Source organism: Gadus morhua, chromosome 19, assembly GCF_902167405.1.
Source record: "Gadus morhua chromosome 19, gadMor3.0, whole genome shotgun sequence".
Classification (NCBI taxonomy): Eukaryota; Metazoa; Chordata; class Actinopteri; order Gadiformes; family Gadidae; genus Gadus; species Gadus morhua.
The window spans coordinates 19,938,905-20,009,390 of NC_044066.1; the positions used below are offsets into that span (position 1 = coordinate 19,938,905).

At 42.7% G+C, this 70,486-nt stretch overlaps 5 protein-coding genes and 1 pseudogene across 10 annotated transcripts; 4 read left to right on the forward strand and 2 right to left on the reverse strand.

Moving 5' to 3' along the window:
• The first annotated feature begins 6,957 nt into the window (after positions 1–6,957).
• On the forward strand, positions 6,958–11,969 carry LOC115531899 (peroxisomal succinyl-coenzyme A thioesterase). 2 transcript variants are annotated; one of them, XM_030341228.1, is made up of 10 exons: positions 6,958–7,424; positions 7,780–7,879; positions 7,996–8,186; positions 8,528–8,688; positions 9,063–9,182; positions 9,284–9,366; positions 9,697–9,790; positions 9,881–9,961; positions 10,987–11,128; positions 11,492–11,969. In XM_030341228.1, the coding sequence occupies exons 1-10, from the start codon at positions 7,235–7,237 to the stop codon at positions 11,620–11,622; spliced, it is 1,293 nt and encodes a 430-aa protein (XP_030197088.1). In that variant the 5' UTR covers positions 6,958–7,234; the 3' UTR covers positions 11,623–11,969. The 2 variants fall into 2 exon arrangements, with proteins under 2 accessions (XP_030197088.1, XP_030197089.1); XM_030341229.1 differs by lacking the exon at positions 6,958–7,424 and adding an exon at positions 7,429–7,569.
• A 563-nt stretch (positions 11,970–12,532) lies between these two features.
• LOC115531902 (dnaJ homolog subfamily B member 9) lies at positions 12,533–15,215 on the forward strand. Its single transcript, XM_030341237.1, has 3 exons — positions 12,533–12,654; positions 13,007–13,249; positions 13,566–15,215. Exons 2-3 carry the CDS (start codon positions 13,033–13,035, stop codon positions 14,126–14,128), a joined length of 780 nt encoding a protein of 259 aa, XP_030197097.1. The 5' UTR covers positions 12,533–12,654; positions 13,007–13,032; the 3' UTR covers positions 14,129–15,215.
• An 841-nt stretch (positions 15,216–16,056) lies between these two features.
• akr1b1.2 (aldo-keto reductase family 1, member B1 (aldose reductase), tandem duplicate 2) lies at positions 16,057–22,401 on the reverse strand. Of its 2 annotated transcripts, XM_030341236.1 has the most exons (11): positions 22,383–22,401; positions 21,974–22,179; positions 21,019–21,186; positions 20,603–20,719; positions 19,645–19,722; positions 19,012–19,134; positions 18,174–18,280; positions 17,675–17,756; positions 16,953–17,036; positions 16,653–16,735; positions 16,057–16,262 (listed from the first exon to the last, which is right to left on the reverse strand). In XM_030341236.1, exons 2-11 carry the CDS (start codon positions 22,037–22,039, stop codon positions 16,220–16,222), a joined length of 951 nt encoding a protein of 316 aa, XP_030197096.1. In that variant the 5' UTR covers positions 22,040–22,179; positions 22,383–22,401; the 3' UTR covers positions 16,057–16,219. The 2 variants fall into 2 exon arrangements, with proteins under 2 accessions (XP_030197096.1, XP_030197095.1); XM_030341235.1 differs by lacking the exon at positions 22,383–22,401 and having other exon boundaries at positions 21,974–22,222.
• A 1,524-nt stretch (positions 22,402–23,925) lies between these two features.
• On the forward strand, positions 23,926–26,882 carry LOC115531898 (protein regulator of cytokinesis 1-like; annotated as a pseudogene).
• A 637-nt stretch (positions 26,883–27,519) lies between these two features.
• LOC115531900 (peroxisomal succinyl-coenzyme A thioesterase) lies at positions 27,520–36,349 on the reverse strand. Of its 4 annotated transcripts, none has more exons than XM_030341232.1 (10): positions 35,177–36,348; positions 34,660–34,759; positions 34,340–34,530; positions 33,929–34,089; positions 33,536–33,655; positions 33,353–33,435; positions 32,916–33,003; positions 32,745–32,825; positions 28,398–28,539; positions 27,520–28,104 (listed from the first exon to the last, which is right to left on the reverse strand). In XM_030341232.1, exons 1-10 carry the CDS (start codon positions 35,361–35,363, stop codon positions 27,974–27,976), a joined length of 1,284 nt encoding a protein of 427 aa, XP_030197092.1. In that variant the 5' UTR covers positions 35,364–36,348; the 3' UTR covers positions 27,520–27,973. The 4 variants fall into 4 exon arrangements, with proteins under 4 accessions (XP_030197092.1, XP_030197090.1, XP_030197094.1 ...); XM_030341230.1 differs by having other exon boundaries at positions 32,916–33,009; positions 35,177–36,347; XM_030341234.1 differs by lacking the exons at positions 27,520–28,104; positions 28,398–28,539 and adding exons at positions 29,281–29,548; positions 29,852–29,860 and having other exon boundaries at positions 32,916–33,009.
• Positions 36,350–36,761: 412 nt separating this feature from the next.
• On the forward strand, positions 36,762–52,249 carry pnpla8 (patatin-like phospholipase domain containing 8). The gene is made up of 10 exons (XM_030341838.1): positions 36,762–36,868; positions 38,007–39,182; positions 40,134–40,283; positions 41,202–41,353; positions 42,291–42,385; positions 42,804–42,975; positions 43,838–43,895; positions 44,157–44,351; positions 48,693–48,888; positions 50,511–52,249. The coding sequence occupies exons 2-10, from the start codon at positions 38,211–38,213 to the stop codon at positions 50,786–50,788; spliced, it is 2,268 nt and encodes a 755-aa protein (XP_030197698.1). The 5' UTR covers positions 36,762–36,868; positions 38,007–38,210; the 3' UTR covers positions 50,789–52,249.
• Positions 52,250–70,486: the final 18,237 nt, after the last annotated feature.

The following is a 70,486-nucleotide window of genomic DNA, read 5'->3' on the forward strand; positions in this document are numbered from 1 at the left end:
GTGTACTACATATATGTTGTAGTGACTAGGCCGTGACTTACATGTGATACCACCATGTCTGAGGGCACCCAGTATGGCTTTTGAGTATTGGAACTGTAGTAGGGGGGAACACCAATGTTGACTGTAGATTGTAAACTGATAACGTTGAAATAAATTAACAACAAATGTGGCCAGACGTCACCCAAGGCCAAAAGAAGGGCCACAAATATTAACACCACAGTTATTTAACTGTAGAGGATAATTAACAAAGAAACTTTGTTACTTTTTATTTAATCTAACCATTATTTTATTTTTAGTATATAATTGTTTCTACTTATATTATTTTGTAATATAGTTAATCAGGAGAGCTTGTAGCCTTTGATTACCTTGGTTCAAAAGAGAAATATTGACATGGATGTTTAAAGATGTAGTTTATATTTAATTTCAAAGAGAATTTTTTTTTATTATTTAGATATTATTTGACTACTGCATCATTCTTGTTTTGAAGGCAGCAGGTATAGGTCATACCATTTGTCTTAGTCTTGATTAATTTTGCACATCTGTGCTGTCATAGTTGACGACATCAAAAAATGTAAAATAGCTACATCTTCATGTCGATATGTTTATTGTTTACTTGGCATTTCTTGCCATTAAATTAAATTATGGGGCTCATTACCCTGTTACCTTGTCACTTCCATTCCATTTTGGTGCTGATAATTTGAAACAGGAATGGTGTTTTACAAAACCTTTCGTGTTCAGTGTTGTGTTGTTCAATTTGGCACTTAATTATCCGGCTACTTACCCTGTAGATGCTCGAGGGTCATGCTGTGTCAACTCAACCCGAGTTTGGCAGCTTTAGATTATAGATTTTGACTTTAGATTTTGATAGTATATCATTTTAAAGAAGTAAAGTCGGTCCCCTGGTGCTGTGCTGTTTGTGGTTATGTGGTTCTTTAGCCACTAAGGAGAGGTGCAACTGAATGTGAGAGGATGATAAATCACAAGATAGACCTCTGAACAATTTGTCCCCCTTCCTTCTGAAATGATGGCTCCGCTCCTGGTTACACTTCTACTTCGACTTTGTACACACACGCCATGATTCAACATTATAACATTAAAGAGGCAAGGAAGTATTTAACAGAACTTAATATTTCTGGTAGGCCTACTATTCCCCCGAAATAATTGTATGCGTTCTGAAAAAATAGCAACTTTAAAGTAATGACTGTCAAACTTTAGAATCAGTGTTGCTAAATCTGAATTGTAATACAATTTCATCCTTTTTAGCATAATTAAGCATGACTATGTTAATATGCCATAGAAAGCATTCATATTATATTCCCACGTTTAAACAGAGCCCAATATATAAAAAAAAAAGAAAGGCACTATCAGAAAGGCTTGAAATTTATTGACGTATTTGAACTCTGAAAGCAGGGACTGTCTGTGATCAAACAAAGGACATTTATTGATCATTGGCCCACAGTCTTACTCGTGGTTACTGCCCTTCTACTTCTAACGTCGGCAGCACTATATATACCATTTTGTAGCCTATCATGTCCTCCTCTATCTCGACTTTCGTAACTTCCCAGTGGACTCGTTATCTCTCGGAAATTATTTATTTATGTTATATGTGAGAAACCCTTTTTTATTTCCATACAGTGGATTATGCACATCTTTCTTTTTGCAAGACTGCAGATGCTAAGCACATTTTAAAAAGCTAACCAAACGTACCTTATGTACATCAAAAGATGTATATATTCGACATGGATTATGCACTCGCCTCTAATTCTCAGCCGTGTTTAAAAGCCAACAAAATCCATGTATTTATCCAAGTATATATATGGATGTATATTTAAGCAATAGATCACGCCAGGCTGTGGTATGTGCTCATTATAACACTGTTAAGGGGCGTTGTCCGGCCCCGACGCGCAGCGGAGGGCCGGCGACCCCCTTCACATAATGAGCACATGCCGGTATAATGAGCACATGCCACTGACTGAAGTGATCTATTGCTTTTATAGACGGTTACTGTTATGGCGAAACGAAAGTCATAGACACACTACATTTAAAAATAAACCAAGAAAGTCAAAGTAGCCGTTTTATTAAAGGTCCCATGACATGCTATTTTATGTATTCTTTAATACAGGTATTAGTGGGCAACTAACACAGTATTCAAAGACGTTCCCGAAATTCAGCCGTGGTGAAGAGTTACAGCCACTCCGAGCCAGTCGCACATTGAGCTTCCCCCAAATGCGCTGTTTTGGTGTCTGTAGCTATAATGCAAATGAGGAGGAGCGAGGCGGGTCAAGGAGGAGGGTGGGGGTGTGGCCCTGAGCAGCTTGCAGCCACGGTACCATGCGCTCTGTTTACAGTGGATGTATCGCAATGGCGAGGCGCACACAGCCTTTAGCCGTGTTCTGTAAATATTCCAGAACACACGGGAGTCCTGGAGCTCTATATCTAAATATTATCATATAGCCTACATTGATATATCATATAATATATATTATCACGGCCAAAAGCTGTGTGAGCCGATATTATGAATCTCAAACGACCTCGTTGGGTTCTCCGACGTTCCTGGTTCTTCAACGTCCTCATCATAGTGAAGTAGACTGAACCACGACAAGGAAGAGAAAGGGATCGTTGCCGGTCTTAGGAACCTCCGCCTCCGGCGGTGGTCCCTCAGTGGGGCTCAAGCGGGAGACATTCGCCGCCAACATTCCCTTTCTCCTCCATGTCGTGGTTCATGTGTTTGAGGGAGTCAAAGCCAAAGTTCCTTCCCCCCAATTCATTCTCAACCTTGGCTGAGATAACCCCCAATACGAGTCTCGTTGTAGAAATACCAGAGACGAGAGTCCGACAAGGAAGTGTACAACACTTGCACTACAGTCCTGGAGCTCTATATCTAAATAAATAATATCATATAATACATAGAAATCTGTATCATTTAATACACATTATCCCGGCCAAAAGCTGTGTGCGCCTCCAGACGATATTATTAATCACAAACGACTTTGTCGGGTTCTGCGACGTCTCTGGTTCTTCCACTTTCACATCAACCTGAAGTCGACTGAACCGCGCGCTGCCTGCTGCCCGCTGCCGGGCGATGGTGCCTCGCGGCAACCGGCGGCAAGTCGCAGTTCATGTACTTCAGCGAGTCAAAGCCAAAGTTCCTTTCCCCAATTCCTTCTCAACCATGGCTGAGATAACCCCCAATACGAGTCTCGTTGTAGAAATACCAGAGACGAGAGTCCGACGTGTTATGCGCCATATAACACCAAAAGCAGAACGGTTATCCAAATAATAAGGAAGTGTACAACACTTGCGTTACAGTCCTGGAGCGCTATATCTAAATAATATCATGTAATACATAGAAATCTATATCATTTAATACATATTATCACGGCCAAAAGCTGTGTGCGCCTCCAGACGATATTATGAATCACAAACGACTTTGTCGGGTTCTGCGACGTCTCTGGTTCTTCCACTTTCACATCAACCTGAAGTCGACTGAACCGCGTGCTGCCTGCTGCCGGCTGCCCGCTGCCGGGCGATGGTGCCTCGCGGCAACCGGCGGCATGTCGCAGTTCATGTACTTCAGCGAGCCAAGCCAAAGTTCCTTTCCCCCAATTCCTTCTCAACCATGGCTCAGATAACCCCCACAACAGTCTCGTTGTGGAAATACAAGACACGTCAAAGAACCGGCAAGAAACACTTGCGTTACAGTGTGTGTATTCACACACACACACACACACACACACACACACACACACACACACACACACACACACACACACACACACACACACACACACACACACACACGTGGCGCTCGCACGGTCGAGTCTCATTGGCGGGCCAACGTCTCTGGGCGGGCCAGGCAGAGTAAGGGGAGGAGCTGAGATTCTTGGTGACGTCATGAATACAGACATTCCAAATCAGCGTGCTTGAGCCTCCGTTTTTTCAAAGGCGAGCAGAACAGCTAGTGCTCGTTTTACACCAAACGCAAGTTTTAGCCACTGGGGGACCATAGGCAGGCTAGGGGAACTCATATTTATGTTAGAAAACCTCATAAAAAAAAGGTCATGGGACCTTTAAAGACTACCAAAAAGTAGTCCCTCCTGGCTGCCTTCAAAATGCACGACGGTCGCTATGCAACACACTTTAGCGTCCCTCCGAGAGAACGGTTGTAACGGTTTCCACTTCAAGGCGCGGAGTGATACTTACACAAAATGATCGGGCGTCATAGCAGTCATGTATACGCTCATTAAACAACAGTTAGGAACCAATCAGATCGCTGGATTTAGGCCCCCCGTATAAATATAGATATACATATTCATGGATAAATAAATGAATTTGGTTGGCTTTTTAATATATATATATATATATATATATATATATATATATATACACACACTGTATTTGCATAAGAATCTGACTAATCTAACTGCGATTAATTGAGAAGCTATTGTTTATGAAGCCATTTCTGTCCTTTCAGATAGCCAACATGATGTCTGTTGCTGGCAACAAACACCTGCTGACCACCCTGACGTACCCCAAAGCGGGTCATCTTATCGAGCCCCCCTTCACCCCACACATCAGGGCCAGCAAATTCATCTTTCTACATAGCAAAGAGAAAGGTGAGCTTGTGCGGACATGGTAAACATAAAATGCCGTGCTCATGCAGTACCTACAATTGTTCATGACTATAGGCCCCTTGTGCTTGATATACAATTCCCAACGTTCTCGCCAGAATTTGCACTAAAATGTTCAAGATGTGTCAGTGATGTGTGGGTCAACAAAAACAATAAGGCGAATTTGGGGTTTTCTAACCCTTTAAAGAAATGCATCTGAATGAAGTGATTCTGGATAAAATAATCTGCTGAATGACTAAGTAGTAAACAGTTGTAATATCTGGAAATACAATATCTTATGTGTTTTTCTTGGTTCTCAGCCTCACTTTGGATTAGAAAAGTGGGGATATGTTCAGAAACCAAAAATACCCAAGTCATTAACGTTGAATCATGTTGAAATGTGTGTGTGTGTGTGTGTGTGTGTGTGTGTGTGTGTGTGTGTGTGTGTGTGTGTGTGTGTGTGTGTGTGTGTGTGTGTGTGTGTGTGTGTGTGTGTATGTGTGTATGTGTGTTATAGCCATGATGCTGTGGGGAGGAGAGCCCAAAGCTCATGCAGTTGCTCAAGAAGATTCTTGGAAGAGGATCTTAAACTTCTTGAAGGAGCATCTGTGCATCGAACCCACCCTGGCTCCTCAGGCCAAACTATGAATGTGTCGAACACACACACATATATATATATATATATATGTTTCAAACACACATATATTTTTTTCAAACACACACATATATATATATATATATATATATATATATATATATATATATATATATATATATATATATATATATATATATATATATAATAATAATACATTTAATTTAGAGGCGCCTTTCAAGACACCCAACAGAGCATATAGTCATCATAAATCGTTAAAAAAAACCAAGAAATTGTGGAAAAATTAAATAAATAAATAAACATAATGTGTGTGTATGATTGAGTTGTCTTGGTATCTGAAAAAGAATGAATTAGAAAAAAGTCAAGAATAGGAAGAAGTGAAACGCTGACGGGACAGACTTGTGTTTGGACATCAAGATAAACTGAAAGTGAAGAGAGGCCCGACAGAGGGCCCTGTCTCCCTGGTTGTCATGGTGACGTTTCAAAACAACACTGAACCAATCAGCATACTGGCCCCATCAAAACAACGCCAACAACAACAACACGATCACATGTTCACGTTAACCTGAACGTGATTTATTGATTAAACGGAGCCAAAGATCGGGTCTTTTGGGTTCGTCAATAAATCAGCTGCAGAATGTAACTAAATAACGATCGGGGAGCAACCGAAGGACACGATGGAGGAGGACAGACCTTCGTACAATGTGAGTCTGAGGGCCGAGGAACTGGAGAAGGTGATGAACGACCTCGACTCCGATGACCAGATCATGAACACCACCCAGAAGGTGGACCACCCGGGTCAGAACATGGACTGGGTGTCTTGTAGGGACTTCAACGTGGAGCTCGGCCGAAAACAGATCATGGAGTACATCAGCACATGGGGGCTGAGTCCCCGCTGGCTCCTCAACCTGGCGTTCCTGGAGACCATCGAGGAGGAGTACCACAGCCTCCACCGCTACAGGGCGCGGTGGAGCATCCCGACCCGCCAGTCGCCCGTCCCTAGAGACACCGCCTCGGTCTGCTTCTCCGTTCGGCTTTCGAGGTTCAGGCCTCAGACTGAACCGGTGGAGGTGTGCTACACCTTAGAGTCCAACCAGCTGGTGCACTTGGCGGGGAAGACTGCGTTCAGGGAGAAGTGGCTGGAGGACTTGGTCCACAGCAAAGCGCTACTAAGACGGGCGGTGGACTTCTAGACCCAATCAATCGATCACCACTTTCACATGTTATGAAGAACGTCTTTGATCGTTATTTAAAATATCGAATAGGATGATTAAAATGATGTAAAATCAACATCTCTCTCTCTCTCTCTCTCATAATGGGCAATTTTCTCATCAATATGTTTGCATCAACATTTTTGACCTCACCTAAAAATACGTAATTTCAATCAATTTTGTACTAAAAGTTAATCCTTTTCAGCAAGGCTTGGTTACACTTTTACTTGGACTTATTAAGCATGACTATTTTAAGATGCAATAGAAAGCATTCATATTATATTCCCAAGTTTAAACAGAGCCATAGCCTATGTATGCATTATTTATTCACTTACGCTAACATGAAAATTAGTCACTTTAACCAAGTTACAAAGGCCCTCTCATTGATTAGTCATCTGAGTTCAAGTTGTCTTGTTATGTTGGGCATTTAACATGTTTGAAACAAATTCAATATCAATTTGTTTACCCAGTGATCTTTAGACCTACATGGGATTGTTACAGCGGCATTGGGCATTGCGCATGCGCGAACTGTATCTACGCTGGAAATCACACCGTGACCTCAGTGGTCAAACGAAAGACACTTATTGATCACTTAGCCACAATCTTACGTGTAGTTGAAGCACTTCTACTTCTAAACATCTTGTCCTCTTTTTTTTTTATCGCAATCGACTGAGCCAATAAATGCCTTAAAACGTTTGTATAGGCGTCAGGAAGTAATCCCCAGCTGCAAGACCTTCGCAACTTCCCAGTGGACTAGTTTTCTCCACTTCCGAAGTTACCTCTTGAGAAATAACTTCATGGCACGAACTATTGCTATGTTGTCTGTTCATCCCTCACGGGGACTCGTGGACGAAAAGTTCCGAGTGGAGGTGGAGAATCTCCCCCCTGCATGCCCAGTGACTCTGCACTGTCTCCACCGCTCCGAGGACCAGGACCACTGGGAAGCCTTCGGGCATTACTGCAGCGACCACAGCGGGACGGTGAAAGGTAGGTTCCACTTTGCTCTACTGCAGCGACCACAGCGGGACGGTGAATGGTATATAGGTTCCACGTTCCTCTACTGCAGCGTCCATAGCGGGACGGTGAACGGTAGTCCCATGGTCTACGAATGCACCGTGACCAGATTAAAGAGGTTATTTTTCTCTTTTTTGCATAAATTGGGAATTAGAAATACTGATTTTGCATTGTGGTTTGTTTTTGATTCGATTATACGGTTATACTTAATGTCCTGTTTTACCAGTGTATTATAAAAACACTTTTTTATCCATGCGATTGTGGCATGTGCTAAATGTTTAACATTGAAGACTGTCATTTGCACAACTGACGTCCACTTTTTGTGAAGTTTCTGAAGATGAAAGTTTCGGGGGAACTTACAGCGGAAGGGAACATATGGGACTGCTGTGGAGTATGCGACCCGTTCCAGGCAGTAGAAGGGGTCTTAGGTAGGCCCACCATCATCAACACATGAATTATGAAGAGATCCTCATATATTGTTATTTATTGTAGTCCTACTGTTAATATTGCCTTCTGTTTTGTCATTTTCACCGCTGTGATTTAGGTTGAGAAAGACGCGAGTTGACTTCCCCATGACGCTGCTCATATCGGTGTACAGAGGTCACCTGACCGCGGGCTTCAGAGAGCTGCCTCCCGTGGCCTCGGTGGTAGCGGAGAGGTGGTACATGGCGCCCGGCGTCAAACGCATCGCAGTCGAGGAGCGAGGGGTCACTGGCACTTTCTTCATTCCTCCGGGTATACTGTGTGTCGGATACTGTGTGTTAGTTAGTTAGTTTTATTTATTTGTCACATACACAATTGTACAGGGCAATGCGTAGTGAAATTATTGTGTACCCTGTATGTGTGGGTGTGTGTGTGTGTGTGTGTGTGTGTCTCTCTCTCTCACTCACTCTCTCTCTCTCTCTCTCTCTCTCTCTCTCTCTCTCTCTTTCTTTCTCTTCTCTTCTCTCTCTCTCTCTCTCTTTCTCTCTCTCTCTCTCTCTCTCTCTCTCTCTCTCTCTCTCTCTCTCTCTCTCTCTCTCTCTCCCTCTCCCTCTCCCTCTCCCTCTCTCTCTCTCTCTCTCCCTCTCTCTCAGGCCCCGGGCCCTTCCCCGGTGTGCTGGACATGTGGGGTGGGGGAGGCGGACTGGTGGAGTACCGTTCAGCCCTGCTCGCGTCCCACGGTTTTGCGTCCATGGCCCTCAAATACATCGACCCTGGGGACACTCCCACGGATATGGCGATGGGCTACTTTGAGGTGCTGCACGTGTCTCTACTTGCTTGGCCAGAATCAAAGGGCAAAAGACCAAGGGATTGAACTGTGAACCTACTTGGACTGGAAGTGTAGCTGGCTGTAATTCTGCCCCAAGGCTCAATTTCTTTAACGTCTTCAAATGTATGTATGTATTAAGGGCCCACCTACACCTATACATAAGCATTCATAAAGTAGCATGCCATGGGATTAATACCTTTTCTCAGAAGTATTCGTGTTACGGTGATTTATTTATGGGGAAGGAGAAAGGATAGTCAATAGGTTTGCGTCCCAGCTGAGAGTGTCTGTTCAATGACTTCATAACCAATTCAGTACAGTGTATTTGTTCCTCATCATGTTTTAAACCATTTTATACTCAGACAGCATTTCAGATCATCCAAGATCACCCGCAGGTTACCAGCGACCGGGTGGGCATTCTTGGCCTTTCCTTTGGCACTTCAGTTGCCCTGACTCTGGCCGCTTACTCCCAGATCAGCAGAGTAAGAATTGAATGAATACATCTCCCGACATTTTCATGATGACACATCCTGCATTTCATTACCAACAGTGACTTCGATTTTACACTTTTCCTTTTCTTTAGCCTCGTTGCTGTGTTGGTATCAGCGGCAGTCACGCCTACCCAATAAACAGACCTGTGGCTGAATTATTCGGGGAGATGGGCATGTAGGTCTCACTAGTAACATTATTACAGGGCCCCTGTTGTACGACAGTCCAACCACTGGTGACATAAGTGGGAGTTTCCACTAAGATGTATGATACATAGATCTGAAACCCCGGTCACGTCCCTGGGGGACTGTACCAATGGGTAGACCGGAGTTGGATCCATACATATTGCATAGTAGTGGACACTCTCACTTTTTATGACAGATTTGACCTCACTTGTTGGAGGCCGGGAAACTAGGGGCCCCTTTAATTCAACGTTGCATGTTCTACGGCTCCAAAGTCAAGTGTGATTGTAATGCTGAGATCACCCACCTTCTCCCCACCCCCAAGGAATGAAAAGAAAATGAAGAGGGATGAGGAAGATAACGTGATAATGCGAAACCTGATTCTACCCATCGCCACCGACCCGGCCAAGAAAGTTGACGTAGGTGCTATAAAACACTGTGTATTTCCAGAAAACACACATAGGGATAAGACATTCATTGTGAGAACTCTGGTGGATTCTCTCTGCCAGGTGGGAAGAATTGAGTGTCCGCTGCTGCTTGTCAACGGAGACGACGATCAGAACTGGGCCACTACAGAGTCTGCAGAAGATGTGAGTACACACACACTCGCCCTCACGCACACGCGCCGACACAGACACACTTATGCGCTTTCTGTAAACTATCAAGTAGCATCATTTGATTATCATTACATTTCTTTGATTGTTTGTAGTATTTTTGTGAAACCCTTTTTATTGACATTCAGTGGATTACGAACATTCTTCTTTTTGCAAGACTGCAGATGCTAAGCACATTTTAAAAAGCTAACCCAAGGTACCTTATGTACATCAAAAGATGTATGTATTCATGACGTGGAATATGCACTCGCCTTACGCTTTTAAGCCATGTTTAAAAGCCATCCAAATGTATTAACAAAGTCTGATTTCGTATATATATATTGTGGCGACCCGGCCCCAGGAATGTTTCTCTCACATAGGAAATACCACACTCCAAGACCCGTTCAAAGCCCGGTGGGGCGTTTATTCATTAATAACGGAAAGTAAACTGCGGGGTCGGTGCCCAGCGCAAGAAAAACAAAAATCATACAAGTGACTCCCGTGAGCCACGCTGGCGTCCAGGGAATTGTCTCTCCGGCCCGGGCCGGTCTCGTCCCTGGCAAGGGAGGTCACTCCCGTCGAGTGACGTCGTCCGGGGGGGGGGGGGGTGCGTGCCGTGACGGCGCACGTCGTCCTGGCGTGCGGGTCCTCTCCTGGCCGCTGGGGGAGTCTGTTATGTCCAGGAGTCTGCCTGGCCGTATAGGGTCCTGGAGTTACTCTCCTCCGCTCGGTCTCCCGGTTCACCTCTCTGGGAAAACAAACGGCCTTCTAAAGGGTACCTGATCTTCCTCACCCTCTGTCGCAGGTGTTCTCCATTTCGCTGATTGGAGATACGCAATGGATGCTCTTTGGCTCCAGCTGGTGGATATCGGCGCTATACGCCCTCCACCACCTCTCCCTCGGGCCGCCTGGCCTGAGGGTTTGGGGCCGGGTTGCCACAATATATATATATAATAATCTGAATAACTGGTTTGCGATTATTTGAGAAGCTATTGCTGATGAAGCCATTTCTGCCGTTTCAGATAGCCAACATGATGTCTGTTGCTGGCAACAAACACCTGCTGACCACCCTGACGTACCCCAAAGCGGGTCATCTTATCGAGCCCCCCTTCACGCCACACATCAGGGCCAGCAACTTCATCGTTCAACATAGCAAAGAGAAAGGTGAGCTTGTGCGGACATGCTAAACATAACCTGCTGTGCTCATGCAGTACCTACAATCTTTCTTTGTATTAGTGATGTGTTGGTGTTGGTCGACCGAAACAACAAGGGGAATTTGAGGTTCTCTTACCCTTTAAAGAAATGTATATGAATGAAGTGGTTCTGGATAAATGCATCTACTGAATGACTAATTAGTAAATAGTTAGTGTTTCTCTTGGTTCTGAGCCTCACTTACAAGACCCCTTCGGAAAAAAAAAGTGGAGATATGTTAAGAAACCAACAATACCTAAGTCAATTAGGATCATGTTGAAATGAGCGGTGGGTTTATTGTGTGTGTGTGTGTGTGTGTGTGTGTGTGTGTTATAGTGATAATGCTGTGGGGAGGAGAGCCCAAAGCTCATGCAGTTGCGCAAGAAGATTCTTGGAAGAGGATCTTAAACTTCTTGAAGGAGCATCTGTGCATCGAACCCACCCTGGCTCCCCAGGCAAAACTATGAATGTGTCACACACACACACACACACACACACACACACACACACACACACACACACACACACACACACACACACACACACACACACACACACACACGTGACCTTTTGTGGCCAACATAGGAAACATTGGCTAACGCACACATGCACACACACGGTAATATAAATCATTCCTAAGGATCAATTGATCGGAATACAAAAGTCAATATATATTTAATATCAAACTTGAGACAACTTTTCAGGCAGTAAACCAATGTTACTCAGCAGTTGCCACAAATCATCAACATCTTGCACCCAAACGAAATCAAACTGGATTTTTATTTTAGATTGTAATAAAAAATATTAAAAACACCTTTTGCAATTACTCATTGCATTTTTTACCCTTTCTTTCGACAGCTTAATCAGAATGTTGGTTTGAAATATTAAGTCAAATAAATAAAACTATGGTAGAAAGCTAAATTTGCAATAAAGATAATGCTTCATGTGACATGTGTCACAAATTTAGCCAATCAAAAAGAGCGACAATAATTAGAAAATGCATTTCGTGCAGAAAATGCGTGAGCGCGGTAGTGCAAAGTGAGGTTGATAATATGTTTTAGTGAAGCCACATAGTTAAATCAAATTAAGGGATTTAAACAGAGTCTAAATGCAGTTAAATATGTAAACATCTGGGTGAAAAAATGGGGAAGGAGTAGAGTCCCAAAATGTGTAGGGAATAATAAAGAGAGTAAAACCTGAGAACAACAGTTTGGAGCGGCATTCAGAACTCAACAAAAATAAAAGAAGACAGGCTTCCGGATTGCATAACGGATATGACGACAGACCACATCCAGCAGCAACGCTGTTCCACGTGCAATTGGTGTCGACCAATAGCAGACGTCGCAGCCCTTGGAGGTAAGGACGCGGACCAATAGGACTGCGAGTCGTGGTGTTGCGGCTCTGGAATGCCGCCCGTCCACTTTCGACCACCTCGCCTCAAACAAACAACAGCAGTCGATGGACGGATCCCGCGGGTAGCTGTCACCGCTCCACTCCAGGTAACCAAACCAGCCCTTATATTCTCCAATATACCTTTTATGTGATGGCCCTGTCTCAGCCACAAAGTCGTTTAATAACCAAGACCAGAGTTACTAGTTATTTGTTTCGCTAAAGGATGTTATTCTTTTCTTCTTTTTCTTATTCTTAGTATGTACGTGTACATCTGTGTGGCTCTGGCAGCGTCACGTGGTCATTGTTTTTCATTTTTTTTAGTTGCCCATCCATGGTTTAGGTCTCCTTTTTCTTTTAAGTCTTCGTGTTCCATGGTCGTTGGCCCATTATGGTCTACATATAGAGAAGGACAGGCCAGTGATGAGCCACCTGTCACCAACCCCTCCTCACCCCACACAGGTCACGAAGCGGGTAAGGGTCCGACCATGGCCACGGCTCACACAGTTCTGCTGCTAGCAGTGTACATCCTCCTCATCACGGAGTTCCTGCTGGCCTCCCAGGACTTCTACCACATCCTTGGGCTGCCCAGGGACGCCTCAGAGCGACAGATCAAGAAGGCCTTTCACAAACTGGCCATGAAGTACCACCCCGATAGAAACAAGAGCCCAGACGCCGAGTCCAAGTTTAGGGACATAGCCGAGGGTGAGTGCTAATGTGTTGCCCCGTTTCCTTATTGCTTACATTTTAGCGGCAATTTATTGCTGTATCGACTGACACTGTGCTGCGCTTACTTACTTCGCATTAACTTGGAAAACTTGGCTTAAAAATGACGATTTACGCATGATTTTAAAACCGCATGAATATTTTATGGATATATTATATTGATGCTTCTAAACCAATGGGAATGGCCAAGCCCTGTTATTCTCGTCTCATGGTCACACCTGGGCAGTTAGTGTGTTTTTAGCGCCGAGGCATCACGGACGTCCAATCATGCGTGTGCCTCCCGTCTCTCCTCCAGCCTACGAGACGTTGTCGGATGATAGGAGACGGCGGGAGTACGACCAGCTGGGGGGTCAAGGCCCCTTCCCCGGGCGGGGCAGCGACCACAGCGGCGGGGCCAGAGCCGGCCACAACGCCAACTTCCACCAGTACTTCCAGTCCTTCAACTTTGACGAACTTTTCAAAGACTTTGACCAGTTCGGACAGCCACACCACAATCACAACCAGCATCACCAGCACCAACACCACCACCACCACCACTCGGACCCCCATTCCCAGGCCTACGCCCATTCCCAAGCCCACCAGAAGAGACACTTTGACGGACACTTCCAGGCCCACCAGGAGGCCGTCAACGCACACAAGAGACAGTTCCAGCAGGGGGGCTTTGGAAGAGCAGGAGCAGCAGCAGGAGCAGGAGGGGGGGGGGTCTTCGACAACATGTTTGAGGACCTGGAGAAGATGTTCTCGTTCAACGCGCACGGGTCCAGCAGGTTCCAGGGGGGGACGGGTAAACAGCACTGCAGGACGGTCACCCAGCGCAGGGGCAACTTGGTGTCCACCTTCACGGACTGCTCCTCCTAGTACCCCCACAACCATAACAACGCTCTTCTCTTACCCCTGGCCACGTCCAAGCTTTCATTAAAACTTCTGGTTGAGGAACTTGACGTGACTTTAATTGTAGTGGGGTGGTTTTAATGGTAGGGTCACCAAGAACAAATCTTTTGAATTAGGTGGAATTTTTTTCCACGACTGAGTCAAAGCAATGGCTCATACGGTTTTCATTCATGGAATTGCGACTTCAACTCTAGACATAGATTAATTTTTTCGGGGTTTTGTTAACATACATACTTTGGCTTTGCGCATTGTGTGCATGTGAAGGTGAACCTTCGCTCTCAGGTTGGACGCAATATTTGATATGATTTTTCATTTGAGATGTAGAAAGCTTGATGGGCCATGGAAGCAATAATATCCATCTAGACTTTCTTCAAGCAGTCTTTTCTACCACTGCGTAATCGTACGCACGGCAATATCGCTCCAACATACCCATCAATCTCTTTTTTGAAATTGTTATATCACAGCCTTTTGTAGAGGTTGTTATACACAAGCAACTACAATCGAGTGTTTTTTTGTGAAATTATACAATCTTTTTTTTCTCTAACGAATTCAGTGTCTGAATAAGACATTTTGTTTTGGATTGTCGTGGTGTGAAAGTGGAATTTTGTAACTCATGAATGGTCATGGTTTATCATTGCCAACTGTTACCTCATTTAAGTAATTATTTTCTTCTGCAGAGTCTGTCTGCCTCAGTCAGGGAATTAATGACAGGAATATCCCAATGCTGTGGTTCTACAACACCTATTATAACTTTGGCACATTAGCTGTGCTGATGGTACCAATGCATTTTATTTTGTAATGGTAATTGGCTACTAGACCATGTTCAAATGTGATGACTGGTCACCGAGGGGCGAACAATGGTTGGTTACTTTCCTGTACTGACATTATGTGCAATATTTGCTTCCCATGCTCTTCCCAGACAGTGCTGCATGACAGTGTCATTGTCGAATGTTTGCACTTTGTATGCGTGTGTGTCTTTGTTGCATTATGTCTGTATGAGTGTTTGGTGAATTAGAAAATAAACTGCAAATTGTAAAAGCATTTGAAATCAAAAGCTTAAAGTTTCTTTTATTATAAAAAAGAATACCCGAGATGTTTCTTTTTAGTATACGTTCAAATAAGGTTTGGATTTCGTAAGGCAACAGCTTCATTATTTCCACACCTTTTTAAGTATTTAAACCACTTTGGAGTGACTATTGCATTGTGCCGATAACCAATCTTGTTTTAATTGTAGGAATTATATATCAGGGCAGACTTGATCTAAATCAAAGAAAAAGAACCAAAGCAAAAATGTTACGTTCAAAAGAGGATAAATTGTATTAAGTAATATGAAGAATCCTGAATATACAGGAGACAAATGGTATGAGGTATTTACATCTTGGCGGATGTAATATAACATATCACTTTTCCTTAACTAGATTGCGATTATACAACCAAATTGTTGCACATCTGTGGTGTGAGAATAACAACCAATAGGGGGATGAGAACTTTAAAAGAGTAAACTGTTAGAGAAGCCTGATCATTGATAAGCCCATCCTGTCCAACCTGTGTCGCAATAAGGTGCACACATGGAAATAAAATATGAGTCGTCTTAGTTTGCAATGAGATGGCTCTAGAAGATGTGAAATCAGCGCAACTTCATTTTGAGTTACATTCGCTTCCATTTCAAAGTGACCTGAATTCAGATGCATATTTAAGTTAGCGTTAGACACGCCTACAGCTACCGGGGATGGTACCCAATATATGACCCCCAAGTTCTAGCATACTGAAATGTTTGATTTTTTAACAATAAATGCTTGTTTTCACACAGGTCCTTTAATGATATATCCCTCAAATGCATCCAGCTCACAAATCATTGGGGAAAATTTGACTTCATAAAAAATGACATACTGACAAAAAGTACACATCACAGTTTAATTTTTCTTTCGGGGACCTTTTCAAAACAACGTTTAATGATTGAGGGGAGTGTAACAAACCCAGATGTGTCAGTAAACTCAAGCAGACGCGTGTGCGCAGGGTGACATTGGAGTGCATGTAGCTGTGCGTGCTCACTCCCGCCTAATACTCAGCGTGGAACGGGTAGTCCTTGTGATTCTTGCTCCTGAAAGTAAATCAGAAAGAGAAAAGATGCATTGGCAGCCTCAAATTTAAACGTTAAAAAAGTCCCATGACATGCCACCAGGTGTGAGTGTGTATAGCCTCACAAGCCGTTTTGAAAATCTGCCCCTTATGACATCACAAGTGGGCATGTCCACCTAGCTGTGTGACGGATAGGTGTGGCATGTCATGGGAGCTTTAAAAGTTTTCCATGTGACACTTTATGCCCTGCCTTGGTGCCATGCGTCCCCAATTCTATGAATCCTTTTTGGGTTACACCCTTTCGTCGTCATCCAGGTCGATTCCCCCGTGGGTTTCGGAGCCACATGAGTGAACAATTGAATAAATGACACATGATGTAAGAGCTCATTCTCAATTTGGATAGGCATCTCACATGGCCAGAGGGCAGCATCTCCAGTTCCTGTGCAGTCCTAATATGGTCTTCATTTCCTCCTCAGTGAGCTCAAAGTCATACACCTGTGGAAAAACAGAGAAACACATTATTTGACTATGATCAACTCGATGTAAAAAACATATGTAACATACATGAAGTGGACTGTAAACTCTGCCAGAATACAAATACAAATAATACGTATTTTATACCCACAGTGTGTCCAACAAATGACAACACTATAATAAGGCTCATTCTAATGATGAATGATAATTCCTATAATAGTGCATTCGTGGCTGGTACCTGGAAGTTCTCCTGTATGCGGGAGGGTGTGACAGACTTTGGGATCACCACCAGGTTTCTCTGGACCTGGAACCGGATCAGGACCTTTGAGGAGAACGTGGAAAGAACCGCAGAGGTCAAGAGGTCATTATTCAAAACATTCAACACATTCAACTAAATAATTCAATTCAATTTCATTTTTATAGCACTTAATCACAGATACAGTCTCAAAGGGCTTAACAGGCCATATATTTATGACTCCCCGCCCCCCTGACACAAGCCCCCCAGAGGGCAAGAAACTAGAATTAAAAGTCCCGTTCGTCGTTGACATAACGCAGATATCTCCGATCTCGCCATTTCTTGAAACCATTACAGGGAAGACATACTCTAGCCATGTCTCGATAAAGGATTTAACGTGTTGAGTTCAAAGCACGCCATCCACCTACTAACGTCACATTCAGGAGTTAATTGATGTTCCACCAGCTCATGAAGACTCATATGTTGTTACACGGGTCACATATGGTGATAGAACACCATATACAGTTACAATAAAAATCACTTTTTACCCTCATTTAATTCCATAGCTAGTGGGGTCCATGTTCCTGTTTTTCCCCCACTTGCCAATTAAATTCCTCTCGGTATAAACTTTCATCCATAAACCACTGAAGACTGATCTGCCGAAGCCCTGCAACCCGCATTCAACAACAGTTTGTATCTTGCATGGGGAGTGAAGTGCGTTGTACCTGGGCTGTAGTCTTCTTGTGTTTCTCGCCGATGGACTTGATGGTGGGGTCTTCCAAGAGGGAGGGGTCACCCGGCTGAGCCCTGAAATGATTCCACGTATGAGAACAGTGAACATAACTGATAGCTTAATAGAAGTTGATTGTATTGTCAGAAAAAAAAACAGGAATGTGTGACTATATCTCCACCGTTTTCTGCACGCTTCACTGTATTGTGCTAGCTAACAGGCGCTGTGTGTGTATTTGAGTGTTATGGCATCTCACCAGGGGCTGAGTGTATTTGACTTTGTTTCTCTAACTAATCAGACACGGTCTGTATTTGACTTTGTTTCTCTAACTAATCAGACACGGTGTGTATTTGTCTTAGTTTTGCTAACTAATCGGACACAGTGTGTATTTGACTGTGTTCCACGAGCTAATCAAACACAGTGTGTATTTGACTGTGTTCCACGAGCTAACCTGTACGTTCCTGAATTTCGGGCTACGTGTTGTGCACACTCACCCTGGACGATCGGGGGAGCCCAAGGGGCTGTAGGCCGTCACTGCGATGCCGTGGGAGTTACAGTAATCGATCAGCTTCGCTTGATTCAGATATGGGCTGCACTCCACCTGAGGCACACGGGAAAAGGATATGGAACATGGATAGAATTAGTCTGAAAGGTTGTATCAGCGATATTGGGTGATGACGTCACTTCTATTGGTATTTGAAGCAAGATCCAAAACAAACCGAACCAGCTCGCCTGTCACTTCCGTGTTCCGTTCATCCAGTAAAAACGATCATGAACGCAGCGCAAAACCCCACAACACCCACCCCTTGTCGTGATTGGTTGGAATACTATTTAGCGGATCGTACGGGAAGATCTGATTAATGTGATTGTTTATGTTTCGGCCTAGCATCGCTGATACAACCTTTAAACGATGCCCAGATGTCCTGGGTGGATGTCAGTTGATATCCAGTTAAACCCATGAGCCCTTAATGTTGTACGGCTGATCATTTGGCAAAGGCTTTTTTAAAAAGTGCAACAAAATGGAAATCTTATGCAACTGTAATCATCATGCAAGTATCAGGGGCAAGCAGACCTACAGATAACATTTGGGGCGGTCGAAGACACAGTTGTTTGCCTTCAGGCCACCAAATGCCCAATATTGTCACTTTCAATAAACCAACAAGAGAAGGGTAACTGAATTTCGGCTTCTTGCCTGTGTCATTTAATCCAACTAACGCTCACAAAATGTCCCCAATCGGGTTGTGTGCTTGCTTCTCCCCGTGGCCACACTCAAGTAGCCACGGGGCTCAATTTCCCACGTATCATGTCGGGAACCAAAGGGTCTGGGCGTACCTGGTTGTTGGCCGGCTTGTACTTCAGCCCGGGCTTGTTGAGCACAGACTCCACCTGCTGCTTGTTGAAGTTGGAGATCCCGATGGCTTTCACCAGCCCGGCGTCCATCAGCTCCTCCATGGCCTGAGCGTTTACACAGTCAGTTAACACGCTTTATCCAAAAAGACTCCCATATCAAAATCAGTCGTTATTCCAAAGTGCTGCATGAGCAGGTTAAAGAAAACACACTGAAAAACAACTGGGCAAGGTGCAGATTAGCTAATATGAGTCCAATGATAAAAGGTTTGATTATTATTTAAAGTGATAATAATAATAATAATCTTTGTTACTTACAGGGAATCCTATTGTAGGTGCTTGGCAATTGTTTTTATGAACATCCTGCCTGTACCGACCGCGACATTTTTCTCTTTCTTCTGATAAACGTACACATTGTACTTTGGATAAAAGTGTTTGCTAAATGTGCCCTAAATGTTAATGTAATAATAATAACCAGATAGAACTGCAAAGTAAGTTCAAGTTCAACACCAAAGCCCAAATCAATAATGTGAGCATGTCGTGAGTGGATTGAATAGCAATGGACCAAGCTAAGCTTCGTGGAGGGTGTCCATCACTGCCTAGCCGTGGTCAGCGTACCTCCCATGTATCCAGGAAGTCAGTGCCGCTGCAGATTGGTTCTCCTGCAGCGTCACACGGGAAGAGCTCGGCCCCGGCCTGGAACAGAACAACAACAGGTCAACATACGTACCCCAGACCACTCTGATGTTGTAGAAGGACAGCTCTGTCTAAGTGTTACGGTGTCCAACAAACATAAAATCAGCAGCCTTCGGACAACCCAACATAAACACAGATGACGTTTTTTTTTGTGGATAAAACAATGTTTTATGGTTGACAATGATCGTAAGGTTTCGTTCAAATGAAACCAGTAACAGCAACCCAAAAAAATAACCCCGTCGGCAGAAAAGGCCTAGGTGGTTACCACATAACAGAAAGGGAAAAATGCAAAGGAAAAACCTCACGCTAACTGCCTGGGCGGTTCGGCTTATCTAACAATCAGCCAACAATCAGGGCGAGCCAAACAGCAACCTGCGACCACAATGCTCCGCCTCCAGGAGGTGATTTATATGATTGAGTGCAGGACGCAAAAGCAAGACATTAGTGCAAAACCAACCAAAAGAGCACAAGACCCAGCACTACCATGTAACACTAAGGTAAACACAACATGGATGGCTCGGGCACACAAGAACAATGGGAACACAATCTTATTAGAGCCCTGGCATAGAATAGTACACAGCGGATGATTTGGTGAGCTGTCATACTCTACTTATGTATGTAACTTAAGTCTCATTGAGAATTAACCATTTATTTTACACCTTGCCAAGACACAAAAAAAACACAGTAAACCCAAGAAAATATTGTTTGACCCATTCAATCGGGCAGAGTAGAAGAAAGACCTTTAGATAGGGGAAGATGGTTGCTTTGTCCCGACTCCTGCTCAAGAAAGAGGTACCGACCCAACCCAAGTGTTGCCTTGTGAGTTCATTACAAAACGCTCACCTTTCACCCGGGGAAAACAAGTCAATCGTGAATCTACCTTGTAGCCCATGGGCCAGTGGACGAGGTACAGATCCAGATAGTCCAGCTTCAGGTCGCTCAGAGTCTTCTCACACGCTCCTCTCACCATGCTCTTGGCGTGGAAAGTAGACCACAGCTGTCGAAGGGTTAAGGATAAGGCATCATCAGTCAGGCAGGATAAAGGTATAAACAGCTGGCCTCGGACCCAGTAGGTGTTCAATGAAGAAAGGTTTTTCATTCAATTGTATATCAAAATACCAACTAAAACTTAAGGTGTGAGGATGAGAACGAGCCATTCTAAAAAACGTGTCGTCACAAGTAGATTGATTTGGAAATGTCTTGTTGACTAATAACCCTAACACCTGGTGGAAAAATAGGGGGGCAATTACTGTAGTGTGTGCGTCAGTAAACATGACAGAAATAAGTACAACTAACCTTGCTGACCACGAAAAGATCCTCTCTCTTGACCACAGCTTCCGTGATCATAGCGTGGATGCCCTCGCCAACCTCTTTCTCGTTTTGGTAGACGAAGGCCCCGTCGATGTGTCGATAGCCGGCGGTGATCGCTGCTTTCACGGCCTCCGTCACCTTACCTGGTTGGGACTACAGGGCGGGAGTCATGGGTTAATGGCTTAAAGTCGAAGGTGGTCCTGGGTTCGATCCCAGAGCTGAAATGCCCTAACTTTGACCTGTTCAATAGGGACATCTATCTACTTTGAAACTTCTGGGGATGAATCTATCTGTAAATTATAATAATCCTCCTATGCATATCCCACATTATTAGTTATTTCTGATCTTACATTAAGGGCTAAAATATCCTTCCTAGGTTAGCATTAAACCAGATTTGGCCTGAATTATACTTTTTCATGCAACAAACCTGTGAAGAATAAGGTTCTGATGTAAGGAAGAATGAGAGAATACAATATTGTGTAATAGCATAGGAATGATTAAATCAACAGTAAAACTACAACAATATTTATCATATAGGCTATATCATATGAATTGGTGGAGTATAGTGACATTTTGATGAATGTGCATAGCTTTCAAGAAAATAAAACATTACGATAAACACTGGAATAAAGTAAAACAAACCATGATTTTTTTTTGGCCTAATTTGCATTGATAATTGTGTCTTTATCGGTTTACCGTAAACATAAATGCGCACCGCAACATACAAATAAAGCATTGTACAAATGCGTCATTACCATAATAACCCGCGGCGCATCACATGACTGCTGTAAGTACATTGTAGAAGGTAACAATGCAACACAAATACATTAACATCCCCCTCGATGTTAAGTTAGAAAGTTAAATACCTAGTAATGCAGCCGCCTCTAAAGTAGTGTTATTCCCTCTCCTACATAGTTTCCTTTTTCTTTTAATCACGTACCTTCCATGTCCCGAGTCCCACAGTCGGCATATGAGCGCCGGTGTTGAGTTTCACAAACGTTGCCATTGTTGGTGGTCGTTGTTAGTAGTTGCGGCGACTCTGGTTCTGGTTCAGCAGTAATGCGTTGAGACTCTGAGATTCGTGTCTGCAATGCTGAAGACTCTCAAGACAGACAGCAAATGGGCTGTGTGGAGAGATTCTTCAGCCTGAAGTCAAAAATAGGTCGATTTTCGGGCATCGATTTATGATGCCTGTTTATCAGAGGAATATCGATGTAGCTGCAGACTTCAAAGTCATTACTCTAAATATTGAGTCGGTTTTTTTTAATATATGTGCACTTTAATGTAACGTACATTGCCAAATGCAATTTATTTTCGTTAGTGTTTCGTTAGTTCGTGTTTTTTTTTACCTTGACATTCGAGCTCGCCAACATTCAAGACGTTCCTCTTACTCTCCACTAGAGGGAAGTATTCTCTCTCTCTCTCTCTCTCTCTCTCTCTCTCTCTCTCTCTCTCTCTCTCTCTCTCTCTCTCTCTCTCTCTCTCTCTCTCTCTCTCTCTCTCTCTCTCTCTTCTCTCTCTCTCTCTCTCTCTCTCTCTCTCTCTCTCTCTCTCTCCTCTCTCTCTCTACTCTCTCTCTCTCTCTCTCTCTCTCTCTCTCTCTCTCTCTCTCTCTCTCTCTCTCTCTCTCTCTCTCCCTCTCTCCCTCCCTCTCTCTCTCTCTCTCTCTCTCTCTCTCTCTCTCTCTCGAAAAGGGTTGGTGTGTCATTCTAATGGTTTAGAATGGCACATTTCTCGTACAATTTGAGAAAACATTGCGTGAGTCAAGTCAAGGCTTGTGAAAGACTGATATGGAAAAATAATATGAGTCATTGCTGCCTTTACAAGAAAGGAGAAGGATACAGCAAATTCATGGTGAATATTTTTAAAAGTGTTTGAATGTACTGCCATCTTGTGGCTGATATGTGTAAAATAAGTCGTTGTCCAGTTCATTGCGAGGCACAGATGACGGCACACACACACACACGCACACGCACACACGCGCACGCACGCACGCACACACACGCACACACATCTTATCGAAGGGAGGCTCGATAAGATGACCGGCTTGGGGGTACGTCAGGGTGTCAAGAGGTGTTTTTTGCTAGCAACAGACATAATGTTGGCTATCTGAAAGGTCAGAAATGGCTTCATAAACAATAGCTTCTAAAATAATCGTCAGATTCTTATGTGCATGTATAATATTAATAGAAATCCTCGTAAAATGTGCGAAACTTTTTGTTTCGTACATTTAGTGGATTTGGTTGGCTTTTACAACAACCAAATCCAAAAGTAAGGCGATTTATACAATTTGATTAGATTTGTACTTTATTATTTTATTTTTTTGCAACAGCAGCACACATTATAGACACACATCTGTAGTTATTATTTTAATGCATCAGAAAGGAAAAATATTGGGACATGTATAGGCACTCAACGGTCAGCTTAGTTTAGGAGGTAGAATATTGGTCTTGTAACCGAAAGGTTTCTAGTTCAATCCCCAGCTCCTCCTAGCTGAGTGTTGATGCGTCCCTGCGCAAGTCGAGCTGACTGTCGCCTTGCATGATTGACTCGGTCGTCGGTGTGTCACTGTGTGTATTAACCGATGTAACTCGCTTTGGTTAAAAGCGTCTGCTAAACAACCTAATTGTAATTGTCTACAGACAGCAAAAACGAGGCCAGTTTTCTCTTCTTTTGTTATAAAAAATGAATGTGAAGAAAAATAGTATTATCTTTGTGAATCATTTGAAGTCATAATTTAAACCATATAATAACGATTATCTCGCCCGCCTGTGCGTAACCATCGGGCGGGCGGATCTTTCATCCATGCCCTGTAAAACTCACTAAGCCACGCTCATTGGTTCAGCGTTTCAATGACGCCTTTCTTATCAACCAATGAGAGCCTCGGGTGGAGCCTGGATTACTTTTTTAAATCTGCTGGACGCGTCGGGCACTGAATCAAGACGACCGACGCAGGCGATTCAAAACGTCAACGTTTTGGTAGAAAACAGGGGTCAAGCCGTATTTATATCGTGTTTTGATTGGAGTACACCGAGACAATGCGGAAGAGGTTAGTACAAATAACACACTAGCATTGTTTAGGCAAACTTATTTGGTCGTGACTTGGCAAACCAGACTGCGGTGGTGGACTCATCGGGACGCTGGATAAGTGCAAAGAATCAAAAGTTAAAAGTTCACTGGAACACGGTCCTGCTCCTCCTCTGATAAGACGACAATTATTCCATTAGTGCAGTGTTGAACGACGCTCTTTTATAAAAAGTTGGATACGTACGTTAAACTGTTCCAGGAAATGACGCGACGTCAGTGAGCTTTAGTGCATTTGAATTTCAATAATTCGTATGGAATGATTCAACATGACGGGCGGACTATGGCGAGTGTAGTATAATACTAAAGATAATCAATTCTGTAATAATGCATGAATGGGTGAGCTAGGCTTTTTTTTCATCAGATAACCCCAACAAAAGACATGTCACTGGGTCGTCCTCCAAAGATCACAGACCTGGCACTGGTTTCTATAAATGTTGAACCCCGTTCTTCAAAATTTTAAATATTTACCAATCACCTTTTTAGTGAATCTCTTCCATATGCTTGAGATAGACATTATAGCTGTTTTTTCTCATTTGACCCAAGATGGCTGAATTTGAATAAATTAATAAATTGTTTGTTTTTGTATTCCAGTGAGCTCCACGCAGGCGAATCAGTGGCTTCACTAAGCAATGCCCTGATCCACCTGAAAGACATCTGGGAAAAGGTTGGAATCCCAGAGGAACAGCGCCTCATAAGGACCGAAGTGTTCACGCAGCACATCAAGAGTATGCTGGACCTTATGATTGAGGAGGAGGAAGGCATGAAGAAACGTGTGGAGAACAGCCTTGAGACGTGCCGCAAGGAGCTCGACCAGCTGTGCGTGGAACTCGGGATGCCCGGCGTCCCTGAGGCGGCGGGCCTCACCATGCTGCAGCTGGAGAAGGACCGACGCGCGCGGCTGGAGCTCATGCTGAGGCACAAGAAGGAGCGGATGGACGACCTGCGAGCGCTGGTCGAAAGCGACGGCGACCTCTGCGACGTCCTGGGCGCCGCGCCCTTCAGCATCGACCACAACCGCGTGCCGTCCGTGGAGCAGCTGGACGGCTTCCGCTCCCACGTCGGCGACCTCGCCGCGGAGAAGCGGCGGCGGCAGGCGGAGTTTGTGAGCCTCAAAGAGCAGATCGTGGCCTCCATGGAGGACCTGGAGAGGCTGCCCGAGACCAGCTTCGAGAGGGACGTCGTGTGCGAGGACGAGGACGCCTTCTGCCTGTCCCACGACAACATCGGCCGGCTCAAACTTCTGCTCACCCGTGTACGGTTGTGCGCCAGCGGCTCGACCGTGTTGATATCTCTTGTACTTTGTTGTAGATGACCTCTGCTTTAGTTGTGTTTGTGTGTAACTCACCAGCGGTTTTGAGATATAAATGTAATCGTTTATCTACTTTCACACCCCCCCCCCCCTCTCTAGTTGGAAGACTGCAAGGCGGAGAACCGACGCCGTTGCGCTGCGTACCGCCTCAAAATCCAGGAGCTGTGGGAAAGGCTCCAGACTCCGCAGGAGGAGAGGGAGGCCTCGTCCCCACACATGGTCCACTGCAAGAAGGAGAACGTGGAGGCACTCCGGGCAGAGCTGGAGCGCCTGGAAGCCCTGAAGATGAGGAGCATCAGGAGCTTCGTGGAGGCAATCCGCGCCGAGGTGGCCGTCCTCTGGGACAAGTGCTTCTACAACGCCGGGCAGCGCCGGGAGTTTGGCGTGTACTACGAAGAGGAGGACGCCTTCACGGAGGAGCTGCTGCTCCGCCACGAGGCGGAGGTGTCCACGCTGAAGCGGCGCTACGAGACGCACCGGCCGCTGTTCGAGGGCGTGGCCCGCTGGCGGGAGAACTGGACGCTGTTCCTGGAGCTCGACCGCAAGGCCAACGACCCCGCCCGGCTGAACAACCGCGGCGGGGAACCTCCTCAAGGAGCAGAAGCAGAGGGCGGACCTGCAGAAGAGCCTGCCCAAGTTGGAGAAGAGCCTGAAGGCCCAGATCGACCTCTGGGAGCAGGAGTGCGGCGGGCGGTTCCTGGTGGACGGCGGCCAGTTCGTCGACTACATCAAGCAGCAGTGGGCGGCCTTCCACGACGAGAAGGAGAAGGAGAAGACGGAGAGGCTGATGAAGAAGACCAAGCAGTTCGAGGAGGAGGTGAGGTTCGGAGCGGCGGCGAAGACGCCGTCAAAGAGGCGCCTGGCGACGGTTCCCACGCCGAGCAAGGTGAGGAAGCTCAACGTCGCCGCCACCCCCAACAGCACCCTGAGCTCCGGCTCTGGGAGCACTATCTGCCACAGCGCGGGGTCCCGGCCGCCTCTCGCCGTCAAAGTCTGTCGGTCAACGGAAAGGCGTCTCACTCGATGGAGCGGAACAAGGGGTACACCACACCCCTCCCCGATAAGAACACTCCGAACGTCGGCGCCATCAAGTGCCAAGATAACCACGACTTCACGTTCAGCACGAGCGCCGGAACCTACTCCGATTTTGCGCGCGACCTTTCGAAGGCAACTAAAGCAGAAACCAACCCACTGAACTCCACCTGCAGTCATCACTGATTGATCAGCAACCGGGAGTCGTCCAGCTCTTTGGTTTGGCATTGTTTTTATCTTTTATATATATATATACATAGGCTTCTCTTTCTCTTCTGTTTATCCTTTATCCTTTTTTTCGCTTGCATAAAAATACTGTGTATGGAATTATACATTGGTTTGATTGTTTCCTTCCATGTTGAATTTCGTTCATAGAATTTGTTGTAAAATCTGTTGTATTTTAGTAGTGATGGCTGGGATAATATTTCCAGCAATGCAAATTTGATTGTTTATTAAAATATCAAAATTTAAATAGCCCTTTTTTTTTTCTATCTTTAATTTTCAAGTTGCTTTCCTATGGCTGGAATTACAACCTCATTGCACTTTAAAGGGACACTGTGTAATATTTTAAGTAATTTATTACCTTAAATCAACGTATTCATTTATAAATAAGTCCTCATTGGTGTAAAATGATCTCTGCCAAAAATCGCACTTATCCTCCTGAGCGAAGAATAATTAATATGTAGTTGCATAGGACGGATAAGCTTCATGGAGGCTTCCATGTTCTTCCGGTCTATGAACCGCCGAGAGGGACAAAAGCGCTACGTGTTACAGGAAATGCAAACGCATTTTCACTCTGAGCCAGCGTGAAAGATGACTGAAATAATTCACTATTTTGCTCGAGGAGTAATTACTCATACATCATTAGCTTACACTAATGATTCAATGCAGTTTGAAATTTGTTTGAAATAACGAACCTCATCATCACTCGAATGACTCGATGAGGTATTATTGGATGTCATGACACAGCTTCTTGGCAAATACTGCCCACCGTAGTTTTTTAACAAGCGAGCACTATTAGTTTGAATGCAATATACAATTGTACCACTAGATGGGAGTCATTTTTACAGTTTCCCTTTAAACTTTGTTACTGGGCTGGATCAATCTGTTAACAAACATTTACAGACTTTTTTTTCTTTCTTCTTAAACTTTATCTTATCTTAAACTGTATCTTATCGAACGATTTCAATAACATTTATATCATATTACGAAAAGAAAATATTAACATTTTGTTGTCCATTTGTTGTGCATTTACCTGGAACAATCAAAGTACGCAGACGCTTGACTGATAACCAATATGTAACAAGCGCGCATTTAAATCGACCAATCCAGATGTTTGGTCTACACGCCAACCGGATGTTACCGTTTTATTTCATGAGTTGTGTACGATATCTATGGCCCATAGTTGGATTCATATTATTAGTTTCGGGCTCACATCTTGACCATTTCGTGCTTCATACGTGTATATATTTGAATGTCAAAAAATAACAACTCGTTGTGTGTGTGACACATTTATAGTTTGGCCTGGGGAGCCAGGGTGGGTTGGATACACAGATGCTCCTTCAAGAAGTTTAAGATCCTCTTCCAAGAATCTTCTTGAGCAACTGCATGACCTTTGGGCTCTCCTCCCCACAGCATTATCACTATAACACACACACACACACACACACACACACACACACACACACACACACACACACAGACACACAAAATAAACACACCACTCACTTCAACATGATCGTTATTGACAAAGGTATTATTGGTTACTTGAAAACGACATATCCCTACTTTTCTTTTCTAAAGTGGCTGATAATATATTTTATTTCAATACATAACTATTTATTACTAAGTCATTCAGCAGATACTTTTATCCATAAAAATTGTAGGTTCTGCATGTGCACAGCAGGTTATGTTGAGCATGTCTGCACAAGCTCACCTTTCTCTCTGGTATGTTGAACGATGAAGTTGCTGGCCCTGATGTGTGGGGTGAAGGGGGGCTCGATAAGATGACCCGCTTTGGGGTACGTCAGGGTGGTCAGCAGGTGTTTGTTGCCAGCAACAGACATCATATTGGCTATCTGAAAGGGCAGAAATGGCTTCTTAAACAATAGCTTCTAAAATAAGAGCAAACTAGTTAGTCTGATTCTTACGTACATGTATAATATTTATGTCTATCCTCATGAAATCATACTCTTTGTTTCGTACATTAAGTGGATTTGGTTGGCTTTTAAACATGGCTTAGAAAAGTAAGGTGGGTGCATAATCAACATCATAAATCTATACAATTTTTGATGTACATAAGATACGTTTGGTTAGATTTTTATAATGTGCTTAGCATCTGAAGTCTTCCGCCTGATTTCCACCGGGGACGTAAACGCCGCGGAACCATGAACATAAAAAGAATGGACCGCGGACTGAAAAATGGCCGCCCATTCATTCCTATGGAAACAAACATGTTGTCATTGCTCGCTTTGCAAACCGAAAGCACAAAATTTACCTGCTCAGGCAGGGCCGCCGATTGAAGGGCACAAATGTCTATATAAATGAGCATCTCACAAAAAAGAATGCAGATATTGCAAGACAAGCAAGGGTCATGAAGAAGCAGGGAAAAATTCAGGCCACTTGGACCTCTAACTGTAAAGTGTTTGTTAAATTGAATGGCATACCTGAACAGGCTAAAGTTCTGTGCATCTGGAGCATTGATCAACTATAGTTTGCTAACTTAAACCACAACAAGGTTCATATTATATGTGGAGATTTTAATATTGATCTGCTTAATCCCCATGGAAACAATAACACAATTGATTTTATCAATACAATAGTAATAGTAATAGTAATAGTTTATTTCCTCTTATTACAAAACCAAGTAGAATAACAAAGGACACAGCCACATTGATAGATAATATTTTCATAAATACAATAGCTAGTCAAGTAACAGCTGGGCTCCTTATAAATGACATAAGCGATCATCTTCCTGTTTTTGCTATCTTTAAAAATCTTCTTGAGGTGGAAAATATAAAAAAGAACCACACCCATCAGTTGACTCGATGTAGATCACCAGAAGCCACCGCTGCCCTTAGGATGGACCTAAGCACACAGACTTGGAATCAGGTCTATGCAACTGAAGACCCTAATCAAGCCTATGAGGCCTTTCTGTCGACTATACTTAAGCTATATGATAAACACTGTCCAATAAGAAAGACTGCTACCAGGAAAAAATATAGACATGATAAGCCATGGATTACTAAAGGTATAGAAAACGCCTGTAAAAAGAAAAATTTACTTTACAGGCTATTCTTAAAACAAAGAACAAAAGATGCAGAAAATAGATATAAGACATCCAAAAATAAATTAATAAGAATTATTAGATTCAATAAGAAGGAATATTACCATAGGCTACTGGAACAGCAAAGGAGTAACATCCAAGGGACATGGAAAATTTTAAATAGCATAATCAAAAAAGGCACTGGCAAAAATGACTATCCAATGTACTTTACTAAAGAGAATATAATCATGGATAAATCAAAGGAAATTGCAAATGAATTCAATAATTTCTTTGTAAAAGTTGGATCTAACCTAGCTACAGAGATTTTAGAGCAGAGAGATAAGGAAGGATTGGATGTAAACAATATCATACGGAATCCAAATTCCATCTTTATCGGCAATGTAAATGAAAATGAAATTCCTGATATTGTAAATAAATTCAAAAACAAAAAGTCCACTGACTTTGCCAATTTAGATATGATGCTAGTAAAAAACATAGTTGATTGCATAGTAACACCATTCACTTATATCTGCAACCAATCTTTCCTCACAGGAATTTTCCCAAATACAATGAAAACTGCTAAAGTAATTCCAATCTTCAAAAGTGGAGACAGCCATCAATTCACAAACTATAGACCAATCTCTCTGCTCTCCCAATTCTCGAAAATACTTGAAAAATTGTTTGTTGAAAGATTAGATAATTTTATAGAGAAGCACCATCTATTGAGCGACCACCAGTATGGTTTCAGATGCAATATGTCCACCTCAATGGCAGTGATGGAGCTGGTTGAAGGGATATCTACTGCAATAGACAACAGGGAATATACAGTTGGGGTTTTATCGACCTAAAGAAGGCTTTTGACACAATTGACCATGGTATACTCTTGGAAAAAATGGAAAGGTATGGTGTAAGAGGCATTGCTCACAACTGGCTTAAAAGTTACCTTGATGATAGAGACCAATATGTGCATATGTATAATGTAGACTCTGACTTGCAAAAAGTAACGCATGGGGTCCCACAGGGCTCTGTGCTGGGTCCTAAACTTTTTATTATGTACATTAATGATCTATGTGACGTCTCGAAATTACTAAAGTGTGTTTTGTTTGCGGATGACACCAGTTTGTACTGCTCTGGAAAAGACATTGAGCAACTCCTGGATAAAGTGGAAAACGAATTAACAATTCTAAAGAAGTGGTTTGACATTAATAAGCTGTCTTTGAACCTAAAAAAAACTAAATTTATTATCTTTGGCAATAAGAAAATTAACGAACAGGCTAAACTTAAGATTAATGATGTTGAAATTGAGCATGTAAATGAAAATACATTTTTGGGAACCATAATCAATAATAAACTTAACTGGAAGCCACAGATAAATAATATAAAATCTAAAATATCAAAAACCATTGCAATATTGTATAAAATTAAAAATATTTTAAATCAGAACTCACTATATATATTGTATTGCTCCCTCATTCTTCCTTACATCACTTACTGTGTTGAGGTATGGGGTAATGCATATAAAACAAACATCAACCAAATTTTTTTACTGCAAAAAAAAGCCATAAGAATTATAAATCATGCTAACTATTGTGCAACAACAAATCCTCTTTTCATTAAACTCCACGCATTGAAATTTGAAGATCTAGCTGTCCTCAGAACGGCAGTTGTAATGTACAAGGCACACCACAGAACACTTCCGCACTGCATCCAGGAGCTGTTTGGGGCTAGAGATGGTCACTACCAATTAAGAGGCGCACATATGTTTAGAAGTGCAGGGGCAAGAACGGACACTAAGAGCAGGTGCATTTCCGTTAAAGGTATCAACATTTGGAACAAATTGGACTGTGAACTAAAAACGTGCAACTCTATTAAAAAATTCAAAAGGAATTTCAAAACCAAGGTCATAGAAAGATATAAAGCGTCATTATGACTTTTTTCTTTTCTATTTTCGAATATTATATTGTATTATGTGTTGTGTTATATTATGTTATCTTATGTTGTATTCATGGTATATTATGTTTATAGTATATTATATTCATATTTACGGTATATTATATTTATAGTATTGCGTCATCTTATGTTACATTGTATTATGTTATATTGTATCTTATTATATTATATTCTGTTACGTTATGTTATGCTATGTTTTGTATTTGTAGAAAATGATATATTTTGAGACGTTAAAGTATGAATATATATATTATATTTTTAGTGTATTATATTAATAGTATATTATCTTGTTATATTATATCTTGTTATATTATATTATGTATTTGTAGAGAGCTATATATTTGTAAACGTTAGAAAAAAAAAAATATATATATATATATACAGTATATGTATTTTTCTTTTATAAATATATATAAATATATATAAATAAATATATAATTGATAATGGTAAATGAAGGTGTTAATAATGAAAAAATCCTATTATTGTAAAAAGGGTCGGCATAATAAGCCTCGGCTTCAGCCTAGACCTTTTCGGCCATTATTATTATTATTTTTTTTTTCATTGACCGTATGTATGTGCTGTGCTTTGATGGACCGAAATAAATATATCTACTACTACTACTCAGTGGCGCAGGCCACATGGGAACATCAAGGAGAGATTTCTTCCGCATCTCGGGCGCCTGGACACGTGACGTACCGGATGCAGAAATATTCTCGTTATAGCCTCGTCGCTCAGATGATTTATTTCATAAATAATTTTATGTTGCTCCACTTCAACAGTCTCTCGTCATCCATGTTGCCGACCCTCTGAGACCCTTTGATTGATTGACTGCTGACCTGGTGCCACCGGTCATGACGTAATGTTGATGTGAAGTTGTAATAGGCTACAGGAGCTGAGTATTGTGTTTTATTTTGAAAATTGACCAGATGCTGCTGAGACGTTCCGCAGCGCGCCCGGTCGGGGATGGTTTCATTGATCAGTGCGGCAGCGATCAGCAGCGATCAGCAGCGGTGACCGCGGCGCTTATGTCCCCGGTGGAAATCAGGCGTAAGTGCGTGTGTACTCACATCTTCTGCGGACTCTGTGGTGGCCCAGTTCTGATCGTCGTCTCCATTGACAAGCAGCAGCGGACACTCAATTCTCCCCACCTGGCAGAAAGAGTCCACCAGAGTCCTCACAATGAATGGCGTATCCCGAAGTGGTTTAGTTGGAAACACACAGTGTTTAATAGCACCTACGTCAACTCTCAAGGCTGGGTCCGTGGGGATCGGTAGAATTAGGTTTCGCCATATCACGTTGTTTTCTTCATCCTTCCAAACTTTCTCACTGTTCCTTGAGGGAGGGGGACAGGGGGTCGATCTCAGCATTACAATTACACTTGACTTTGGAGCCGTTGTACATGCAAAGATTAAAATAAAGGGCCCCTAGTTTCCCAGCCTCGAACAGGTGTGAGCTCAAATCTGTCATCAAAAGTGAGAGTGTCCACTACTATGCATTATGGATGGATCCCACCCCGGTCTACCCATTGGTACAGTCCACCAGGGACGTGACCGGGGGTTTCATATCTTATCCATCATACTTCTTAATGGACCCTCCCATTTGTGATGTCACCAGTGGCTGGGTAGACTGTGGTACAATGGGACCCTTTAATAATGCTACGTGTCAGGTGACCTACCTAACCCTTGCCTCTGCTAATAGATCCATGGGTGTGGTTATTGGGTAGGCGTGACTGCCGCTGATACAAACACAGCAACGAGGCTAAGGATAAAACAAAGGGTTAAAACAAAGTCACTGTGGGAAAGGAAATGCAGGATGTGTCATCATGAAAATGTGTGAGATATATACATTCAATTCTTACTCTGCTGATCTGGGAGTAAGCGGCTACAGTCAGGGCCACTGAAGTGCCAAAGGAAAGGCCAAGAATGCCCACCCGGTCGGTGATAACCTGCGGGTGGTCTTGGATGATCTGAAAAGCTGTCTGAGTATAAAATGGAACATGATGAGGAACAAATAAAATGTACCGAATTAGCCATAAAGTCATTTAACAGACACTTGCATCAAAAGCCTTCAGCTGGGACTCAAACATCTGAACCACTGGACTATCCTTTCTCCTTCCCCAATATAAAACACCGTAATACAAATACTTCTGAGGGGAGGTATTCAACACTTCCAGTCCAAGTAGGTTCAGAGTTCAATCCCTTGGACTCTTGCCCCTTGATACTGGCAACACAAGTAGAGACACGTGCAGCACCTCAAAGTAGCCCATCGCCATATCCGTGGGAGTGTCCCCAGGGTCGATGTATTTGAGGGCCATGGACGCAAAACCGTGGGACGCGAGCAGGGCTGAACGGTACTCCACCAGTCCGCCTCCCCCACCCCACATGTCCAGCACACCGGGGAAGGGCCCGGGGCCTGAGAGAGAGAGAGAGAGAGAGAGAGAGAGAGAGAGAGAGAGAGAGAGAGAGAGAGAGAGAGAGAGAGAGAGAGAGAGAGAGAGAGAGAGAGAGAGAGAGAGAGAGAGAGAGAGAGAGAGAGAGAGAGAGAGAGAGAGAGAGAGAGAGAGAGAGAGAGAGAGAGAGAGAGAGAGAGAGAGAGATTTCTGTATTTATTGAATACAGTGTCGTACAGTTGATCCATGCATACACACACACACAAATTATACCCGGAGGAATGAAGAAAGTGCCAACGACCCCTCGCTCCTCGACTGCGATGCGTTTGACGCCGGGCGCCATGTACCACCTCTCCGCTACCACCGAGGCCACGGGAGGCAGCTCTCTGAAGCCTGCGGTCAGGTGACCTCTGTACACCGATATTAGCAGCGTCATGGGGATGTCAACGTGCGTCTTCCTCAACCTAAATCACAGCGGTGAAAATGACAAAACAGACGGCAATATTAATTACATATATATTTATTATATTATTACAATAAATAACAATGGATTAGGATTTCTTCATCATTCATTGTGTTGATGGTGGACCTACCTAAGCCCCCTTCTACTGCCTGGAACGGGTCGCATACTCCACAGCAGTCCCATACATTCCCTTCCGCTGTAAGTTCCCCCGAAACTTTCATCTTCAGACACTACACAAAAAGTGGGCGTCAGTTGTGTTTTCAAGGTTAAACAATTAGCTAAAGCTACAATATTATGGATAAAAGTGTTTCTTTATAAAACTGGTATAACAGGATATTAAGTATACATGTATAATCGGCTCAAAAACAAACATGGAGAGGAACAATGACAGCTACAATGTGACTGTTTCTAATTCACCATTTGTGCAAGGAGAAAATAACCTCGTTATTCTGGTCACGGTGCGGCAAAAGACCATGGGACTTGAGCAGAATGGAACCTACGATGATTCACTGTCCCGTTGTGGTCGTTCAGTAGAATAAAGCGGAACCTACCATTAACCGTCCCACTGTGGTCGTTAAGTAGAATAAAGTGGAACCTACCTTTCACCGTCCCGCTGTGGTCGTTCAGTAGAGTAAAGTGGAACCTACCTTTCACCGTCCCGCTGTGGTCGCTGCAGTAATGCCCGAAGGCTTCCCAGTGGTCCTGGTCCTCGGAGCGGTGGAGACAGTGCAGAGTCACTGGGCATGCAGGGGGGAGATTCTCCACCTCCACTCGGAACTTTTCGTCCACGAGTCCCCTTGAGGGATGAACAGACAACATAATAGTCCCTGCCATGAATTTATTTCCCAAGAGGTAACGCCGGCAGTAGAGAAAACTAGTCGAAAGTAAGTAACTAAGTTACGAAAGTCGAGATCGAAAAGGGCGAGATACTACAAAACGGATACTACATACGATTGTGGGTACACGAACATTAAATGTCTTTCGTTCGAGCACTGAGTGTCCCTGTCATCAGAGATCATTATGTAGAATTGATACATTTCACGCATGCGCAATGGCCAGTGTCGCTGTAACAAATCCCTAACAGGCCTTAAGAGCACCATAATGTAAGGTCAACAGTGTAATATTGAATTTTGTTTCAAACATGTTAAGTGCCCAACATAACAAGACAACTTGAACGCTGCTGACTGTTCATTTTAGTACCATTGGGCCTTTGCAACTTGGTTAAAGTGACTAATTTGGAAGTAGCTCAAGTTAATTAATGGACATGGAAATAACATACATATATGATACACATAGGTCAGGGTCGCATGAACAGGGAGCATTCCTACTCTATTCCCACGTTTACACAACACGTGGGAATAGAGTAGGAATGCTTTCTATTCATGGCGTATTCTGTCGTGCTAAATTGAGGGGATGACATTATAATACCGATTGAGATTTAGCAAGATTAATTCTAATGGACAGGGTGGACAGTCGGCACCCGTCAGCAGGGAATAGCGTTGTTTGTGGATGCAATTTTCCATAACGTTTATGAAGAGTATTATTAATATTATTATTTCGGGGTAAAAGTAACAGAAATATTAGGTTATATTGCATCATATTTTCTTGCCCCTTTATTGGTATAACGTGGCGTGTGTGTACAAAGTCCTAGTTTAAGTGTGCCCCCGTCTTTCTGGAGATTATTTACTTTGAACTCAAAATGGAAATTATGTATTTTTAGAGGATCAGGCCAAACATTTTGAAATAGGCATAAGGAAGAACAAATTACCCATATTCTTGTCTCAATGTATACTTAATGTGCATACATGCCTACTCCAATTAAATTAATTGGTTGAGAGAGAGAGAGAGAGAGAGAGAGAGAGAGAGAGAGAGAGAGAGAGAGAGAGAGAGAGAGAGAGAGAGAGAGAGAGAGAGAGAGAGAGAGAGAGAGAGAGAGAGAGAGAGAGAGAGAGAGAGAGAGAGAGAGAGAGAGAATGGGGCATGTATTCGATGCAGGCGTAATTAATAATGCATACTTTTATTACTATTAATATACAACTGCATCCATATGGAATGATTCATGTTTGCTACTGATCTGATTGGTCGAAGCAATTACATTTTCCGAGCCATCTGATTGGTTGAAAAATAAAAAGAGAAAGAAAGATAGACAGATTAAAACCGAAGCAGAACAATAGTTTAGCGCTGCATGCAACTGATAATAATAAAAAGTATTTGAAAGTAATATATCCAGAAACCGGAAGTGCTTCGGCCACACCACACACACGTCACTTCCTCTTTACATCTACCAAAACAGTACCTGTACGAGGAAAGCATTTAGAATAGGATACGGTTTTCTAAAGGTAAGGGTCAAGTCCTTTTCTATTTAAATAGCTCTTCACTTAACCCGTTGAACCGGTAACAAATACATGTGAATAAATCAAAACACAGCTTGGAACGAACATTAGATGTTGACTACCGCCGCCTAACATTACCAATGAAGACGACGCGATTGGCATGCTGAACATTAATATCAGATTAAACAACAACCCTTGAAACGATAAAAGTCGTTCTTCATAACATGTGAAAGCGGTAATCGATTGATTGGGTTTAGATGTCTAGAAGTCTAGAAGTCAACCGCCCGTCTGAGTAGCGCTTTGCTGTGGACCAAGTCCTCCAGCCACTTCTCCCTGAACGCAGTCTTCCCCGCCAAGTGCACCAGCTTGTTGGACTCTAAGGTGTAGCACACCTCCACCCGTTCAGTCTGAGGCCTGAACCTCGAAAGCCGCACGGTGAAGCAGACCGAGGCGGTGTCTCTAGGGACGGGCGACTGGCGGGTCGGGATGCTCAACCGCGCCCTGTAGCGGTGGAGGCTGTGGTACTCCTCCTGGATGGTCTCCAGGAACGCCAGGTTGAGGACCCAGCGGGGACTCAGCCCCCATGTGCTGATGTATTCCATGATCTGTTTTCGGCCGAGCTCCACGCTGAAGTCCCTACAAGACGCCCAGTCCATGTTCTGACCCGGGTGGTCCACCTTCTTGGTGGTTTTCATCTGGTCGTCGTGGCCGAGGTCCTTCATCACGGCCCTGTTGGCTCTCTCCAGAACCACTGTCACCAGTTCCTCCGCCCTTAGACTCGTATTGGACGACGGTCTGTCCTCCTCCATAGTGTCCTACTGTCGCTTCCCGGTATTTATCTAGTTACTTTCTGATCCAGTGGATTGAAGAAACCAAAAGACCCGATCTTTGGCTCCGTTTAATCAATAAGTAACGTTCAGGTTAAAGTGAACATGTGATCGTGTTGTTGTTGTTTTGATGGGGCCAGTAAATTACCGACCGTTGATTGTTTCAGTGTTGTGTTGAAATGTCACCATGGCAACCAGGGAGACAGGGCCCTATGTCGGGCCTCTCTTCAGTTTATGTTGATGTTCAAACAACTGTCTGAACCGTGTACGTTTTCACTGCTTCAATTCTTGACTTTCTCTTATTCATTCTTTTTCAGATACCAGGACAACTCAAACATTTATCTATTAATATTATACATTTATATTTATATATATTTCATCCACCGATTGTACTAATAAATCGGCTTTAGCCCCTGCAAGAGTGCCCAAGATGGTACATCACTCTATATAGGAATCCCAAGCACAGAGGGGGGTACTAGTTAATGTATTAACCAACGGAGGACCTTCCAGTCCAGAGACGCATGTCCCGGATCAGGAGCACACTCGACAGCGTCTCTCGAGTGGTCGGCAGCAAGGACCTGATCTCCAAGCTCTCCCGCTTACGGCTCGGTAGCTCAACGGTCGACGGGTCCAATGCGGGCGAGGTTCTGGTCAACGCGGAACCCCCCAGCGCCGCCCAGACCAGCATGACGGCGCCCGGGTTGGACCGGAACATGCGTGTAGAAGGAGAGTCCCAGCGGCAACCTGACAAAGAGGAGCCTTATGTGGCGACCTCCCCCATGACCGGCTCTGCCCCTTCGGCGAGCGCCGGCGACGCGTCCGCGGCGAGCTCCCCGCCGTCCGCCTCTTCCGTGGCCAAGCAGACGCTGCAGCTGTTCCACCCGTCGACCCTCTCCGCCAACGTGGACGAGACCTACAACACGTTCGCCAAGCACGTCAACAGCTACTTTAGCGTCGGCGCGGATGAACAGAGGGACGGTACAGAAGGACAGCAACAACAACAACAACAGCAGCAACAACAACGACGGCATGGGGACCACGTCCGTGATCACCCCCACCACCACCGAACGCCCGAGACGGCCGTAGAACACCTTCCCCTCGCCGTCCCTGTCGCAGGCCAATCCAAGCCCGAGGAACCCCTCGCTGCTACCCCCTCCTCCGGATCAACCTCTCCTCCTCCGCCTGGCAAGGGGACTCCTCTGACGGAGAAGGCTTCGCCGACTCAAGCCCCGCCCCCACCCACTACCTCCGCCAAGAAGGGCTTCACCCAGTACCTGTCCTACCCCACGCCCAGCATGCAGGCCTTCGTGGGCAGCTACATCGCACCGCTCGTCCCCAAGTTCCGTGTGGAGGCCAAGAGCATCGCAGTCGTGAACGGGCTGGCCCCCGGGGAGGCCGTGGAGAAGGGGAAGAAGAAGAAGGAGGAGGAGGAGGTGGAGAAGAAGAAGGAGGAGGAGAGCGCCAGGAAGCTGCTGCTGACTCAGAGAGAGAAGGTAAGGCTGATAGCATTATTTATTTATGGTTTATCGACAGGGACAGAGACAGTGTACATAGACTAACAGAACAGCTATCCAAAACAAGTGTCAAAGTGCTCATAGCGGATGCTTATTTGCAACACCCGTCCCTAAATCCGCCGTAGGAAATTGGGAAGTAGTGAAGAATCTGCAGGGAAGTGGGCAGCTCTTCAGTCCTATGAAGGTTGTGCAGCATGTGGAATTTGATTTGCACTACCTCCCAACTTTGGTGGTATGCTTTGATTTGTTTTCAGTCTCACTTGTAAGTCACTATAGATTGTGTATCCGTGTGCTGATAAATTCCTAAAAGTAAATGTAAATTGTCAGAGGATCCGCTTAATGCAAAGAAGAAACCTTCAGGAAAACTGAACGTCATGATGATATTAATTCCTAAGATGTCTATTTCATTATGATTTTTATTTTATTTTTTACCCTTTTTATTCAAAGAAATGTAGAGATTTCCCATACACATGATTAAGGAGCAGGTAGGGGTTTGGTTTGATCATGGCGGCCTACTGCCTACAAATTGGCTGTGTATCTTGGGGATCAAACCTGGTACCTTTTGGACAGGGGTAAAAACCCCCTACCTTGCCCGAGCTGGAGCTCGGACGGTCGTAGCGATCCTCAAGGGCTGATTATGGTCCCACGTTCAACCCAACCCAATGACCCCCGCAGACGCTTCGACGCAGTCGTGAACCTTTATGGTTCTGCGTCGGGTTTGAGTAAGCGGACCAATCACAGCCCTTGCTACTGCGTCACCTCGAGGGAAGGCTACCATTTTTGGGAGGCGCCCGTCACACCCTTTGCGGGTGGACGCAAGGAGGGTCCGCAAGGACGTAAGGGGTCCGTAACCTCCTTGCGCTGCTTGAACGTGGGACCGTAATCAGCCCTTCAGTCTGTCTCCTCCTTCTCTTCCTCCTCCTCCCTCAGATCATCGCCAGGGTGAGCGTAGACAACCGCACCCGGGCGCTGGTGAAGGGCCTGCAGAGCGTCACCGATGTCAGGCTGCTGACTGGCCGCGTGGAGGAGCTCAGCTGCCATCTTCTGGAGTTCCCAGAGACCCGCGGCGTGGCCGTCAAGGTACGCGGGGGCTGTGTTAGCGTCGGGCAAAAGCAGTGGTCGACGCCGTTGTCAATTTAGTCAGTGCAGTCGTTTTTTTTTAAGTGGAGAATTAAAGGCGCTGCAGGGATGATTTTACAGTTGTAAAGAGAGATCAGAAGAGAGCATGGAGGGCCGAAGAAAAAGTCCCCTTCTTCTCTAAGCCATCTCATGCTACGTTTCTCTGCCATTGCTACGTGTTGCATTTCCCGAAACCTGTGATTGACAGGCAAGATGAATGAGCTGATCCAATCAAGGAAGAGATGCCCAGATTGGTTACACAGTATATTAGCCAGGAGCAGGCATACTATTTATTTATTTTTACTATTTTTTAGGCATACAATGGCACTAAGTTAACGGTATAGTGTATGACGACATGAATGTAGTGAGTGAACGAAATGTTGAATGTATTTTATTTATTTATTATTTATTATGTTACCTTTTTTAAATGAGACCAGTACGTGAGTGCACTGAATTTCGTTGTACTTCTGTCCAATGACAAATAAAATATATCCATATCCATAAAGGCTAATCCCTCAACTCCATGAACTCACCGCAGTGAACTCAAAACAGATATTCTCTAAATGTTTGTCAAAAGAGACTTAAGCCTTGTTTCACCGCAGGAACTAGGATCCACATCGAGTTCCGGGACATTATTTGACCCACAAAACGAACCTGCTCTAATTTGAGTCCATACGAAGACACAAAACAACTGCTGTTCAGTTTTCCTTTTTTTCTCTCATTCGCGAATAGCCCTCATCTGTGTTCCCTTTAAATGAAACGAGCCACTCTATTCAGCCGCTTTGCAGATGCTTTTTGCGTTGACACGCTGAACCCCTGAGCTGAACCCCCCCCCCCCCCTCTCCCTCTCTCAACCCCCCCCCCCCTCCCCCCTTCCAGGAGCGAGCCCTGCCCCGCCTGCTCCGCCTGCGGCAGGCCAGCGACCCCCCTCTCCAGGCGGCCGTCAGGGAGGCGCTGGCCCTGGTGGGATACACCGACCCCGTCAGGGGGCGGGGCATCCGGGTGCTGACCATCGACGGAGGCGGGACCAGGTGAACGCGATAGACCTCTGAAGAATAAGCCCCGCCTCCGACGAGGCTCCCGGTTCCTTCGGTCAAATGTCTCTAGGAAATACAGATGGGGTTTTAGAATGATCTTACATAACATTTCTTCCATCTAGTTTCGACTGGGTTTTTAGGATTGCCCTAAAGTAGCATTAATAATCGTAAAGCACCAAAAATCTAAAACCCAGTCGAAACTAGATGGAAAAAGTGTGTAGTTCAAAACGTGACCCAGCTTTTAATTCTTCGCCTCCTACAGAGTTTGTTATGCACAAAATGATTCAAAAGCGCCAGGTTATTTCCCACAGACATCGGACCGAGGGAACCGGAGCCTCAGAGGCGAGACTTATTCTCCAAGGGTCTATTAGACAAGCCCTCCAGATCAAGACTTTTGAATACCAAGGGCTAAGGGCTCGAGTCTGATGGGATCAGTGGGGCGGCTGAAAAAAAGAGTAGAGACAGAGATGAGTTAATCATGCTGCAGGGAGGTGATCTGTAACCTGAGGTTGATTACGTAATCTCTGCTAATCTGTTACTCAGAAGGGACTAGATAATCTCGGGTACAGTTAACTACGGCTGGCCTAGTTTGTGTCGGGAGATAATGCACGACTTACAGATCCACGACCGGCAGCAACACAATTCATTGAAGCAAATCCGCCCAGTTCACCCAGATCTAAGATCGTCTCAGCATTAGGCTTTGGATAAGATTCTAATAATCTATCATCTTTATGAATATAAATCTGATATGGGAAACTAGGGAAGAAGCAACAGCAAACAAGCATCTAAAAGAGTATAACATGCAGCACACAGGAGATTACCGTGGAATGAAACCTTAATAAATAGAAGTGAAATACTTATGCAGAAGTATCATACAGCTGAGAAGACATTTTGTGCTTATTACTGACTTCATTATTGTGTTGGCTACAAGGGGCCTGATGGCACTCCAGACTTTACACAAGCTGCAGGAGCTCACCGGAAAACCAATCCATCAACTGTTCGACTACATCTGTGGAGTCAGCACAGGTATGCCCTCTGAACCTATGGGCCACCCTCCCTCTCCGTTTTTCACTATCTTCGAATAATGGAAGGACGATATCTGTGCTTTTCTCAAGGCTTTCATTGTCGTACTTGACCATGACCCAATTGCAGACCTCAAATTTTGACCTTAATTTGGAATCGTTGGGGTTTTATTGTTTATAAATCGTGGGGAGGGGGAGCTAAATACAATTTACATAAATCCATTCAATTCAATCATTTAATCATTAAAGGAAATCGTAACATTGGGCTACAAGTATGTTTACTGACCGGGACACCTATGTACTCGTAGTGGACTCATGTCTGCCGATTGTTTCTGAAGCTTCTGGTTCCTACCTGTTTGTCGGTCTGACTGTCTGTCTTCCTGTCCGTCTGTCCGTCTGTCCTACCCCCCCCCCCCCCCCAGGAGCCATCCTGGCCTTCATGCTGGGGGTGTTCCAGATCCCCCTGGAGGAGTGTGAGGAGATGTATCGCAAGCTGGGCTCGGACGTCTTCAAGCAGAACGTCATCGTGGGCACAGTGAAGATGGGCTGGAGCCACGCCTTCTACGACAGCCAAGTGTGGGAGAACATCCTCAAGTCAGTCCGGCCATTCCCGCCCTGGGGCTGTGGTTCTCCTTCTCCACCACTGTTTTACCATCTAGTTATTTAAAGGGGACATATTATACCACCAGGTCTGAGTATGATGAGCCATTACAAGCCGTTTTGAAAATGTGCATCTTCTGACATCACAAGTTGGCGTGTTGTTTGAAGCTGCACATTTGCAAAACGGCTTGTAACGGCTAATCGCACTCGCACCTTGGTGGTATAATATGTCCCCTTTAATATAAGGCTCAACTCGCTATTAAACCTTGACGACTGGCTGCTGCAAGCGTAATGTAGTAATTATAACAAAAGTAAGGCCAGGACAGCCCCCCAATTTGGGTTATTAATATTGCCAGATGGATGTTTCGGGCAAGACGACATTCTTCATCGGGTATTCTGGTAATGCACAATCAATATACACAGATGGGGTTAATTATAGGTAACCACAGCCAACACTGCAATTGCATCCAACTAAGGGAACCACAACCTTTCCAGGCAAAGTATCATGATGTAGGATACCTAAAAATAAAAAAATAAGACGCACAACACTAATTATATTCCCTTCATAAGTAAGAAGGCAATAGAGTGCTGTTCTAGCCTTCTCTTTTCTCTTCTAAAGTGACTCTGTGATTTTATATACTGGTCGTTAAAGAGCAGATCGGCGTTAAGTTAGGGTATCTTGTAGGATGTCTATAGGTTCCTCCTTTGCTTCCATGTCTCCTTTCCTTTCCCCCCCTCTTGTCTATTTAATTTAGCCATCATCATGTCCGCAGTCTCCTTTTCTCTTCTTTATTGGTGACCGATCTTTTGGAAAAAAAATAGAAGCCTTGTTGAGGTCTTTTGTTTTTCTCCTCAGGGAAAGAATGGGCGAGGGACTCATGGTTGAAAGCGCCAGGGGTCCAAACTGTCCTAAAGTAAGCTGATACCCACTCGTATATACTATTAAGAATGTAAAATGATTGATGTAGACCGAAGTACATAAATTGATCTAACCCACATTGCAAGGGAATGTGGGTTATAAAATAAGAAAATAAATAATGACGTTTTAATGAATACAAACATAGAAAATATAGATCCTCTCTTCTTGTTCTTTAATTCACCTCATAATGAAATCACAATGAATTTCATCCGGCGCTAATTGCATCTTCATGTCTGTTGCGTCGTGTCGCCACTAGGTGTCAGCAGTGAGCACCATTGTGAACAGAGGGCTGCCGCTGAAGGCCTACGTGTTCCGCAACTACCGGCTGATGCCCGGGACGCGATCCCACTACCTGGGCGACTGCAAGCACAAGATGTGGCAAGCCATCCGGGCGTCATCAGCTGCTCCGGGATACTTCCAGGAGTTTGTCCTGGGAAAAGACCTTCACCAGGTATGGTTTGAAGTAAACTATATATAAAAAAAAGAAAAGTAAAATGAAGTGAATTTTTTTTCGCTTCATTTTACCACCACCACCACCACCCCCAATGTCAGTGTATAATTCTTCAGATAACATCTCAAAGATTTCGGTTTTGTTCTCTCTGGTGACATCTTTGGCGATAAGTGGTAATGTTTACTAAATACCATTCATAATTCTGCAAATGCAAGGGCTTACATCAGGGGGCCACATGCTGTAACCACCCCTGTGTCACCTTATCCAACGACAGATAGACTCAAAAAACATAAATTAACAGGAAAATGCCTTCGCATGAATACATTTTGTGGAGTAAAATATTTCCAAACATCCAAGTAATCAACCAAAGCTTTAACAGGCCCACTAAAATACTTCAGTAGAGAAGATGACCATATGTTTGTGCTCATCCCTCTGATATATTCCTACAGGGGTTTAACATGAATAATCCTGGTTAAATGATGATGTGGTGTTACTGTGTCCTGTTATATGTTGCACGAGAGGCGGGCCAAGTTTTAGCTGCCAGCAGAACTGATGAAGGGCAACACTGTCATCAATATCCCTGTAAAAATGCCTTGCCCAAGGGATTCCTGGAGAAATCGAACCTTTTATATAACCATGAATACAAATCACTTGGATTGCTCTATTGATCTTCATAGTCCGTCATGTTCGAGGAATTCATCTGCGTCCTTCAACTATTATTCATAGGAAGCACAGACGTGAATGCATTCTGGATCAGTTCTAGATACGGTGCCGTTTGACTTCGATGCATCCATTTGTTTTAAGAATGTTGACAATAGTTAACAACATGGATAGCTTGGCTTCAAGCGGTACATGGAAACAAACAAAACAGTAGTGTCTGCTTTATAACAAAATATGAAATCATCATTTATACACGACTCCAACAAGGAATGCAAAGATCAGCAGAATAGGCCAAAATGTAAGCAGTGCCTTAAATAAAATAGGACTACGTAGTTCTTTAGAGAGGAACTACATGAGTAAAACGGATCACCTTCCTTCTGTTGTTGTGGTCATCTCTCTCTCTCTCTCTCTCTCGCTCTCTCTCTCTCTCTCGCTCTCTCTCTAGCTCTCTAGCGCTCTAGCGCTCTCTCGCTCTCTCGCTCTCTCGCTCTCGCTCTCTCTCACTTTCTATTCTTTGAGATTTGTTCTAATTATTTTTGGTTGCAAATAAACGTTTAGTTTGACCCTGAAACAAAAAGAAAAGAGAAAGAAGAAAGATGGATAGAGAGCAAGAAAGAAATGGATTAAAATGTCCCAGCAATGTCTCAACTCCAATTCCTTTCTTCTCTGACCATTTCATCTTTAGGGAGCCATTCAGAGTGAGTTGTTCTATTCGTTAGAGTTGATTTCAGGCCTCAGTCATTAGCGGCCAGCTTTCGCCACAAACACAGAAGGCTTAAACTCCCCCTCTGTGATGCTAGCTCCTGGTGGGATAGTTGGTCTAATTGAGCACCCCCTTTCTCCCCTAGATACCTTAATTACCAGCCCTAATCTTCAATGCTCACGCCGCCCTATTTACTGCTCTGGGACCCTGCACCAGACCTCACCAGCGGGCTTTTCAACCCAAAGGCTTAACTCTTTTCTGGGCATGGGATGCAGCCTGCAGCCCCCGGTCGCTTTGAGTCAGTGAAGGAATGTACAGGTTGTTTGAGGCACTCGGCCTGGCCTTCACTCAGGAAGAGAGATGATATTCCTATTCTACTGGAAGCCTGGACGTTAAAAACCTCTCGGTTAACTATATTTGTGCTACACCTGTGTCATAATATGATCAGTGGCCTATGATCAATAACTTTCATTTGGACCCCCTTTAATCCTTTCATTTAAACAAAAGGACCACAATGAAAATTTGCTGGATGTTCTTTTTGTGTTCATGCATGTATTTGCTTGCTGCAAATGTATATGCTCATTTTGAGAAGAAATGAGGGTCAAATCAACAACACCAAAGAGAAGCAAGAGTGGAAGCAGGTCTATCCGAATGCCTAGATGAAGAGATGGGGCTTCAGTGTTTTTTAAAAAGGTCTCCAGGGCTGACTAACGTACCCGTTCTCTGGCCATGCACGTGTTGTTCTGGCCCACGGTCTGCGCTACCATTCCCGCCCACCACTCACACTCCTACTTTAGTTTTCAGGACCCATGGTGGTATTTCTCAAGAGGAGTGTGCCATTCGGACCAGCGCACGCATACACACACACACACACACACACACACACACACACACACACACACACACACACACACACACACACACACACACACACACACACACACACACACACACACACACACACACACACACACACACGCACACACATCAACCGACAGAGGAATTCTCGCTGTGGTTGGAGGAAGTCACACACACGCATACTGCAGTGAATCGAACAGTCAACCTTAATCAATCTCCCTGTCTATTTGTCACGTCTCTAGCAGACAGCACACATATACAGACCAGTGGAGGCTTCTCCATTGAGGAGAGGGAGGAAGATCCTCCCCAACATTGTTGAGAATAAAAAATTTAGATTGCCCCGACTATTGTAATGAATTAATGCCCTTAAATATGACTACTTTATTGCCTTTGAATATATAATGTTCGTTTCCCTGGGTAAAGGGACTTTAGCACCCCCTATCGCCTATTGACAATTACTTCAGGGAGGAACGTCCTCCCTCCGCCGCCGTCCACTCCCATTCATTTTCCCGAAAGTACTGGCGGCCGGTGGATAACATGGGTTTCAATGGGAGAGAGGGTGGGTGGGACCTTAAGGGGTCTGATTCGCGCAAAAATCTATCCGTCTGCGCTATGAACCAATAAGCAGGATCCCTGGATGTTGAGCAGCGTTGCCAGATTGGTCCGATTTCCCACCCAATTGGGATACTTTTAACCATGTTAGGCTGGAAGAATTATCATTGGGCGGGAAATCTGCCCAATCTGGCAACGCTGTCGATAACAAACCCGGTCTGCATTGCCGCGGGTGCTCAGTCTGAGAGACGCAGACGTGAAATCTGCGATAGCGAGATCCTAAATGCACAATGGAAACATTGGAAACGGAGGACTATGCTAGGTACGCATGACTTACTGGTAGCATTACAAGCAATTGTAACTGAAAATAAACATAGCTAAATAACTTCAGTCAGTGAGGGCAAAAATAGGCCCAATAATAGGCCCAGATTTTTTTATTTACTTTTACAAATCAATAGTAGGCCTGATTTGACTAATATGCTTTGCATCCTTTCCTTCTCAAATTACAGTGATGCCACTGGTGGCTTTGTATACATTTTGTTCACATAACTCCCTCCCTGCTATTTTGTAGTTCACCAAAACACCCTGAAACAACTTGAGTCTCACATTCTTATGCCACCATACACCAACAGTGCAAGCAGGCCAATGGCAACCAAGCGCACAGTCCTTCCTCCCTCACTTTAAAAACCACCAGCCGCCACTGATACAGACAGACAGACAGCCAAACAAACCCATTTGTGTGTGTCTGTGTGTGTGTGTGTGTCTGTCTCCATTCTTATGTGCTATAGTTAAACTCATAATTGCACTAGTATGCTGAGGCCTTCCTACTGATCCTGTACAACGCTCTTGGCCACATGGTCATACATTAGTGTGCTTGTCATTTGATGACTGAGATTTCCAGGGCTGAACGTTTTGAACCCACTTCTTTTCAAGGCTTTTCAAGGCCATATATCTCTGGCTTCTTAATGCAACAGATTATCCAGGGTGTGTTTGCCTTCAGGCCAGGGTCCGCTGCTCCCTCCCGCTCTCCGTCCGAGTTAAGCTCCATCAATTTCGCCTTCCTCGGCCTTCGTTTATGACGATCATAAAAGCCCTCGATCAAAACAACAGACGCACGCCATGAACGGTCACTGCAATGAAAACGTGGAGATTTACAGGGCTCTCCCCATCGCCACAGAGCCCTCATGAGTCTCTCTCCCCCCTCTCCATGCCTGTTTGTCTGTCCGTCTGTTTGTCTCTCTGTGTGTCTGTCTCTTGGTCTGTCTGTCTCTGTCTGTCTCTGTCTGTCTCTTGGTCTGTCTCTCTGTCTGTCTGTCTGTCGTTTGTCTCTCTTTTTCTTATCTTTTCGCAGCCCTCCCTCTGAACAGAGCCGTGGGAGGGTGTACGCAGACGATGAGACTGGGATTTGGACATCATGTTAATGATAAATATTTTGTCCTGTTTCTCCGTCTTTCACTCACTCACTCACTCACTCACTCACTCACTCACTCACTCACTCACTCACTCACTCACTCCCCCTCCCCCTCCCTCTCCCTCTCTCCCTCCCCCTCTCTCCCTCCCTCCCCCAGGACGGGGGCCTGCTGATCAACAACCCCACGGCGCTGGCCATCCACGAGTGCAAGTGTCTGTGGCCCGACACGCCGCTGCAGTGCGTGGTGTCGCTGGGCACCGGTCGCTACGACGACGGGGGCAAGCACAGCGCCACGTACACCAGCCTGCGAACCAAGCTCACGCACATCATCAGCAGCGCCACGGACACAGAGGGTGAGTGGGGGGGGGGGGGGGAGACTTGAAGCAGTGTGCGAAAGTTGTGGTGTGTGTGTGTGTTTGTGTGTTTTCAGAGAGAATGAGATGGTGTGTGTGTGTGTGTGTGTGTGACTTGAGTTTGTGAAAGTTATGTGTGTGTGTGGAGAGTGTCTGTGTGTGTGTCTGAGACTTGAAACACTGTTTGAAAGTTGTGTGTGTGTGTTTTAAGAGAGAATGAGATGATGTGTGTGAGACTTTAAGCAGTTTGTGAAAGTAATGCGTGTGTGTGACAGATGCGTGACGCCATACAAATCCAGAGTGTGTGTGTGCGTGTGTCTGTGTCTGTGTGTGTGTGTGTGTGTGTCTGTGATTCAAAGTGAGTGTGAGTGTGTGTGAGGGGGGCAGATGTGTCTGTGACGCTGGATAGCGACCAGGATTAACCAGGGTTATTTATAGACTTCAGATTACATCTGTATTGGTCCGGGATTCTGCAGCCACTCACTGAGCCATCACAGGGGCACCACGCGACTTATCTATCTATTAGGGTTTAGTTCATGATGATGGTGTTCAGTCGACTGTGATAAGCTCTGCCGCTCAGCGAACAACATCTAGACTAAATGGCTCAACACCTCGGAATGGCTTTGGACTCTGTCGTAAATCAGGTGAATCGGTCCATTCACAGTCGGCACAAACTAAGGTAGAAAGAGGGAGAGGGTGGGGGAGGGTGGGGGAGGGAGGGGGAGAGGGGGGGAGAGAGGGGGAGAGAGAGAGAGAGAGAGAGAGAGAGAGAGAGAGAGAGAGAGAGAGAGAGAGAGAGAGAGAGAGAGAGAGAGAGAGAGAGAGAGAGAGAGAGAGAGAGAGAGAGAGAGAGAGAGAGAGAGAGAGAGAGAGAGAGAGAGAGAGAGAGAGAGAGAGAGAGAGAGGGGAATGGGCGGTGCTGTCAGTGACGAGCAGCTTGCTGCGTTCATGTACTACATCGAGGCCAACTGGATTCCAACTCCAACATAGTGAGCGGGTCACCTTTCTACCTGTCTTGTTCACCTCTCTCTCTCTCTCTCTCTCTCTCTCTCTCTCTCTCTCTCTCTCTCTCTCTCTCTCTCTCTCTCTCTCTCTCTCTCTCTCTCTCTCTCTCTCTCTCTCTCTCTCTCTCTCTCTCTCTCTCTCTCTCTCTCTCTCTCTCTCTCTCTCTCTCTCTCTCTCTCTCTCTCTCTCTCCCCCCCTGCCTGCCTCCCTCCCTGCCTCTCTGGTTCTGTTTCTCCGTCTCTCTCTCTCTGTCTCCCTGGTTCTGTTTCTCCGTCTCTCTCTCTGTCTCCCTGGTTCTGTTTCTCCGTCTCTCTCTCTGTCTCCCTGTCCCTCTCTGTCTCTGCCTCTCAATTTAATTCAATTAAACCAAAACAACTTTTTTGCCACGGCAAACAATCATTACATGGCTAATGCAGGTGAAGAAATAAGAAATAATTTGATCAAATACAAAACTCAAAAGATGGATAAAAAGTAAATAAAAAAAATAGAAATATATGTCTATAAAAACTAGGTATAAAAATGTGATTTGCGAGCATAAAAAATGCAGTTAATAACCACATCTCTCCCTCCCTCCCCTCTCCTCTCTATCTCCCCCCCCTCCCCCCCTCTTCCCCCAGAGGTGCACACCATGCTGGACGCGCTGCTGCCGCCCGACACCTACTTCCGCTTCAACCCCCTGCTGAGCGAGGACGTGCCGCTGGACGAGAGCCGCAGCGAGCGCCTCAACTTCCTGAAGGGCGAGGGCGAGCGCTACATGCTGCGCAACGACGCCAAGCTGCGGCGCGCGGCCGCCGTGCTAGCCGCGCCCAAGGGCCACGTGCAGCGGCTGGCCGACTGGGCCAAGCTGAAGACGGACATGTACGACGGCCTGCCCTTCACCTCCTCCAAGCTGTAGGCCCATTGGAGGAGAGGGGGCCGGGGGGCGGGGCTTAAGGAGACGGACATGTGCGACGGCCTGCCCTTCACCTCCTCCAAGCTGTAGCCTCATTGGAGGAGAGGGGGCTGGAAGGCGGGGCTACTGCCCTTCACCTCCTCCAAGCTGTAAGGCCCATTGGAGGAGAGGGGGCAGGGGGCGGGGCTTAAGCGGTGGGCCCTCGGCCCATTGGAGGAGAGCAGGAGGCGGGGCTTAGGGAGGGGTTTGAGATTTAGCAGTTGGTAATTCGAAGGTCCAACGAAAAATAGGAGGGGGAAAATGTCTTTAAATGCTTCTGTCCGCACGTTTATACTGATGATATTCAGAGGTGGACGAGGGCAGAGGGGATCATGTTTTGTGCATTGTGTGTGTTGTAACGCAATCGTCACTGAGCTTAAGTTGTTTAACTCCCCAGCTGGAGGACTGGGTTATGCCAATTAGGTATTTCTGAGTTCAGAGACAAAATATTATTATTATTTATTTTTTTGTTTTTTTAATTCTTATTTGCTACTGAGTCCCATCACTTTCACTGATCAGTTGTACAACACTGGGAATCTCCTCCATCTCTCTCTGTCCAGCTCTGATTCTAAATGAGCTCAGTGGCATGGGAACCAGCAGAGAAGAGCAAGTGTTGTGAATGGGACCGCCTCCATAGATGTATGAGGGGATGACATGATGGACAGGAAGTTTAAATTGGGACGCTTTGATTATTGAGTTGAGGAAAAAAATACTTGATTGATTGGTTTGAGATGAGAGATGATGAGGTGCCCATATTTGTGTGGTGAGACATTTCACTGTCGTTAGTAATAACTGACTAGTATGATATTGGGATAACTGCTCATTTTGTAAATATCCAACATTTCTGTTTTAACACTATTGATGCAACTCTGTCCAAGTAGTTTATTGAGAGAATCCATTGATAACTACCTTTATACTTTCTTAAGACTCAATGCACTTTGTATAATACTATTGTTAGCTCTCCCGATTTTATCTAAATTATGTTTTAAGTAATGGCAAAAGTCTCAGAAATTGGTCTACCAATACATAATAAACGACTTCATTAAATAGGACATAATGACAGGGTTATTTCTTTCAAATTAAAAGTCCTCAAGATTTTTTCCATAAATATTTCAAATGGATAGTCATTTCATTTTATTTGCTTTATTTTATGGTTAAGAGCATGTTCTACTCTATGAGTATGTTTTATATCAACCATATTTCGAGAGATTATTAATTCAATGTTTTGAACTTAAGATGTTGCATGCACAAGAAAGATCGGTCCAAACTTGCCGTGAATAAAACCTTGTATAATTGTAAAACCTCACACAATTCTAACGATGTGAAATTAAGTATACCTGCATTGCCTTGAATCCTGCTTTGATCCATTCTTTGACTGCTTGGTAAAAGGATAAAGAGCATTAAAATAATTATCATGAAAAATTATTCATGTTGGGTTTTCATTGTCAATGTTTGCATACTTACTTCTTATGTTTACTTGCTTTCATTTTGTTTCTTCATCAAATATATTTACACTTTTGAATTGTATTTAAATTAAATTATCTGTAGTTGTTTTTGATAGTCTTCAACCATAATCCTTATTGCTGTCATTATGTGTTTACAGGGTTGCAGACTACCTAGGCAAAAAAAACAACACATGTTTATGTATTGCCAATAATCAATACTTTCTGTTTTGCCTGAGAACGTTATGGCACCAGATGTTAGGGCACCGTCTACAACACTTCATGTGGGGCCAAAAACACAAGCAGCATCTCCAGTATTTTAATTGAATTGAACCTTATCTCCCCCCAGGTGTGTGTTCACATGATAATGTAAAGGTGCGGCCACACCAGACGCGTATCTCGCGTACTTCGCGTATAAAATCGCCATTTTTTCCATAGGGAACCATTGGTTTACGCGCGTATAATGCGTTTCACGCGTATAAGCAACATTGTACGCGCGTATGTGGCGCGTATATACGCGCAATACGCGCGTATATCGCGTACATTTCAAGAGTTCAAAAAATTGAACTTTTTACGCGAAGTACGCGAGATACGCGTCTGACGATTAGCCGTGTTGCCCAATCAGCGTTGAGCTTGACCCGACGTCACTGGCAGAGAGTAGTGAGCTTGGACAAAAGCATACGGCCGACATCTTTCTTTATTCTGTGTGGAAATAGTAACATAGTTACGCCATTAAATGCTTTTATGGAAACATTTCTAGCGAGAAATGTGCATTTTACTTTCATAATGTTCGCTCGGTGAATGTGAAAGATGTTTGGTTTGATAGTTATGACGAAGAGGGAACGCTCCGTTCACTTGCATGGACAGAGTCTCTGGTTACTAAGCAACCTCAACGTCTTGGCGGACTATATATCTGCTGGGAAACACACCAGACACACCATGTGAAGTTATTTAACCCGATTATTGTTATTTATATCCGAGATTATTTAATCTAACCCGATCTAAACTCTATCACCCAAACACGGCGGCGTTTGGGTTTCCTACCTCGGACTCCAGCGCAGCCACGGCCGACAACTTTCTTTATTCTGGGTGGAAATAGTAACATAGTTGCGCCATTAAATGCGTTTATGGAAACATTTTTAGCGAGAAATGTGCATTTTACTTTCGTAATGTTCGCTCGGTGAATGTGAAGGATGTTTGGTTTGATAGTTATGACGAAGAGGGAACGCTCCGTTCACTTGCATGGACATGGACTCATCTAGGCGAGTGACGTATGCGCGTATGGCGCGTATTGCGCGTATGTGACCATTTTTGACACAAAATGGTCAAGCAACATTTTACGCGCGTATCTCGCGTAAAAATTACGCGAGATACGCGTCTGGTGTGGCCGCACCATAAGTCTTTCCTAACAAACCCAAGCCCCCTCCTTCCACACTATAACAGTTGTCACCAAGCAATGCCAAGCTTGTCGATGATGATAAATTGCTGCTTTTCTCTCCTCTCCCGACCAAATGCATGCAACCGACTACCCACTCTATCGTCATGGATACATGATCAGCCAATGCTAACATTCCATTGTATCCACTGCTGTGATATGGATTTCAGTGATTTTCATCACCCCAATCAATCTAAAATTGATATGCCACTACTCGTAGGAAATCTTTGTGACAATGCAAAAATATATATAATCTGAATTGTTCTTTATTAAGGGGAGGTAGGGGGTAAGGAGTTTGTTTTAGAGGTCTACAAGTGGGTTTAACGGGTTTGAGTGTTACGTGTGAAGTTCCTAAAATAATCAAAAAACTGCTTGTTCATTTTTGTTCGAGGATAGAGGGGTGGTGTAGCCTACAAATCTATTCGCCCCTAGCGGCAGCAAATTAAATTTGCAGCCAGGGAGGTCTAGCCTTCTTTCGTCGTTTTTCGCTGCTGGAAACAGAAAATGGGACAGGCCAATCAGATCGTGAGGGGCGGTATCGAGCCGAATGACGACAGAGCTGCGACGGTTCCATGTTAGAGGTAAACAATGATGGCTGCTGCTGCTGGCGAACAGCTGTCTTTAGACTCGGCTTTGGCCGCGACCCTTCAAGACTTGAAGTTATAATTTTCTTTGAGAAATGAACAAAGAAATGCACTGAAGTCTTTCCTGGAAAAGAAAGATGTATTCGGAGTTTTGCCGACCGGATACGGTAAAAGTTTCGTCGTTGGTCTCCATTCTCTCAATCCACCATTCGCAACACTTCCCCATGGACATTTCCGTCGCTCTGACTACGTCACCTACTTCGTTGCTCTGATTGGTTGTAGCGCTATCCTATTGCGTGCAGAGGGAACTTGAAAGACAACAGTTTATCCCGCCCACACTGCCACCATACGAGACCGGACCCAATATCTTTCAGATATGGGTCTGGCTTGCCAGGCTATGGGTGGTGATGTAAGCATGTGAAATCCCACAGGCGTTTGTGAGGGAAAACTTGAAACAAGGTCGCTGAAAAAAAATGGACTTCTGGTCACAGGTGTATGGTGAAAACCATGGCAACTTGCATTGAACTACTATTATGTTGGTCGGAATGCAGTGCTCTTTACCTAACAGATCATTTTGTGACCAATGTGTGAGCACTAAAGACTGCATATCCAGTGGCGGCTGGCGATCAAACATGTTGGTGGGGAACAGTAATAGACAGGGGGTCTGAGGTCCCCCCCCCCCCCATATTTTTTTTGGATTTGATTTCCTGTATTGTGGTGCATTTTGGGGATGGCCACAACCTATTTACCGACTTTTCATTCAGATTCATAGCCTACATCCTGACTTGCTGGGCCTGGACAAGCTTATACTATACAGACCTACTTCATGGCCATTCCACCAGCCATTGCTATTTGACCCATTGTTGTTATTCTGATATTGAGACAAATCATGATCACTTTCCTAAAGCATCCATTTTTTGTGAGTCTCAATGTCTACTTCAAATGCAGTTAGAAATATGGGAGAGTTGCTTCATTTTGTTTATATGCTACAGGCCGAAAGACTAAATTATTATGTAACTTACTTGCTCCTTTTAAGTATAACATTGCTTGGGGAGTCCAATTCCTCCACTGAAAAGGGTGGAAAGTGCTTACAACTCTCTGCTAGTTAGCGATCTATCTCCTCTCTACATGTAGTTGTGGTGTGCGAATGCTGCTGAGGGAGGTAGCCGCTGAAATGTCCAATCGTGGTGATAACAAAAAAAGAAAAGTGATACCATTGACCTGGGGCGCACACTGGTGCGACCCGAGGGCGAATTTTCTTGCGCCAATGAAAAGCTGTCTCTGCTTGATAGACAGCCAAAAGTTAGCGAGTTTACATTGACTTAAACGTGGCCAGCGCTCCTGACTTGGAGGAGGGCTTTATTTCACATGACCAATAACTAGCCTAGCCCAAATCATTGATGTTCAGACACATTTAAATGTTTGCTGGCAATGACAAGCATGTCACACGATTAATCGAGGATAAACGCTATGTATTTTTGTTGATTTATTTCGTAATGATCATAGTTTATTAATAGTTGGCAGATACCCCTATGTTTTATTCGATACATTTCGACAGTGTTACCCCTTATGGGTTTCCCATGATGACTGATGAAAAACAACAGTGTTACCCCTTATATTTTACTTGACAAGAACAATTTTTTTTTTTTTCAAATGTGTTTTTATTCATGACGACTTTTATTCATGACGACCAATAAAAAAACAACAGTGTTACCCCTTATGTTTTTTTTCATGACGACCAATAAAAAAACATTAGTGTTACCCATTTTGGTTTTTTTCTTGACGACCAATAAAAACCAACAGTGTTACCCCTTATGTTTTTTTTCATGACAACCAATAAAAAACATCAGTGTTACCCCTTATGTTTTTTTTCATGACGACCAATAAAAAACAAGTGTTACCCCTTATGTTTTTTTTCATGACAACCAATAAAAAGCATCAGTGTCACCCCTGCGACGTTTTTGCGGGGATCAGAACCTGAGCTGTTTAGAGTGTTAACCGAACTTATCAATGCACCATCAAGACACCAAAAACAGTCAACACAATGGTTATACTTGACTTTATAATTCACATGAAATAGAGATAAGAGTCTTCCAACAGAGGACAACACCTGGATTTGAACCCCGGTCTCCAGGGGGTTAGCTCACAGCTCTCTCCACTTCCTACTGAGATTTATAATAGAACTATGTCTGTGGTTATATATGACAATAGACATGATAGAATTACTTTTAAAATGAAAGATATTGTGTTTTCCACAGAAATGAGCCGCAGTCTCCAGTGGGATAGGCAGAGTGCACTCCACTGCACCACTGAGGCGATGACAATACACAATAATCAATCATCAATAAAGAGGATATACATGACATTAAAATGTATGTGTGTATTTCTATTATTTCCCTTAAGTCTTTTTTCATGACGAACGATGAAAAACAACAGTGTTACCCCTTATGTTTTTTTTCATGACGACCAATAAATAACAACAGTGTTACCCCTTATGTTTTAAATGAAAAAAAACATAAGGGGTAACACTTGTTTTTTATTGGTCGTCATGAAAAAAAACAAAAAAACGACAGTGTTACCCCTTATGTTTTTTTTTTGATGACGACCGATAAAAAACGACAGTGCTACCCATTATGTTGTTTTTGATGACGGCCGATAAAAAACAACAGTGTTACCCCTTATGTTTTTTTTGATGAAGGCCGATAAAAAACGACAGTGTTACCCCTTATGTTTTTTTTGATGACGGCCGATAAAAAACAACAGTGTTACCCCTTATGTTTTTTTTGATGACGGCCGATAAAAAACAACAGTGTTACCCCTTATGTTTTTTTTGATGAAGGCCGATAAAAAACGACAGTGTTACCCCTTATGTTTTTTTTGATGACGGCCGATAAAAAACGACAGTGTTACCCCTTATGTTTTTTTTGATGACGGCCGATGAAAAACGACAGTGTTACCCCTTATGTTTTTTTTGATGACGGCCGATAAAAAACGACAGTGTTACCCCTTATGTTTTTTTTCATGACGGGCGATAAAAAACGACAGTGTTACCCCTTATGTTTTTTTTTATGACGGCCGATAAAAAACAACAGTGTTACCCCTTATGTTTTTTTTGATGATGGCCGATAAAAAACGACAGTGATACCCCTTATGTTTTTTTTGATGACGGCCAATAAAAAACGACAGTGTTACCCCTTATGTTTTAAATGAAAAAAAACATAAGGGGTAACACTTGTTTTTTATTGGTCGTCATGAAAAAAAACAAAAAAACGACAGTGTTACCCCTTATGTTTTTTTTTTGATGACGACCGATAAAAAACGACAGTGCTACCCATTATGTTGTTTTTGATGACGGCCGATAAAAAACAACAGTGTTACCCCTTATGTTTTTTTTGATGAAGGCCGATAAAAAACGACAGTGTTACCCCTTATGTTTTTTTTGATGACGGCCGATAAAAAACGACAGTGTTACCCCTTATGTTTTTTTTGATGACGGCCGATAAAAAACGACAGTGTTACCCCTTATGTTTTTTTTGATGAAGGCCGATAAAAAACGACAGTGTTACCCCTTATGTTTTTTTTGATGACGGCCGATAAAAAACGACAGTGTTACCCCTTATGTTTTTTTTGATGACGGCCGATGAAAAACGACAGTGTTACCCCTTATGTTTTTTTTGATGACGGCCGATAAAAAACGACAGTGTTACCCCTTATGTTTTTTTTCATGACGGGCGATAAAAAACGACAGTGTTACCCCTTATGTTTTTTTTGATGACGGCCGATAAAAAACAACAGTGTTACCCCTTATGTTTTTTTTGATGATGGCCGATAAAAAACGACAGTGATACCCATTATGTTTTTTTTGATGACGGCCGATAAAAAACGACAGTGTTACCCCTTATGTTTTTTTTGATGACGGCCGATAAAAAACGACAGTGTTACCCCTTATGTTTTTTTTGATGACGGCCGATGAAAAACGACAGTGTTACCCCTTATGTTTTTTTTGATGACGGCCGAAAAAAAACGACAGTGGTACCCCTTATGTTTTTTTTGATAAAAAACGACAGTGTTACCCCTTATGTTTTTTTTGATGATGGCTGATAAAAAAAGACAGTGTTATCCCTTACGTTTTTTTTGATGACGGCTGATAAAAAACGACAGTGTTACCCCTTATGTTTTTTTTGATAAAAAACGACGGTGTTACCCCTTATGTTTTTTTTGATGACAGCCGATAAAAAACGACAGTGTTACCCCCTATGTTTTTTTTGATGACGGCCGATAAAAAACGACAGTGTTACCCCTTATGTTTTCTTTGATGACGGCCGATAAAAAACGACAGTGTTAACCCTTATGTTTTTTTTGATAACGGCCGATAAAAAACGACAGTGTTACCCCTTATGTTTTTTTTGATGACGGCCGATAAAAAACGAAAGTGTTACCCCTTATGTTTTTTTTCATGACGGGCGATAAAAAACGACAGTGTTACCCCTTATGTTTTTTTTGATGACGGCCGATAAAAAACGACAGTGTTACCCCTTATGTTTTTTTTCATGACGGGCGATAAAAAACGACAGTGTTACCCCTTATGTTTTTTTTGATGACGGCCGATAAAAAACAACAGTGTTACCCCTTATGTTTTTTTTGATGACGGCCGATAAAAAACGACAGTGTTACCCCTTATGTTTTTTTTGATGACGGCCGATAAAAAACGACAGTGTTACCCCTTATGTTTTTTTTGATGACGGCCGATGAAAAACGACAGTGTTACCCCTTATGTTTTTTTTGATGACGGCCGAAAAAAAACGACAGTGGTACCCCTTATGTTTTTTTTGATAAAGAACGACAGTGTTACCCCTTATGTTTTTTTTGATGATGGCCGATAAAAAAAGACAGTGTTATCCCTTATGTTTTTTTTGATGACGGCTGATAAAAAACGACAGTGTTACCCCTTATGTTTTTTTTGATAAAAAACGACGGTGTTACCCCTTATGTTTTTTTTGATGACAGCCGATAAAAAACGACAGTGTTACCCCCTATGTTTTTTTTGATGACGGCCGATAAAAAACGACAGTGTTACCCCTTATGTTTTCTTTGATGACGGCCGATAAAAAACGACAGTGTTACCCCTTATGTTTTTTTTGATAACGGCCGATAAAAAACGACAGTGTTACCCCTTATGTTTTTTTTGATGACGGCCGATAAAAAACGAAAGTGTTACCCCTTATGTTTTTTTTCATGACGGGCGATAAAAAACGACAGTGTTACCCCTTATGTTTTTTTTGATGACGGCCGATAAAAAACGACAGTGTTACCCCTTATGTTTTTTTTTTGATGACGGCCGATAAAAAACGACAGTGTTACCCCTTTTGTTTTTTTTGATAAAAAACGACAGTGTTACCCCTTATGTTTTATTTGATGACGGCAGATTAAAAAACGACAGTGTTACCCCTTATGTTTTTTTTGATGACGGCCGATAAAAAACGACAGTGTTACCCCTTATGTTTTTTTTGATGACAGCCGATAAAAAACGACAGTGTTACCCCTTATGTGTTTTTTGATAAAAAACGACAGTGTTACCCCTTATGTTTTTTTTGATGACGGCCGATAAAAAACGACAGTGTTACCCCTTATGTTTTTTTTGATGACGGCCTATAAAAAACTACAGTGTTACCCCTTATGTTTTTTTTTAATGACGGCCGATAAAAAACGACAGTGTTACCCCTTATGTGTTTTTTGATAAAAAAACGACAGTGTTACCCCTAATGTTTTTTTTGATAAAAAACGACAGTGTTACCCCTTATGTGTTTTTTGATAAAAGACGACAGTGTTACCCCTTATGTTTTTTTTGATGACGGCCGAAAAAAGACGACAGTGTTACCCCTTATGTTTTTTTTGATGACGGCCGAAAAAAAACGACAGTGTTACCCCTTATGTGTTTTTTGATAAAAAACGACAGTGTTACCCCTTATGTTTTTTTTGATGACGGCCGATAAAAAACGACAGTGTTACCCCTTATGTTTTTTTTGATGACGGCCGATAAAAAACGACAGTGTTACCCCTTATGTTTTTTTTGATGACGGATGATAAAAAACGACAGTGTTACCCCTTATGTTTTTTTTGATGACGGCCGATAAAAAACGACAGTGTTACCCCTTATGTTTTTTTTGATGACGGCCGATAAAAAACGACAGTGTTACCCCTTATGTTTTTTTTGATAAAAAACGACGGTGTTACCCCTTATGTTTTTTTTGATGACAGCCGATAAAAAACGACAGTGTTACCCCCTATGTTTTTTTTGATGACGGCCGATAAAAAACGACAGTGTTACCCCTTATGTTTTCTTTGATGACGGCCGATAAAAAACGACAGTGTTACCCCTTATGTTTTTTTTGATAACGGCCGATAAAAAACGACAGTGTTACCCCTTATGTTTTTTTTGATGACGGCCGATAAAAAACGAAAGTGTTACCCCTTATGTTTTTTTTCATGACGGGCGATAAAAAACGACAGTGTTACCCCTTATGTTTTTTTTGATGACGGCCGATAAAAAACGACAGTGTTACCCCTTATGTTTTTTTTTTGATGACGGCCGATAAAAAACGACAGTGTTACCCCTTTTGTTTTTTTTGATAAAAAACGACAGTGTTACCCCTTATGTTTTATTTGATGACGGCAGATTAAAAAACGACAGTGTTACCCCTTATGTTTTTTTTGATGACGGCCGATAAAAAACGACAGTGTTACCCCTTATGTTTTTTTTGATGACAGCCGATAAAAAACGACAGTGTTACCCCTTATGTGTTTTTTGATAAAAAACGACAGTGTTACCCCTTATGTTTTTTTTGATGACGGCCGATAAAAAACGACAGTGTTACCCCTTATGTTTTTTTTGATGACGGCCTATAAAAAACTACAGTGTTACCCCTTATGTTTTTTTTTAATGACGGCCGATAAAAAACGACAGTGTTACCCCTTATGTGTTTTTTGATAAAAAAACGACAGTGTTACCCCTTATGTTTTTTTTGATAAAAAACGACAGTGTTACCCCTTATGTGTTTTTTGATAAAAAACGACAGTGTTACCCCTTATGTTTTTTTTGATGACGGCCGAAAAAAGACGACAGTGTTACCCCTTATGTTTTTTTTGATGACGGCCGAAAAAAAACGACAGTGTTACCCCTTATGTGTTTTTTGATAAAAAACGACAGTGTTACCCCTTATGTTTTTTTTGATGACGGCCGATAAAAAACGACAGTGTTACCCCTTATGTTTTTTTTGATGACGGCCGATAAAAAACGACAGTGTTACCCCTTATGTTTTTTTTGATGACGGATGATAAAAAACGACAGTGTTACCCCTTATGTTTTTTTTGATGACGGCCGATAAAAAACGACAGTGTTACCCCTTATGTTTTTTTTGATGACGGCCGATAAAAAACGACAGTGTTACCCCTTATGTTTTTTTTGATAAAAAACGACAGTGTTACCCCTTATTTTTTTTTTGATAAAAAACGACAGTGTTACCCCTGATGTTTTTTTTGATGACGGCTGATAAAAAACGACAGTGTTACCCCTTATGTGTGTTTTGATAAAAAACGACAGTGTTACCCCTTATGTTTTTTTTGATGACGGCCGAAAAAAAAACGACAGTGTTACCCCTTATGTTTTTTTTGATGACGGCCGATAAAAAACGACCGTGTTACCCCTTATGTTTTTTTTGATAAAAAACGACAGTGTTACCCCTTATGTTTTTTTTGATGACGGCCGACAAAAAACGACAGTGTTACCCCTTATGTTTTTTTTGATGACGGCCGATAAAAAACGACAGTGTTACCCCTTATGTTTTTTTTGATGACGGCCGATAAAAAACGACAGTGTTACCCCTTATGTTTTTTTTGATGACAGCCGATAAAAAACGACAGTGTTACCCCTTATGTGTTTTTTGATAAAAAACGACAGTGTTACCCCTTATGTTTTTTTTGATGACGGCCGATAAAAAACGACAGTGTTACCCCTTATGTTTTTTTTGATGACGGCCTATAAAAAACTACAGTGTTACCCCTTATGTTTTTTTTTAATAACGGCCGATAAAAAACGACAGTGTTACCCCTTATGTGTTTTTTGATAAAAAACGACAGTGTTACCCCTTATGTGTTTTTTGATAAAAAACGACAGTGTTACCCCTTATGTTTTTTTTGATGACGGCCGAAAAAAGACGACAGTGTTACCCCTTATGTTTTTTTTGATGACGGCCGAAAAAAAACGACAGTGTTACCCCTTATGTGTTTTTTGATAAAAAACGACAGTGTTACCCCCTATGTTTTTTTTGATGACGGCCGATAAAAAACGACAGTGTTACCCCTTATGTTTTTTTTGATGACGGCCGATAAAAAACGACAGTGTTACCCCTTATGTTTTTTTTGATGACGGATGATAAAAAACGACAGTGTTACCCCTTATTTTTTTTTTGATGACGGCCGATAAAAAACAACAGTGTTACCCCTTATGTTTTTTTTGATGACGGCCGATAAAAAACGACAGTGTTACCCCTTATGTTTTTTTTGATAAAAAACGACAGTGTTACCCCTTATTTTTTTTTTGATAAAAAACGACAGTGTTACCCCTGATGTTTTTTTTGATGACGGCTGATAAAAAACGACAGTGTTACCCCTTATGTGTGTTTTGATAAAAAACGACAGTGTTACCCCTTATGTTTTTTTTGATGACGGCCGATAAAAAACGACCGTGTTACCCCTTATGTTTTTTTTGATAAAAAACGACAGTGTTACCCCTTATGTTTTTTTTGATGACGGCCGACAAAAAACGACAGTGTTACCCCTTATGTTTTTTTTGATGACGGCCGATAAAAAACGACAGTGTTACCCCTTATGTTTTTTTTGATGACGGCCGAAAAAAAACGACAGTGTTACCCCTTATGTTTTTTTTGATAACGGCCAAAAAAAAACGACAGTGTTACCCCTTATGTTTTTTTTGATGACGGCTGATAAAAAACGACAGTGTTACCCCTTATGTTTTTTTTGATGACGGCCGATAAAAAACGACAGTGTTACCCCTTATGTTTTTTTTGATGACGGCCGATAAAAAACGACAGTGTTACCCCTTATGTTTTTTTTGATAAAAAACGACAGTGTTACCCCTTATGTTTTTTTTGATAAAAAAAGACAGTGTTACCCCTTATGTTTTTTTTGATGACGGCAGATAAAAAACGACAGTGTTACCCCTTATGTTTTTTTTGATGACGGCCGATAAAAAACGACAGTGTTACCCCTTATGTTCTTTTTGATGACGGCCGATAAAAAACGACAGTGTTACCCCTTATGTGTTTTTTGATAAAAAACGACATTGTTACCCCTTATGTTTTTTTTGATGACGGCCGATAAAAAACGACAGTGTTACCCCTTATGGTTTTTTTGATGATGGCCGATAAAAAACGACAGTGTTACCCCTTATGTTTTTTTTGATGACGGCCGATAAAAAACGACAGTGTTACCCCTTATGTTTTTTTTGATAAAAAACGACAGTGTTACCCCTTATGTTTTTTTTGATGACGGCCGATAAAAAACGACAGTGTTACCCCTTATGTTTTTTTTGATGACGGCCGATAAAAAACGACAGTGTTACCCCTTATGTTTTTTTTGATGACGGCCGATAAAAAACGACAGTGTTACCCCTTATGTTTTTTTTGATGACGGCCGATAAAAAACGACAGTGTTACCCCTTATGTGTTTTTTGATAAAAAACGACAGTGTTACCCCTTATGTTTTTTTTGATGACGGCCGATAAAAAACGACAGTGTTACCCCTTATGGTTTTTTTGATGATGGCCGATAAAAAACGACAGTGTTACCCCTTTTGTTTTTTTTGATAAAAAACAACAGTGTTACCCCTTATGTTTTTTTTGATGACGGCCGATAAAAAACTACAGTGTTACCCCTTATGTTTTTTTTGATGACGGCCGATAAAAAACGACAGTGTTACCCCCTATGTGTTTTTTGATAAAAAACGACAGTGTTACCCCTTATGTTTTTTTTGATGACGGCCGATAAAAAACGACAGTGTTACCCCTTATGGTTTTTTTGATGATGGCCGATAAAAAACGACAGTGTTACCCCTTTTGTTTTTTTTGATAAAAAACGACAGTGTTACCCCTATGTGTTTTTTGATAAAAAACGACAGTGTTACCCCTTATGTTTTTTTTGATGACGGCCGATAAAAAACGACAGTGTTACCCCTTATGGTTTTTTTGATGATGGCCGATAAAAAACGACAGTGTTACCCCTTTTGTTTTTTTTGATAAAAAACGACAGTGTTACCCCTTATGTTTTTTTGATGACGGCCGATAAAAAACGACAGTGTTACCCCTTATGTGTGTTTTGATAAAAAAACGACAGTGTTACCCCTTATGTTTTTTTTGATGACGGCCGAAAAAAAACGACAGTGTTACCCCTTATGTTTTTTTTGATGACGGCCGATAAAAAACGACAGTGTTACCCCTTATGTTTTTTTTGATAAAAAACGACAGTGTTACCCCTTATGTTTTTTTTGATGACGGCCGATAAAAAACGACAGTGTTACCCCTTATGTTTTTTTTGATGACGGCCGATAAAAAACGAGTGTTACCCCTTATGTTTTTTTTGATGACGGCCGATAAAAAACGACAGTGTTACCCCTTATGTTTTTTTTGATGACGGCCGATAAAAAACGACAGTGTTACCCCTTATGTGTTTTTTGATAAAAAACGACATTGTTACCCCTTATGTTTTTTTTGATGACGGCCGATAAAAAACGACAGTGTTACCCCTTATGGTTTTTTTGATGATGGCCGATAAAAAACGACAGTGTTACCCCTTATGTTTTTTTTGATGACGGCCGATAAAAAACGACAGTGTTACCCCTTATGTTTTTTTTGATAAAAAACGACAGTGTTACCCCTTATGTTTTTTTTGATGACGGCCGATAAAAAACGACAGTGTTACCCCTTATGTTTTTTTTGATGACGGCCGATAAAAAACGACAGTGTTACCCCTTATGTTTTTTTTGATGACGGTCGATAAAAAACGACAGTGTTACCCCTTATGTTTTTTTTGATGACGGCAGATTATAAAACGACAGTGTTACCCCTTTTGTTTTTTTTGATAAAAAACGACAGTGTTACCCCTTATGTTTTTTTTGATGATGGCCGATAAAAAACGACAGTGTTACCCCTTATGTTTTTTTTGATGACGGCCGATAAAAAACGACAGTGTTACCCCTTATGTTTTTTTTGATGACGGCCGATGAAAAACGACAGTGTTACCCCTTATGTTTTTTTTGATGACGGCCGAAAAAAAACGACAGTGGTACCCCTTATGTTTTTTTTGATAAAAAACGACAGTGTTACCCCTTATGTTTTTTTTGATGATGGCCGATAAAAAAAGACAGTGTTACCCCTTATGTTTTTTTTGATGACGGCCGATAAAAAACGACAGTGTTACCCCTTATGTTTTTTTTGATGACAGCCGATAAAAAACGACAGTGTTACCCCTTATGTGTTTTTTGATAAAAAACGACAGTGTTACCCCTTATGTTTTTTTTGATGACGGCCGATAAAAAACGACAGTGTTACCCCTTATGTTTTTTTTGATGACGGCCTATAAAAAACTACAGTGTTACCCCTTATGTTTTTTTTTAATAACGGCCGATAAAAAACGACAGTGTTACCCCTTATGTGTTTTTTGATAAAAAACGACAGTGTTACCCCTTATGTGTTTTTTGATAAAAAACGACAGTGTTACCCCTTATGTTTTTTTTGATGACGGCCGAAAAAAGACGACAGTGTTACCCCTTATGTTTTTTTTGATGACGGCCGAAAAAAAACGACAGTGTTACCCCTTATGTGTTTTTTGATAAAAAACGACAGTGTTACCCCCTATGTTTTTTTTGATGACGGCCGATAAAAAACGACAGTGTTACCCCTTATGTTTTTTTTGATGACGGCCGATAAAAAACGACAGTGTTACCCCTTATGTTTTTTTTGATGACGGATGATAAAAAACGACAGTGTTACCCCTTATTTTTTTTTTGATGACGGCCGATAAAAAACAACAGTGTTACCCCTTATGTTTTTTTTGATGACGGCCGATAAAAAACGACAGTGTTACCCCTTATGTTTTTTTTGATAAAAAACGACAGTGTTACCCCTTATTTTTTTTTTGATAAAAAACGACAGTGTTACCCCTGATGTTTTTTTTGATGACGGCTGATAAAAAACGACAGTGTTACCCCTTATGTGTGTTTTGATAAAAAACGACAGTGTTACCCCTTATGTTTTTTTTGATGACGGCCGATAAAAAACGACCGTGTTACCCCTTATGTTTTTTTTGATAAAAAACGACAGTGTTACCCCTTATGTTTTTTTTGATGACGGCCGACAAAAAACGACAGTGTTACCCCTTATGTTTTTTTTGATGACGGCCGATAAAAAACGACAGTGTTACCCCTTATGTTTTTTTTGATGACGGCCGAAAAAAAACGACAGTGTTACCCCTTATGTTTTTTTTGATAACGGCCAAAAAAAAACGACAGTGTTACCCCTTATGTTTTTTTTGATGACGGCTGATAAAAAACGACAGTGTTACCCCTTATGTTTTTTTTGATGACGGCCGATAAAAAACGACAGTGTTACCCCTTATGTTTTTTTTGATGACGGCCGATAAAAAACGACAGTGTTACCCCTTATGTTTTTTTTGATAAAAAACGACAGTGTTACCCCTTATGTTTTTTTTGATAAAAAAAGACAGTGTTACCCCTTATGTTTTTTTTGATGACGGCAGATAAAAAACGACAGTGTTACCCCTTATGTTTTTTTTGATGACGGCCGATAAAAAACGACAGTGTTACCCCTTATGTTTTTTTTGATGACGGCCGATAAAAAACGACAGTGTTACCCCTTATGTGTTTTTTGATAAAAAACGACATTGTTACCCCTTATGTTTTTTTTGATGACGGCCGATAAAAAACGACAGTGTTACCCCTTATGTTTTTTTTGATGATGGCCGATAAAAAACGACAGTGTTACCCCTTATGTTTTTTTTGATGACGGCCGATAAAAAACGACAGTGTTACCCCTTATGTTTTTTTTGATAAAAAACGACAGTGTTACCCCTTATGTTTTTTTTGATGACGGCCGATAAAAAACGACAGTGTTACCCCTTATGTTTTTTTTGATGACGGCCGATAAAAAACGACAGTGTTACCCCTTATGTTTTTTTTGATGACGGCCGATAAAAAACGACAGTGTTACCCCTTATGTTTTTTTTGATGACGGCCGATAAAAAACGACAGTGTTACCCCTTATGTGTTTTTTGATAAAAAACGACAGTGTTACCCCTTATGTTTTTTTTGATGACGGCCGATAAAAAACGACAGTGTTACCCCTTATGGTTTTTTTGATGATGGCCGATAAAAACGACATGTGTTTAACCCCTTTATGTTTTTTTTGATAAAAAACAACCAGTGTTACCCCTTATTTTTTCTTTTGGCCGATAAAAAACTCCAGTGTTACCCCTTATGTTTTTTTTTGATGACGGCTGATAACAAAACGGACAGTGTATACCCCTATGTGTGTTTTGATAAAAAACGACAGTGTTACCCCTTATTGTTTTTTTGAATTGACGCGCCGATAAAAAAACGACAGTTGTTACCCCTTTATGTTTTTTTTGATTGACGCGATAAAAAACGACCAGTGTTACCCCTTATGTTTTTTTTGATTAAAAAACGGACAGTGTTACCCTTATGTTTTTTTTTGATGACGGCCGATAAAAAACGACCAGTGTTACCCCCTATGTTTGTTTTGATGACGGCCGATAAAACACGACAGTGTTACCCTTATGTTTTTTTGATGACGGCGATAAAAAACGACAGTGTTACCCTTATGTTTTTTTGATGACGGGCGATAAAAACTACAGTGTTACCCCTTATGTTTTTTTTGATGACGGCCGAAAAAAAACGACAGTGTTACCCCTTTTTTTTTTTTATGACGGCCGATAAAAAACGACAGTGTTACCCCTTATGTTTTTTTTCATGACGGGCGATAAAAAACGACAGTGTTACCCCTTATGTTTTTTTTGATGACGGCCGATAAAAAACGACAGTGTTACCCCTTATGTTTTTTTTGATAAAAAACGACAGTGTTACCCCTCATGTTTTTTTTGATAAAAAACGACAGTGTTACCCCTTATGTTTTTTTTGATGACGGCAGATTATAAAACGACAGTGTTACCCCTTATGTTTTTTTTGATAAAAAACGACAGTGTTACCCCTTACGTTTTATTTGATGACTGGGAATAAAAAACGACAGTGTTACCCCTTATGTTTTTAACTCTACTATAAACACCGAGCAAGGAGGAGCTGGGGATCGAACAACCAACCTTTCAATTTCAAGACCACTGCTCTACCTACTGAACTAAGCCTCCCCATCTTTGATAAAAAATGACAGTGTCACATATTATTATTTATTTGATGACGGCCCATGAAAAACGACAGTGTTACCCCTTTTGTTTTCTTTGATAAAAAACGACAGTGTTACCCCTTATGTTTTTTTTGATGACGGCAGATTAAAAAACGACAGTGTTACCCCTTATGTTTTTTTTGATGACGGCCGATAAAAAACGACAGTGTTACCCCTTATGTTTTTTTTGATGACGGCCGATAAAAAACGACAGTGTTACCCCTTATGTTTTTTTTGATAAAAAACGACAGTTACCCCTTACGTTTTATTTGATGACTGGGAATAAAAAACGACAGTGTTACCCCTTATGTTTTTTTTGACGACGGCCGATAAAAAACGACAGTGTTACCCCTTATGTGTTTTTTGATAAAAAACGACAGTGTTACCCCTTATCTTTTTTTTGATGACGGACGATAAAAAACGACAGTGTTACGCCTTATGTTTTTTTTGATGACGGCCGAAAAAAAACGACAGTGTTACCCCTTTTTTTTTTTTTGATGACGGCCGATAAAAAACGACAGTGTTACCCCTTATGTTTTTTTTCATGACGGATGATAAAAAACGACAGTGTTACCCCTTATGTTTTTTTTGATGACGGCCGATAAAAAACGACAGTGTTACCCTTTATGTTTTTTTTGATGACGGCCGATAAAAAACGACAGTGTTACCCCTTATGTTTTTTTTGATAAAAAACGACAGTGTTACCCCTTATGTGTGTTTTGATAAAAAACGACAGTGTTACCCCTTATGTTTTTTTTGATGACGGCCGAAAAAAAACGACAGTGTTACCCCTTATGTTTTTTTTGATGACGGCCGATAAAAAACGACAGTGTTACCCCTTATGTTTTTTTTGATAAAAAACGACAGTGTTACCCCTTGTTTTTTTTGATGACGGCCGATAAAAAACGACAGTGTTACCCCTTATGTTTTTTTTGATGACGGCCGATAAAAAACGACAGTGTTACCCCTTATGTTTTTTTTGATGACGGCCGATAAAAAACGACAGTGTTACCCCTTATGTTTTTTTTGATGACGGCCGATAAAAACGACAGTGTTACCCCCTATGTGTTTTTTGATAAAAAACGACAGTGTTACCCCTTATGTTTTTTTTGATGACGGCCGATAAAAAACGACAGTGTTACCCCTTATGGTTTTTTGATGATGGCCGATAAAAAACGACAGTGTTACCCCTTTTGTTTTTTTTGATAAAAAACGACAGTGTTACCCCTTATGTTTTTTTTGATGACGGCAGATTAAAAAACGACAGTGTTACCCCTTATGTTTTTTTTGATGACGGCCGATAAAAAACGACAGTGTTACCCCTTATGTTTTTTTTGATGACGGCCGATAAAAAACGACAGTGTTACCCCTTATGTTTTTTTTGATAAAAAACGACAGTGTTACCCCTTATGTTTTTTTTGATAAAAAACGACAGTGTTGCCCCTTATGTTTTTTTTGATGACGGCCGATAAAAAACGACAGTGTTACCCCTTATGTGTGTTTTGATAAAAAACGACAGTGTTACCCCTTATGTTTTTTTTGATAAAAAACGACAGTGTTACCCCTTATGTTTTTTTTGATGACGGCCGATAAAAAACGACAGTGTTACCCCTTATGTTTTTTTTGATGACGGCCGATAAAAAACGACAGTGTTACCCCCTATGTGTTTTTTGATAAAAAACGACAGTGTTACCC

What these genes read in the sequence shown, in the direction of transcription:
- LOC115531899 (XM_030341228.1), top strand. Translation starts at nt 7,235, where the DNA reads ATGGCACGAACTATTGCTATGTTGTCTGTTCATCCCTCACGGGGACTC. An exon ending in CACTTTCTTCATTCCTCCGG is followed by an intron (nt 8,187 to 8,527) that starts GTATACTGTGTG and finishes CCTCTCTCTCAG; the next exon opens with GCCCCGGGCCCTTCCCCGGT. An exon ending in TGGCGATGGGCTACTTTGAG is followed by an intron (nt 8,689 to 9,062) that starts GTGCTGCACGTG and finishes TTTTATACTCAG; the next exon opens with ACAGCATTTCAGATCATCCA.
- pnpla8 (XM_030341838.1), top strand. Translation starts at nt 38,211, where the DNA reads ATGTCCCGGATCAGGAGCACACTCGACAGCGTCTCTCGAGTGGTCGGC. An exon ending in TGCTGACTCAGAGAGAGAAG is followed by an intron (nt 39,183 to 40,133) that starts GTAAGGCTGATA and finishes CTCCTCCCTCAG; the next exon opens with ATCATCGCCAGGGTGAGCGT. An exon ending in GGGGTCCAAACTGTCCTAAA is followed by an intron (nt 43,896 to 44,156) that starts GTAAGCTGATAC and finishes TGTCGCCACTAG; the next exon opens with GTGTCAGCAGTGAGCACCAT.
- LOC115531902 (XM_030341237.1), top strand. Translation starts at nt 13,033, where the DNA reads ATGGCCACGGCTCACACAGTTCTGCTGCTAGCAGTGTACATCCTCCTC. An exon ending in GTTTAGGGACATAGCCGAGG is followed by an intron (nt 13,250 to 13,565) that starts GTGAGTGCTAAT and finishes TCTCTCCTCCAG; the next exon opens with CCTACGAGACGTTGTCGGAT.
- akr1b1.2 (XM_030341236.1), bottom strand. Translation starts at nt 22,039, where the DNA reads ATGGCAACGTTTGTGAAACTCAACACCGGCGCTCATATGCCGACTGTG. An exon ending in GGCTCCCCCGATCGTCCAGG is followed by an intron (nt 17,757 to 18,173) that starts GTGAGTGTGCAC and finishes GAATCATTTCAG; the next exon opens with GGCTCAGCCGGGTGACCCCT. An exon ending in AGATGCTGCCCTCTGGCCAT is followed by an intron (nt 16,263 to 16,652) that starts GTGAGATGCCTA and finishes ATTTACTTTCAG; the next exon opens with GAGCAAGAATCACAAGGACT.
- LOC115531900 (XM_030341230.1), bottom strand. Translation starts at nt 35,363, where the DNA reads ATGGCAGGGACTATTATGTTGTCTGTTCATCCCTCAAGGGGACTCGTG. An exon ending in CACTTTCTTCATTCCTCCGG is followed by an intron (nt 34,090 to 34,339) that starts GTATAATTTGTG and finishes TCTCTCTCTCAG; the next exon opens with GCCCCGGGCCCTTCCCCGGT. An exon ending in TTAGCAGAGGCAAGGGTTAG is followed by an intron (nt 33,010 to 33,352) that starts GTAGGTCACCTG and finishes CCCTCCCTCAAG; the next exon opens with GAACAGTGAGAAAGTTTGGA.